This window comes from Bufo bufo, chromosome 2 (genome assembly GCF_905171765.1).
Source record: "Bufo bufo chromosome 2, aBufBuf1.1, whole genome shotgun sequence".
Lineage (NCBI taxonomy): Eukaryota > Metazoa > Chordata > Amphibia > Anura > Bufonidae > Bufo > Bufo bufo.
The window spans coordinates 794,851,828-794,923,916 of NC_053390.1; the positions used below are offsets into that span (position 1 = coordinate 794,851,828).

The window sequence follows — 72,089 nt, forward strand, 5'->3', positions numbered from 1 at the left end:
TCATCCACTTATGGGTGGGGCTCAAATTTGTGGGGACATGTCCCTCAAATTCAGGATTGTTGGCAATTATGTAAATCCTATGTAGTAGGTTTGCAAATCAGCTCTTACACCAAATGTAATGACTCATGGAAGTTCCCCAGTAGGCCGATACCCAGGGGGGGGGGGGGGGCACTTAATCCCTCCTCTTGTCCATTATCAAGGTATATAAAGATCTGATGCTCTCAGGATTAATGTAGGAGCATCAGGCACTTTTGCACTTGGCCAGCGTCGACAGATGATCTCCTGAATTTGATTATATTGCCACCCTCAGGACGATGATACAGCTTCAAAATGTGGGGTGGGCGGCAGTATTTAGTGCTGCACTGTGGGATTTGGTTCTGTTGGGGTGGTATTTTGTCCTGCACTATGGTATTTCTGGCTCCGCCTAATTATGTTATCCCGCCTTAGGTCCAATTTAGGTTTTGTTCCAGGGCCACTTTAAGTTCCCAGTCTGCACCTGATATGACTCCTCATGCCAATTTGGTGCTCTCCATGAGGAGATATAGTACCCCCCCTCCCCCCCGAATCCTGTGTACACAAATGTTATACCTAGTTCTTGCCTAGTTCTCCGACTGGCGCCACACACTCCTGGGTGCTCTGCCCAACACCAGTGCCAAGTGCTGTCTCCTGGTTCCCCACTGTCCTAGAAAACCACCCCTCATCACCACCTCTACTATGGGCCTGAGTAACAAGTTTCCATATGTTGCATTGCCCTGCAGCAAAGTCTAGATCCCTGTATAGCGGTTAAAGGGTTGAATACCAGGTAATCCCGCAGACTTTGCAGCCCAGTGAGTGGACACTTGCCTTTGGCAGCCTTATTACAGTTATGTTCTCTGCAAGTCAGAGAGTGTGTGCCCTAATTGTTCCCATTGGTTATCCCATTGTGTTCTCCCATTGAAAATAAGCCAAGATTAAAAAACGTTTCCAAACTTCAGGTGTGAAAAGTTGCAGTTTTTGTCAATATACGTACGTCACCTGGATTGAAGGAAATTGGAAATAAAAGTTTTGCTTATTATTATTTTTATTTTGCTGCTTTTTTGTGTTTAATGAAGTGGTGAAAAGTGTACAGAACAGCAGAGCTCTGCCACACTGAACACTTGTACTGTTTCTTTAAGACACAGTCATGTGACCCTGGGAGCAGAGGGCAGTCTGTGCTGCATGCAGAACTTTGCAGATCTCGATTCCCCATTAGAACTTTTCTGTGGTATATTTCAAGCAAATTACTGTAAGTGTCAGCAAAACTAAACGTGGGTTTCCTCTTCTCCTGGAGGCTTCTGATCAGGTACAATATGAACCTTCTCAGCACTGGTACTGACCATTATACACGTTACTGAGCTCAGCAGATTAACCCTACCCCTCCATGCTGCAGCACTAGCAGTCTGCAGCACATGCTATAAATTTTATATGTGCGTGGGCTGTTTAAGATGAAGTCTTGGGAGGGTATGGCAAGCAACTGGTTTGTGGTGGTTGGCCCCAAATCAAAGCAAGATCACTGGTTTATAGAATAGGTGAAGAGCCACGCTACTAATATGTGTTATGTAAGCAGTGCTTTAAGTGGGCCAAAAGAGGTGCCGGTACTCTATTAGGCGCCGGTACTGGTACAGAGAGGAACGAATGTGCGGTGGTGGGGGGGGGGGTCCTGGTACATAGAGGAACTAATATATATGTGTGTGATGGGGGGGTCTGATGTGCAGGGGCCCCCTACACTGGGAGGGGGGGGGCTAAGCAGACAGATTGCCAACAGGAAGGGGGGTTGGGGGTGCTAGCAGGCAGATCGACAACTGGGGGGGGGTCGGATTAAAATTTTTGAGAACAGGTTCCCTACTACGGCGGGCGCGTGGCGTCGGGACACGTACACCATATATATCCAACACACATACATATAAATACACCATATACATGGTACACATACATAAATACACTATACTATACAGCAGCACGTACCTCTCACATCCAGGGCCTCCCAGGTGACGTCTCCTCCGATGTAGATCTTCTCTGTCATCATCTTCTCCGTTTGGTCCAGACACTTCTTTCAGCCGCGTCTCGTCTCTGCAGAGTGTGAAACACGGACATCTTAGTGTCCTCACTTTTCTATCATCATCCCCCAACCTCGAGTCCCCACAGTGTTATCCTGCGGCTCGCTGTGCTCCCCAATACCCCCAAAAACTATCCTGAAGAAATAATAGTGCCCCCATAGTAATTGTGCTCTTCATAGTCCCACCCATAGTAATTCCCTTCTAGAGTTCCATAATTAGTAATACTGCCCCCTACACTGCCCCACATTAAGTAATATGCCCCCCACACTGCCCCACATTAAAGGGGTTCTGCACTTTTTTTTAACTGATGATCTATCCTCTGGATAGATCATGAGCATCTGATCAGTGAGGGTCCGACACCTCCGCCGTTCAGCTGTTTGAGAAGGCAGCGGCGCTATAGGAGCGCCGCGGCTTTCTCACTGTTTACCGCTGGCCCAGTGACATCATGACTAGTATCACTGGCCTGGGCGGGGCTAAGCTCTGTTCACTTGAATAGAGCTTAGCCCCGCCCAGGCCAGTTGATACTAGTCGTAATGTCACTGGGCCAGCGGTAAACAGTGAGAAAGCCGCGGCACTGCTATAGCGCCACTGCCTTCTCAAACAGCTGAACGGCGGGGGTCCCGGGTGTCGGACCCTCGCTGATCAGATGCTCATGATCTATCCAGAGGATAGATCATCAGTTAAAACAAAGTGCAGAATCACTTTAAGTAATATGCCCCCCCCCCCCCACACTGCCTCACATTAAGTAATTTGCCCCCCACACTGCCCTCCATTATGTAATTTGCCCCCCCCACTAAGTAATTCGCCCCCACACTGCCCTCCATTATGTAGTTTGCTGCATTTCCAGGAAATGCACTTTAATGCTCCATGAGTCATAGAGCATTAAAGTGCATTTCCACCTTCTGTTCAAGCTTTAACCTGGCTGGACCTGGAGGCCAACCCCCCCCCCTCCCCCAAAAAAATTTAATCAATACTATAATGGGGTATTAAATGAAATCATCTAAATATAAAGTCAATATGCGCTCTCTGCGCTACTTACCACACCTCCTCCTCCCTCAGGCGCGGCAGTGGCAGGTCTGGCTGGCTGTGTGAGTGAGTCACTGCTGTCACGTGACTCACCACCCAATCCATTAGCTCCAGACTCGAGTCCTAGGCCTGCTGGCTGCTCCTGCAGTGCATCCGCCGCGGCGCCACTCATCAGGCAGTCACACCCCCTTCACCACGTGACGGCCGGGCAGACGTGCTTGCGAGTAATAAGTAAGGAGAACTCCGGCGGCCAGCGGGTGACACCCCATCAGACTGGTGTCACCCGGTGCGGCCCGCACCCCCCTCGCAACGCCACTGGATACTGCCAGCTCTCCGCTGCGCTCCGGTACCGGAAACCCACGTACTGGGCGCACGGAGAGGTGCTGGTACTCTCCAGGGCAATTTTTGGAAGTGGCGGTACTGAGTACCGCCGCGTTCCGGCCCACTTCAAGCACTGTAAGCGCAATTAGAGATATAACGCTGATTACATGATTAGAGGATTGCTTAAAAATTATAATTGCTTATGTCAGTAATATAAAAGGCTGACCTCACTGGTTGGGCAATATAGTGAGAAATTGCAATTGCATTCTTATACACAGGAGGCAGTATTATAGTAGTTATTCTCCTGTATATAGGAGCAGTATTATAGTAGTTATTCTCCTGTATATAGGAGCAGTATTATAGTAGTTATATTCTTGTACATAGGAGGCAGTATTATAGTAGTTATATTCTTGTACATAGGAGCAGTATTATAGCAGTTATATTCTTGTACATAGGAGCAGTATTATAGTAGTTATATTCTTGTACATAGGAGCAGTATTATAGTAGTTATATTCTTGTACATAGGAGCAGTATTATAGTAGTTATATTCTTGTACATAGGAGCAGTATTATAGTAGTTATATTCTTGTACATAGGAGCAGTATTATAGTAGTTATATTCTTATACACAGGAGGCGGTATTATAGTAGTTATATTCTTGTACATAGGAGCAGTATTATAGTAGTTATATTCTTATACACAGGAGGCGGTATTATAGTAGTTATATTCTTTATCAAATTTCTTTTTATTTGAGAAAAATACACAGTCATGTAGAGAGTCATGCATCTTGTGTCCAGACGCAGCTGGATAAGTGAATATTCAGCAAACACATTATATTCAAAATGATTGCATACACGACTTCAGATAATGGAGTGAAATATGCAAACAAATATCTGACGAGGGGGGGGCTATAACAAGACAAAGGAAGGTGGGTTGGGGGAGAGAGGGGAGGGGAAGAGTTGGATGTCAATCAAAATCTTAAGTCAAGACATATCTAAGCCTAGAATTTGCGGTAGAGCTTCCAGGGAGACCATAGTTTTACAAAAACTGCTCTCGATTGATTTTCCCAGTGGGCTAGTTCTTCAAACCGATATAGTTGGTCAATTTTTTCCGTCCACATCAAGAACGAGGGAGCTGATTCATTTTTCCACAATAGAGGGACCAGCAGTCGAGCTGCTGTAATAAGCATGGTTTGTAGGTTATACTTTGAGGGGGTTAGCGTGCCATTTGGACACCAGAGCAGCAGGAGTTTTGCGTCTAAGGTAATCTGGCTATTACATATCCTGTTAATAGCTGCTTCTACTTCAACCCAAAACGGTTTTATTTTCTCACAGCTCCACCAAATATGAGATAAAGAACCAATGTCTCCTCCACACCTCCAGCAACTGTTTGGGATAGCGGGATTGAGCTTGTGAAGGAACTCCGGTGTCTTATACCATCTTGTAAGTAATTTATAAGAGTTTGCCTGTATTCTAATACAACGGTTGAAACCATGTGAGTGTGTGAGGATGAAGGCTTTTTCAGGTTCTGAAAGGGACAGGGACAGCTCCTTCTCCCAGGCTGCAAGGAACCACAGATCTGGAGGTGCGGAGGAGAGTAGCTCCCTGTAGAAAGTGGAGAGAGGTTTCTTGGGGCGAAGGGCGTTAGAGATTTTCCCCTCCAACCAAGAGGGATCTACCGTAGGCCTGGGAAAAGATTCCAAAAGCGCCAAATCTTTCTTAAAAGCCATAAGCGCTAGGAAGGAGGCTCCCTGAACCCTAGGGATTTCATATATTTTACTCCAATTTAAGGCACCTGATGCAGTTATGATGTCTTTCAGTTTAAAGTTAGATAGTAAAGCCCAAATTCCTGTTACATCAGAGGTGGTAGGGTGAACGTGTGCCTGCAGCAGCTCTAAGGGGAGACTCAAGCTTGGGAACCTAAGGGTTGAGGACCCATACAGTTTAGTCCATTCCAGTAACAGACCCTTCCATATGGGCGAGGTAAACTTATTATTAGCAGTACATTTGCGTAAGCCCCATAGAACTAACTTGTCCCTATATGAAAGCAAATCACACTCCAGTCGGGAGACAAGGCCGAGAGGGCGCCAAGAGATGAGGCTCAAAGCTCTGTTCAGCATTGATGCTTTATAGTAAAGGTAGATGTCGGGTAGGCCGAAGCCTCCCAACCTTCTCTCCCGAGTGAGAGTGGCATAAGCCAACCTGGGGGACTTACCAGACCAAACAAAGGTTGAGATGACCCTGCGGACCTCCACAAAGAAGGAATGGGGTAGCCAGATAGGAAGTGTTTGGATGAGATAGAGCAGTCTGGGAACAATAAAAGCTTTAATGAAGTTTTTCCGCCCAATCCAAGAGATAAACGGAAGTTTTAGAGAATGTAAGTGTGATCTAATGGATTTCAGTAAGGGGACATAATTTAACTCGAAAAGATCTTCTGGTTTTGCTGAGATATGGGTACCTAGAAAAGGGATTGACTTAGTGGCCCACGAAAAAGCAGCGGAACCTTTAAGCGTGTCTACAGTAGCGGGTGGGCAAGAAATATTCAGGGCCTGTGACTTAGTGTAGTTGATCTTAAAATTTGAGACCGCTCCATATTCTTCAAAAAGGGCTTGAAGTCTGGGGAAGGAGGTTAGAGGGTTGGACGTTATGACCAAAAGGTCGTCTGCAAAAGCGGCCGTTAGATGGGTATGCGACCCCAAGGTGATCCCCTTAATGTCCGGATCTTGCCTGATCTTGGCCAGCAGGGTCTCCATGACAATAACAAAGAGGGCAGGTGAGAGTGGGCACCCCTGCCTTGTCCCATTAGTAATGGGAAAAGCTGGAGAGAGTGTCCCATTAATCCGTATTCTGGCAGAGGGGAGCGAATAAAGTGAGAAAACGGATTGGATGAACTGGTCCGGAAGGCCGAACTTCGACAGTGCCCGAGACATGAATTGCCAGCTGATCCTGTCAAAGGCCTTCTCTGCGTCTGTACTGAGAAGAGCTAAGGGTATTGAGTGCTGACGAGCATGCGTGATCAATTGTATGACACGGACCGTATTCTCACTCCCCTGCCTGCCAGAGACGAACCCCACCTGCTCCTCGTTGATAATGCCAGGGAGAACCGACTGAATCCGTTGAGCCAAAATTTTGGCCCACCATTTCACATCCGTATTTAGAAGCGAGATAGGACGGTAACTCCCGCAATTTAGGGGGTCCTTATTTTCCTTATGGATTACCGTGATATGGGCTGAAAGCGATTGGGGAGGGAGGGAGCCCCCTTGGAGTAAATAGTTACATAAGGTATTAAAATGGGGAATTAGGGTCTGCTTAAAGGTTTTGTAATAAGAGATGGTAAAACCATCAGGGCCTGGGCTTTTCCCTGAGGGTATGGAGGAGAGAACCTTACCAATTTCATCGTCTGTGATAGGAGATAAGAGCTGGGCTGACTGAGCGGGGGTAATGGTAGGTAACTGGAGGGAGGAGAGAAACTTCTCAGATGCCTCGCCTAATTGAGCTGGTGACATATTATCTGGTGTTTTAAGGTTGTATAGGTCCCTATAGAAGGCACAGAAGGTCTTTGCTATGTCTGGAGTTCCTTTATGAAGGACGCCTTTGTCATCTTTAACTGCAGCAATAAAGGAGTCCGTGTTTTGTTTCTTCACTAAAGCGGACATTAATCTATTCCCTTTGTCCCCGTGCGCATAGGAGCGGAACTTGGCTCTAAGTAAAAGCTTAGCTGACGTGACATTTAGCAGGTTCTTGAGCTTAGTACGGGCTTCTGAGAGCTCCAAGGCACAGCTAAGGGCCTGGGAGGCTTTGTGCGTTAGCTCTAGAGCCTGAATCTGGGAGAGAAGTGTCGCCACAGCCTGATCCCGTAGTTTTTTAATATGGGCACCTAAGGCTATTAGTTCTCCTCTCAGAACCGCTTTATGGGTTTCCCAAATAATGGACGGGGAGGGAGCATCAGGGCCTGAGGTATTAGATGTGAAGAAATCCGTTATGATAGAAGATAATTTCGCAGCATGGGAGGGGTCAGAGATGATGGTCTCATTAATGCGCCAATTCCATTCCCCCTTTGGGAGGCCCAGCAGGGACACACTCAAAAATACCGGAGCGTGGTCAGACAGGGTGATGTTCCCTATGTGAGAATTGATAACTCTATTAGCACAGGATTTAGATAAAAATAGGTAGTCTAATCTGTGATAGGACAATTTAGCAGCTGAATAGAAGGAAAAGTCCCTACCAGTAGGATTTGTGGTGCGCCAGATATCTAGAACCCCTAACCTCTGTAGGGCTATCTTAAGGCGCCGCAATGTGTAATGGCAGACTTCCCATTAGAAGAATCTAATGCAGGATCCAGGGTAGCATTAAAATCACCTCCTAAAATAACCATTCCCTCCTTAAAGGAGGATAGTAGGCCTAGGGTCTGAACGAGCCAAGCAACCTGCCCTCTGTTGGGAGCATATACAGTTGCCAGGGTAACAGGAGTGTCAGCGATAGTGCCCTTAACAAACAGGTAACGACCCTCAGGATCTGCAGATACGGCAGAGTGCTTAAAGGGGAGCTGTTTGTGGATCGCTATGCTGACACCCCTGCTAGCCGAACTATACGTGCTGTGGAACCACTGAGGAAATCTTTTGGGGGGCAATTTAGGAATCTTACCCTCTTTGAAATGGGTTTCTTGGAAGAATGCTATAGACACTTTATCCCTCTGTAACAGGGCCAGGATTTGGGACCGTTTGCAAGGCTCGTTCATTCCCCGGGCGTTAAATGAAGAAATCACAATAGACGACATTCTGAAATAGAAAGCAGACAGTCAGCAATTGATAATGCAAAACATGACATCTGATGGTGAGGGGGGGGGTGAGACACATGAGGGGAGGAGGGGAGACAAACAGGTAAGGTACATAGCAATAGTGCAAATACATTTTGCAAAAAGAGCTCTACTGAGCACCTGACTACACGACCCTTACTCATCACGGCTACCAGCCGGGGTCTGTCAGGTGGGGGGTCCCGCAGAGCTATAGAGGGCCATTGACTGGCCATCTAACAAGGAAAAGGGGGTGACCCAAAGGTGATACCGGGTTAACCCCTGCAAACTAGAAATGAACAGGCAATAGACAAGGTCCATAACTTTAAGTGAACCAGAAGAAATTCTGGAACTCAATAAGCATCAGCCGCATGCTGAAACAATATTTTCCACAACAGGTGGACATGGCTGGCCTAAATTCAGGTCAGCATCTCTCAGGGAACAGAGAAGCTCCAGGGCAAGTCACCATAAGGCACTAAGTCCCAGGTATTTCAAATGGAGCAGGAACAGAACAGAGATCCCTTCAAGATCTTCATGCTCAGGTAGGAGGGTGATCAGACTTCTCAGCCCTGGCCTTGGGCGACCTTTTATTATAAACAGGGCGCCATTCTGCTGCCTGGGGTGGCGGGAGAGGAGGATCTGCCATGTCGGCCGGCATCCATGAAGGGATCTCGATCGGGCTCAGCCCTAGTTGGGCCCAGCTAGCATGAAGATCCCTCGGCGATCGGATGGAGATCTGACGCCCGTTCTTGAGGATTGCGATCCCGAACGGGTATAGCCACCGGAACGGGGTAGCTGCTGCTCTGAGGGCATCCAAGAGCGGCTTAAGGATGCGCCGCTTAGCTAAAGTAGAAGGGGCCAGGTCCTGGAAGAACATGACCGGCGTACCTTCATACTGCAGATGATCCGTTTCTCTCCCAGCTCTCATGAGTGCTGCAGTATCGACGAAACTCAGGAGGCCGCAGATGACGTCGCGTGGGGGATCGGTGTTCTTAGGTTTGGGCCTAAGCGCTCTGTGTATTCGCTCAATAACGATCCGATCCGCTCTCTCAGGCCCCAGCAGGTCGGAAAATAGCTCATGCGCCACTTTCTCTAGCGCTTCGCTGGCAAAGGATTCTGGGAGCCCGCGAATCCTTAGATTCCTCCTGCGGCTCCGGTTCTCCTGGTCCTCGACCCTCAGGAGCGCCTCATTCAGCAGGTCAGTGTGGGAGTTGAGTGCCTTGTATGTTCTCTCCTCTCTCCGGAGAGCCGCCTCCTGCGCGCCTTCCAGATCCGACACCCGGTGACCCATGCTCCGGAGGTCCTCTTTAATCTCAGACAGGTCCCTCTTAATAGGGGCTAAAGCCGCATTCATCACTTCCAAAAGTGCCGCTTTAGTGAATGAGCCCCTCTGCTTCCTCGATTTGTTAGTCGAGGCATCTGAGACACTGCCGCCATCTGTGTCTTCCTCCATGTCAGATGCCTGGGCTGGAGCGGGCGCCATCTTGGGGGTCTCAGCCGACCTCAGCTTTGGTTGCTTATTAACAAATTGATCCATGTCAGGCTGTCTGGATCTCACAGGAGTCGAATCCCCCTGATCTTTAAATCGATCCCTGCCCGTTTTGCCCATCCTAGCGGTGCTGTGAGCTTATTTTAGGGGTTAATTCGCCGGTAAGGTTGAGGAGCTCAGCAACTTGCAGCCATCTAGCTACACAGCCAGGCTCCGCCCCCATAGTAGTTATATTCTTGTACATAGGAGCAGTATTATAGTAGTTATATTCTTATACACAGGAGGCGGTATTATAGTAGTTATATTCTTGTACATAGGAGCAGTATTATAGTAGTTATATTCTTGTACATAGGAGGCAGTATTATAGTAGTTATATTCTTGTATATAGGAGACAGTATTATAGTAGTTATATTCTTGTACATAGGAGCAGTATTATAGTAGTTATATTCTTGTACATAGGAGCAGTATTATAGTAGTTATATTCTTGTACATAGGAGGCAGTATTATAGTAGTTATATTCTTGTACATAGGAGCAGTATTATAGTAGTTATATTCTTGTACATAGGAGCAGTATTATAGTAGTTATATTCTTGTACATAGGAGGCAGTATTATAGTAGTTATATTCTTGTACATAGGAGGCAGTATTATAGTAGTTATATTCTTGTACATAGGAGCAGTATTATAGTAGTTATATTCTTGTACATAGGAGCAGTATTATAGTAGTTATATTCTTGTACATAGGAGGCAGTATTATAGTAGTTATATTCTTGTACATAGGAGCAGTATTATAGTAGTTATATTCTTGTACATAGGAGCAGTATTATAGTAGTTATATTCTTGTACATAGGAGGCAGTATTATAGTAGTTATATTCTTGTACATAGGAGCAGTATTATAGTAGTTATATTCTTGTACATACAAGCAGTATTATAGTAGTTATATTCTTGTACATAGGAGCAGTATTATAGTAGTTATATTCTTGTACATAGGAGCAGTATTATAGCAGTTATATTCCTGTACATAGGAGACAGTATTATAATAGTTATATTCTTGTACATAGGAGGCAGTATTATAGTAGTTATATTCTTGTACATAGGAGGCAGTACTATAGTAGTTATATTCTTGTACATAGGAGGCAGTATTATAGTAGTTATATTCTTGTACATAGGAGACAGTATTATAGTAGTTATATCCTTGTACATAGGAGGCAGTATTATAGTAGTTATATTCTTGTACATAGGAGGCAGTATTATAGTAGTTATATTCTTGTACATAGGAGGCAGTATTATAGTAGTTATATTCTTGTACATGGGAGGCAGTATTATAGTAGTTATATTCTTGTACATAGGAGCAGTATTATAGTAGTTAAATTCTTGTACATAGGAGGCAGTATTATAGTAGTTATATTCCTGTACATAGGAGCAGGGCCGTCTTTAACAAGGATCAAGAGGGGCAGCTGCCCCGGGCCCAGTTGCTCCTGGGGGGCCCAAGGCAGCTGCCTCTTGAGCCCTTTTAGCCACTGCCCCGGGTGTCAGGCTGTCAGCTACACAGGGGGTGCTGCCATGCCATGCCTTCCGGCACTCCAGGCAGCGTACTGTGAGAGCTGTGATTCTCTAGGACCTTAGATGACATCATCACCATGTGACCAGTAACCTAGCAATATTACTGGTCACATGGCTATGAGGTCATCAAGGTCCTACCAGGAGTGTTGCAGGAGAAGTTTGCCTTAACTGTGGAGCTTTTTGTGTGAAGATTACATCAGAAAAACGTGACAGGGGCTGTTATGCTAATATTCTGTAAACTACTGTATAGTGGGGTGCTGTATACTGTGGGGTGCTGTATACTGTGGGGGGCTGTATACTGTGGGGGGCTGTATACTGTATACTGTGGGGGGCTGTATACTGTGGGGGGCTGTATACTGTATACTGTGGGTGCTGTATATTGTGGAGTGCTATACTGCTGTACTGTATAGTGTGGGGGGCTGTATACTGTATAGTTTAAGGTACTGTATACGGTGAGGTGCTATACTGCTCTACTGTATACTGTGAGGTGTTATATACAGTGGGGTGCTGTATACTGTGTGCTGCTATACTGCTCTACTATATACTGTGGGGTACTGTATAGTGTGGGGTGCTATACTGCATACTGTGGGTTGCTGTATACTATAGGGTGCTATACTGCATACTGTGGGGTGCTGGGGTGCACTGTAACACTAGGGTGAGCCGAGCCCTGGTCTCCTTCCTGCAGAGTGGTGTCAACTTCCAGCCTGAGCCCAGCTGCCCAGAGCACTGATCCTGAGCCGCTGGAGTCTTAAGAACTGGAAGTATTTACAGTCATTCACTGTACTCTACCAGATGTGTGGATTTTTTGTGTGTGTGTGTTGTGATGGAGGGCGTGATTGCATGCTAGGGTGTGGAAAGGTGGGATCCAGGGGGCCCAAGTAAATTTTTGCCCAAGGTCCAATCAATATTAAAGATGGCCCTGCATAGGAGGCGGTATTATAGTAGTTATATTCTTGTACATAGGAGCAGTATTATAGTAGTTATATTCCTGTACATAGTAGCAGTATTATAGTAGTTATATTCCTGTTACATAGGAGCAGTATTATAGTAGTTATATTCTTGTACATAGGAGGCGGTATTATAGTAGTTATATTCCTGTACATAGGAGCAGTATTATAGTAGTTATATTCTTGTACATAGGAGCAGTATTATAGTAGTTATATTCTTGTACATATGAGCAGCATTAAAGTAGTTATATTCTTGTACATAGGAGCAGTATTATAGTCAGGGACGTGCACACATAGGGATGAAAGGGGGCTTGAGCCCCTGCCCTTTTCATCACCGGCCCCTTAAATGCCCTCCGCTCTTATAGAAATTTTATTTTATTGGAACTTTTTTTTTTTTCATAATGCGCAGATGCTGGCACTCACTGTCACGTGCGCTGCGCATTAATCTTTGTTAATTATCAAGACCAGACCCGCCGGCAAGTCACGTGGTACGGGCGGCGCGCACAGGCAGTCTTCTGAGCAGAGAAGAAGAGCTGCCTGGCTGTGTGTGCTCCCGCCCGTCCTGCCCCTGCTGACAAGCCGCCTCAGAGCCTCACCGCCCGCCCCTCCCGTCAGGAATCCGGATTCAAGTGTGGGTGAGTGAAGAAAAAGAAAATGATTGATGACATACCACTGCCCTGCGGCCCTGCCCTGCTCACTCAGTTTAATTCCTCCTGTGTGTGCTTGCTTGTGCTGAGTGACTGGGTTGTTGTCTTGTGTTTGTCTTGTCTGTCGGTCTGAGTCACTGTCTGTGTGAGTGTGATGTGTCTGTCTGTGATCGCCCCCCGCTCTGTGCTCTGGCTACTGTGCTGCTGCCTGGCCTGCTGACTGAGCCTGCCACACTCACTGTCATGGAGGTAGTAGGCCATTAGTGGCGGCTGGCGGGAAAAAACAGGGAGGGGGGAGGGTGTATAGGAGAGGAGATGCTCTACCTGCCTGCAAAACCCACCCACTGCCCAGCACACCCATGCTTCAGTTTACAATCATGCCTTTATGGCCCAGCAGGTCAGCACCCCTGCTTTTTGGCTACTTGTGCTGCCTGCCACTGCCATCATGGAGGCTGGTAGTGGCGGGAAAAATGTACCGGGGGGGGGGGGGTATGATATGTGCTGCCAGGCTGCCTGCAGTGCAAACCCAGGTCCCAGGCCCATGAATCACCCCTGCAGTCTGTGGGGCCACTTCTTGCTGGTACAGTGGCACATTATTGGTGGGCAGTGGCCAGTGGGCACTATATAGGGGCATCTACTGAGGCCACAAAATAGGGGTATATGTTATATGGGGGGTTCTGTACAATGGCATTTTATACTGGGACACGCTATGCTTGCATTGCTTGGTACTATGGGAAAGGGGGAGAGCAGTAATGGGGGTCATCTACCGGGGGCACTAAGAATGTGTATTTGATGTTTGCAATAGGGATCGACCGCTATTGATTTTTTTTATTGCCGATACCGATATTCTGTGAACTTTCAGGCTGTTCTTTTCTGCCGATATTGGACCGTGATATTTGCATACTCTGAGTCGCCTCAATTGTATTGGACTGCACATTGTGATTTCATATCTGTATGTACCTTTTTCTTTTTGCATATACAAAAAAATAAATAAAAAGAATTGACAAAAAATAAAGGAATATGCATTATTACTGTATCTATACATTTATGGAGAACAAGGAAAGACTTTTAGAAAGCAACTAAGCTTTGTGGTACAAACACTTTTTCGATTTTTGTCAAGTGCCCTTTTTTTTTTTTTTAAGCCCCTGCCCTTCAAAATGTCTGTGCACGTCCCTGATTATAGTAGTTATATTCTTGTACATAGGAGACAGTATTATAGTAGTTATATTCCTGTACATAGGAGCAGTATTATAGTAGTTATATTCTTGTATATAGGAGACAGTATTATAGTAGTTATATTCTTGTACATAGGAGCAGTATTATAGTAGTTATATTCTTGTACATAGGAGCAGTATTATAGTAGTTATATTCTTGTACATAGGAGCAGTATTATAGTAGTTATATTCTTGTACATAGGAGACAGTATTATAGTAGGTATATTCTTGTACATAGGAGGCAGTATTATAGTAGTTATATTCTTGTATATAGGAGGCAGTATTATAGTAGTTATATTCTTGTACATAGGAGGCGGTATTATAGTAGTTATATTCTTGTACATAGGAGCAGTATTATAGTAGTTATATTCTTGTACATAGGAGGCAGTATTATAGTAGTTATATTCTTGTACATAGGAGCAGTATTATAGTAGTTATATTCTTGTACATAGGAGGCAGTATTATAGTAGTTATATTCTTGTACATAGGGGAGCAGTATTATAGTAGTTATATTCTTGTACATAGGAGGCAGTATTATAGTAGTTATATTCTTGTACATAGGAGGCAGTATTATAGTAGTTATATTCTTGTACATAGGAGCAGTATTATAGTAGTTATACAGATGAAACTGTAAAAATTTGAATATCATGCAAAGTTCATTTTTTTTTTAGTAATGCAACTTAAAAGGTGAAACTAACATATGAGAGACTCATTACATGCAAAGCAAGATATTTAAAGCCTTTATTTGTTATAATTTGGATGATTATGGCTTACAGCTTATGAAAACCCCAAAGTCACAATCTCAGGTCCCCTTTGCTCAGGGGGTATGGATTAATTAGCTGACTAGAGTGTGACACTTTGAGCCTAGAATATTGAACCTTTTCACAATTTTCTAATTTTAAGTTGCATTACTGAAATAAATGAACTTTTGCACGATATTCAAATTTTTCGAGTTTCACCTGTATTCTTGTACATAGGAGCAGTATTATAGTAGTTATATCCTTGTACAGAGAAGGCAGTATTATAGTAGTTATATTCTTGTACATAGGAGCAGTATTATAGTAGTTATATTCTTGTACATAGGAGCAGTATTATAGTAGTTATATTCTTGTACAAAGGAGGCAGTATTATAGTAGTTATATTCTTGTACATAGGAGGCAGTATTATAGTAGTTATATTCTTGTACATAGGAGGCAGTATTATAGTAGTTATATTCTTGTACATAGGAGCAGTATTATAGTAGTTATATTCTTGTACAAAGGAGGCAGTATTATAGTAGTTATATTCTTGTACAAAGGAGGCAGTATTATAGTAGTTATATTCTTGTACATAGGAGGCAGTATTATAGTAGTTATATTCTTGTACATAGTAGGCAGTATTATAGTAGTTATATTCTTGTACATAGGAGCAGTATTATAGTAGTTATATTCTTGTACATAGGAGGCACTATTATAGTAGTTATATTCTTGTACATAGGAGGCACTATTATAGTAGTTATATTCTTGTACATAGGAGGCAGTATTATAGTAGTTATATTCTTGTACATAGGAGGCAGTATTATAGTAGTTATATTCTTGTACATAGGAGGCAGTATTATAGTAGTTATATTCTTGTACATAGGAGCAGTATTATAGTAGTTATATTATTGTACATAGGAGCAGTATTATAGTAGTTATATTATTGTACATAGGAGCAGTATTATAGTAGTTATATTCTTGTACATAGGAGCAGTGTTATAGTAGTTATATTCTTGTACATAGGAGCAGTATTATAGTAGTTATATTCTTGTACATAGGAGCAGTATTATTGTAGTTATATTCTTGTACATAGGAGCAGTATTATAGTAGTTATATTTTTGTACTTAGGGAGCAGTGTTATAGTAGTTATATTATTGTACATAGGAGCAGTATTATAGTAGTTATATTCTTGTACATAGGAGCAGTATTATAGTAGGTATATTCTTGTACATAGGAGGTAGTATTATAGTAGTTATATTCTTGTACATAGAAGCAGTGTTATAGTAGTTATATTCTTGTACATAGGAGCAGTATTATAGTAGTTATATTCTTGTACATAGGAGCAGTATTATAGTAGTTATATTCTTGTACATAGGAGCAGTATTATAGTAGTTATATTCTTGTACATAGGAGCAGTATTATAGCAGATATATTCTTGTACATACGTATAAGGCAGTATTATAGTAGTTATATTCTTGTACATAGGAGCAGTATTATAGTAGTTATATTCTTGTACATAGGAGCAGTATTATAGTAGTTATATTCTTGTACATAGGAGGCAGTATTATAGTAGTTATATTCTTGTACATAGGAGCAGTATTATAGTAGTTATATTCTTGTACATAGGAGGCAGTATTATAGTAGTTATATTCTTGTACATAGGAGGCACTATTATAGTAGTTATATTCTTGTACATAGGAGGCAGTATTATAGTAGGTATATTCTTGTACATAGGAGGCAGTATTATAGTAGTTATATTCTTGTACATAGGAGGCAGTATTATAGTAGTTATATTCTTGTACATAGGAGGCAGTATTATAGTAGTTATATTCTTGTACATAGGAGGCAGTATTATAGTAGTTATATTCTTGTACATAGGAGCAGTATTATAGTAGTTATATTATTGTACATAGGAGCAGTATTATAGTAGTTATATTCTTGTACATAGGAGCAGTATTATAGTAGGTATATTCTTGTACATAGGAGGTAGTATTATAGTAGTTATATTCTTGTACATAGGAGCAGTGTTATAGTAGTTATATTCTTGTACATAGGAGCAGTATTATAGTAGTTATATTCTTGTACATAGGAGGAGTATTATAGTAGGTATATTCTTGTACATAGGAGGCAGTATTATAGTAGTTATATTCTTGTACATAGGAGCAGTATTATTGTAGTTATATTCTTGTACATAGGAGCAGTATTATAGTAGTTATATTTTTGTACTTAGGGAGCAGTGTTATAGTAGTTATATTCTTGTACATAGGAGCAGTATTATAGTAGTTATATTCTTGTACATAGGAGCAGTATTATAGTAGTTATATTCTTGTACATAGGAGCAGTATTATAGTAGTTATATTCTTGTACATAGGAGCAGTATTATAGCAGATATATTCTTGTACATACGTATAAGGCAGTATTATAGTAGTTATATTCTTGTACATAGGAGCAGTATTATTGTAGTTATATTCTTGTACATAGGAGCAGTATTATAGTAGTTATATTTTTGTACTTAGGGAGCAGTGTTATAATAGTTATTTTCTGCTTCATATATTACTGTTTCTGGATGTTTCATAATTTTCAAATCTATTAATGAAACATCTCCCTCCCCCTAGGTGAAGGCATGAAGTACACTAGCACACGTGGAGGAGTGTCAGATGTGGATTTTGAAGGAGTGCTATTTGCTGGTTTTGCTCAAGATGGAGGTCTATTTATGCCCGAGCACATTCCCAAGGTGAACAAGGAAACGCTGACAACATGGAGATCTTTCTCCTACAAAGAATTAGTGAAGGAAATCTGCTCTCTCTTTGTCACCCCTGAGGCTATACCCAGACACGAGCTGCATGGTAAGTTATAAGTAGGCCTCCATATTCTATTATGTAGAAAGTCTAGTTACATGTGTGTCTATGTTAGGCTACTTTCACACTAGCGTTCGGAGCGGATCCGTCTGATGTTTCATCAGACGGATCCGCTCCGATAATGCAGACGTTCGCATCCGTTCAGAACGGATGCGTCTGCATTAAAACTTAGAAAATTTTCTAAGTCAGAAAGTAGCCTGAGCGGATCCGTTCAGACTTTACATTGAAAGTCAATGGGGAACGGATCCGCTTGAAGATTGAGCCATATGGTGTCATCTTCAAGCGGATCCGCCCCCATTGACTTAGGCTGCTTTCACACTAGCGTTCGGGTGTCCGCTCGTGCGCACCGTTTGAAGGGGCTCACGAGCGGCCCCGAACGCATCCGTCTGGCCCCAATGCATTCTCAGTGGAGGCGGATCCACTGAGAATGCATCCGCCTGCCAGCGTTCAGCCTCCGCTCCGCTCAGTGAGCGGACACCTGAACGCTGCTTGCAGCGTTCGGGTGTCCGCCTGGCCGTGCGGAGGCGAGCGGATCCGTCCAGACTTACAATGTAAGTCAATGGGGGCGGATCCGCTTGAAGATGACACCATATGGCTCAATCTTCAAGCGGATCCGTTCCCCATTGACTTACAATGTAAAGTCTGAACGGATCCGCTCAGACAACTTTCACACTTAGAAAATTTTCTAAGTTTTAATGCAGACGCATCCGTTCTGAACGGATGCGAACGTCTGCATTATCGGAGCGGATCCGTCTGATGAAACATCAGACGGATCCGCTCCGAACGCTAGTGTGAAAGTAGCCTTACATTGTAAGTCTGGACGGATCCGCTCGCCTCCGCACGGCCAGGCGGACACCCGAACGCTGCAAGCAGCGTTCAGGTGTCCGCTCACTGAGCGGAGCGGAGGCTGAGCGCTGGCAGGCGGATGCATTCTCAGTGGATCCGCCTCCACTGAGAATGCATTGGGGCCAGACAGATGCGTTCGGGGCCGCTCGTGAGCCCCTTCAAACGGTGCGCACGAGCGGACACCCGAACGCTAGTGTGAAAGCAGCCTTAGTTGGGGATACGTTTTTAACTTAAAGGGATTCTGTCATCAGAATTTAGGCCTATAACCTAAACATATGGCGAGGTCCCTACTAATACACAGAATCCTAAAGTGACCTTTTCAAATGCGCCTGTGGCTCTATAATCATATAAAACAGGTTTATGTAACCTGTCACTCACATCAAAATGTGTCCAAGGGGGCGTCTCACGATGCAGGGTGCCCGGCTGCAGCCATCTCCTTTCGGTGCCCAGCGCCGCCTTCTGAATTGAAATCTCCGCCCTCCCTTTCATTAGATCCGCCTACCTCAGTTCATCGTTCACTCCTGGCAGCGGCCTCGTTATGCGAAGTGAGCATGCGCCTGCCAGGGCACTTCGCTAGAACCTGCCTTGGCTGCCCGATTACAGCCTTTTTTTTTTTTAAATATCAGGCAGATAACACAGTATCATATCATTAACAATTAATGTTGGACACAGATTGTTTCCTCTATTGAATAGTGTTGGGGGCATGCTTTCTGATATACATGGAGGGGAATTTACAGGGAAGTGCATTCCCCTCCATGTATATCAGAAAGCATGCCCACAACACTCTTCCATAGAAGTCAATATGTGATTGGGGCAGCTTGCTTTCTCTTTCTGCACATTGACTTTTGTACACATCACAGAGCATGCCCACAACACTCTCCCATAGAAGTCATGGGGGCATCACTTACTCCTCGTCACTCCACAGTGACCTCTAGACACGGCACAGAGCATGCCCACACTCTCCGACAGAAGTCATTATGTCACTGGGACATCACCTACTCCTCGTCACTCCACAGTGACCTCTAGACACGGCACAGAGCATGCCAACACTCTCCGACAGAAGTCAAGATGGCTGTTTTTATAATCACAAAATACACAATAAGAAATGATAAATAAAAATCAGTTATTATGTGAATTTTTAGGTTTTTATTAATCAATCTTTTTGACCGATTCCATGTCTTTTCCTCCTGCAGGCCTGATAGACAAAGCTTTACATCGCTTTAGGCACAAGGATGTTGTTCCTATGTCCAGGTTGAAAAGTGGTCTGAATGTCCTGGAGATGTGGCATGGAGCCACACTTGCCTTTAAGGATCTTGCAATGTCCTGTGTCGGGCAGTTTTTAGATTACTTTTTAAAGAAGAACAATAGACATGTGAATATCTTGGTTGGTAAGTTCTGAGTCCTTATTATTATAGGTATTCTGACATGTTAGACGATATGGGGGTGTTTGTAACTTTGGCGCTGAGATACCCTGGATGTAAGGACCCTTGCTTCTAATAAAAAATGTGAAAAACTTTTGGTTCGGATAGAACAATCCCATTGCTGAATGATTCTAAAAAGGGGTTTATCCCTCAAATAAAAAAAATAAAAAATAAAATAAAATCTGGTGCAATGCACTCCATTATGTTACCTGCCCTCCAGTGTAAATTTCACTCTTTTTTTTTTCTGACCCCTCTGCAGCTTTGGTCTCTTCACTTTCTCTCAGTGGGCAGCAGCTCATTCCAAGTGACCATTAAGCCCCCCTTCGCCACTGTTTACAGAGAGATAGAGCTACATACGTTTAGGATTTTAGAAGCAAGGATTTGAAATGTCCTATTGATTGCAGTCATACTATTTGTATGATAATCCCTTTAAAGAGGACTTCTCACCACGCCTGACATTTAGTAACTATTGGTACTGCCCATGTAATAACAATTCTGAAGCATCTATTCCTATGACTCTATCTCGTGCCATTCCTCTATTTTTCCTATTAGAAGTTTATGAATTGCCAGCAGTTTGCAATAAAGGTCCAGCTGGGTGTCACCTTCTGGATAGTGACATGGCTCCTTTAATGCCTTTTCCAGGAACAGTGGCACGATTGGAGATGCAGCTGTAGGCCACAATGTAGGCAGAATATATTCCTGGAAAACCTTATTGGAGCCTCACGTGCTTTACAGAACATTTTCTCAATTTTTTTATTTTTTTTGGGTGGTCTTCCCAGATCCTGGATTTTCACCAGCGAGACAATTCGCTCAGTTTGAGTTTCAAGGCAGAATTCTAAGGGTAGGTTCACACCTCCACCTTTAACTGATCCAGTAGAGGCAGAGAACAGCCTGCCAGAGTTCACCAGATTTGGCCTAGCTGGATACTGCCATTCACTGACTGACCCCATTAACTATAATGGGATCTGGACACTTTCCTGCAAAAACTGTTGCATGCATTTCTCAGGAAAGAAACGGAGGTGTGACCCTACCCTTAAAGAGGACCTGTCCCCCTCTCCTGACATGTCTTAGTGACTACTTGCATTCCCCATGTAATAACAACTCTGTAGAATCTATACTTATAACTCTATGTTGTGCCGTTCCTTTATTATTCCTGCTAGAATTTATGACTGAATTGCTAGCAGTTTGCAGAGAAGGTCCGGTTAAATGTGTGTGTCCCTGCATAATCTGACACTATCCTATCCAACTTGTAACACCCATCTGGACATTTATGGCAAACTACTGGCAATTCATTCATAACTTCTAGCAGGAATAATAAAGGAACGGCACATCATACAGTCATAAGGATAGATGCCCCAGAATGGTTATTACATGGAGAATACAAGTATTTACTAAAACAGACATGTCAGGAGAGGGGGCAGGTGCTCTTTAAAGACGTTTGCTTAGTTTCACCTTGTTAAGAATTCTGACTTAGTAGACGGGGGTCCTCTGTTCAGAATCTTCTATTATGGCTGTAGTAAAGACAGTAGTTACAAAGAGCATCTCACTTTGGTGGACCTGTCCTGTATTACACAGACAACCCATTGATATCAATGGGTATGCTGTAATGCTTTATTTCTCCTGTGGTGGCGCTGCAGGGAAATTGAACACTTACTGTCAGATTTCTCCGTCGATCATAGCTGATCACTGGCGATTACAGAAGAGGATCATTTGTGATCAGTTTTAGTTGGAGGGGTACATATTTTTCTACATGCACCTGACTTTGTCGGGTAATCTAATTGAAATAAAGTTATCAAAACCTCTAATCAAAGTTTAATGGTCATCCAAGCATCTTCATGATGATGGATTAGTCTTACAAAAGGGTGAGTCCTACAAAATGTTCTAACTCCTAATCAACAGCAGTTTAGAGTCCATGGAGTATTTAAAGAATACCATGGCAAGCTCTGGGAATCATATCTTCTGCTGGGTCCAAGATATCTAAACCAACATTGAAGACAAGGAGCACCATAACAGGTGTGGCATTGGCAGTGGAAGGGTGAACGATGGTCCTTCTTGAGGGGTTCTCTCCTCTTTTGTGCTCTTGATAATCCTTGTCATGTAGTATGTATATTGTTTTACTTTCTGCATCTGGAAATATCTTTCAGGGACATCAGGAGACACAGGAAGCGCTGCTATCGAGAGCGTGCGCGGAATTCCAAATATTGATATCACTGTCCTGTTGCCACATGGGCGGTGTACGGAAATCCAGGAGCGGCAGATGACCACAGTCATTGAGGACAATGTCCACGTGTTTTCTGGTCTGTATGTCATAATAAATATTAAATACTTCTATTCACCATAAAATTATTGTTCTGGGGCATTTTTTGTTTGCATTTTGCATTGTGACCTTTCTCTGTTATTCCCCTTGGAAATTGAAATGCACGACTGCATTTGTAATTGGCTGTTACCTTTCCCCTTCTTTATGGTTGTGTCCCTACAAATTTTCATTGGCCCCTTTCAGACGAGCGAGTTCCACGCATCAGACTCGCAGCCTGAGTATGAGGCAGCTCCCGTCCTGACCTCCCAGCATTGCCAGGGTCGCATAGTATTATATTGACTTATGATGCTATGTAACCCTTTGAGTTCTGGAATGTATTGTATAACACTGACCGCATTATATAAGTGTTATATAATACATTCCAGAACTCTAAGGGTAACATAGCATCATTAATGACCCCGTCAGTGCTGGGAGGTCAGGACCAGAGCTATCTCATACTCAGACTGCGAGTTAGATGCATGGAACTCGCTCGTCTGAAAGGGGCCATTGTCTAGTCAGTGCTGACAGTGTCAGACTTTGTAAAGACAATCCCTACTGACAATAGGAATGGTAACACCAAAGTTGATATATTTCCAGGAGGAATAACAGAGGGACGGCACATCACAGATTTGCAAGAAATGATGCTCCAGGTATAAAGCAATATGGACCTACGCAAAAACCAAGCCCTCATATAGCTCCATCCAAAAATAAATAAATAAATGATGGGTCTTGGAATGAAGCAAAATAAAAACTTTTATTGGGAAAAAGTGAGACATAAAACACTGTACATATTGAGTATAAACATAATTGTACCAAAGCATAAAACAAAGCGAACACATTAGTTATGCTGAACTGTGCAAAAGTTAACTTACAAAATCAGTGGCGGAATTTTTTATTTTCCTCCCCCATTGTTTCCCATAAAGAGTTATCAAAATTGAATAATAAAGTTATAAGTACCACAAAAAAGTGCCAGGGAAATATACAAAAAAAAAGCCCTCACACAGCTACATCAATGGAAAAGTAAAAAAGTTATAGCTCTATGAATGGACCCTAATGCCCAATTAGGTCTGGTGCTTAAGGAGTTAAAAAGGATGTCCTATTATAGAAAGTGATGAGAATATCGGACTGCTGGGACCACCACGTCCACGTGTCTTTAGATTGAAGGGGCCCCAGAGCTAGGTCACATGTTTGCTTCGAGCCCCTTCAAATTCTGCCCAGTCACTGTGGTGCTCTCGGGCCATTCGGTGATCAGAGAACTGCATACAGCCCTACTGTCAGGATCGGCAGCCTACCAGAGATCGGACCCCCACTGTGGCATATACTACAAATGTGTCGTACATTCAGTGATTGGAATACCCCTTTAAGCAGCAGCTCGTACTTACTGGGACCACTACAGTACCATGTAATGCTCATCTAGATTGGAAGTTAAAAGGGTTGGCTCATCTCCCACGTTGGTGGCATATCGCTAGGTTATGTCAGATAGGTCCTAGTCCTACCTCTGGGACCTGCACCTATCTCTAGAACTAGGCCCCCAAGGCAAAGGAGAGAACACAGCGCATGCGCAGCGTGCTCTCCATTCACTTTTATGGGAGTTCTGAAAAGAGACGAGCAAGCGTTCTTAGCTATTTCCAGAACTCCAGTAGAAGTGAAGGTAGAGCACACAGCACAAGCGTGGCCACCTCTACATTCATCTCTATGGGAGTTCTGGAAAAAGGAGAGCTAGTGCTCGGATATTTTTAGCACTCCCATAGAAGTGACTGGAGGATGGCTGTGCTTGCGCAGTGCACTCTACATTCCCTCATTGGGCAGTGCCCTCATTGACTTTGGGGAACCCGTTCTAGAGTAGGTCCTAGTTGGGACCTTCAACTATCCTAGCGATATCCCACCAGTGAGTGAGATGGGCCAACCCCTTTAAGTGAGTGCCACGTCACTTGATCCTATGCACCCTACAGAACACCACATTTCTCCCCTGGCACATGGCTTCCATCCAACAAATGTAGCTATAGGGGGTAAAGAGGTAGCAGAGGTGCACCCGAACCATGGTACCTGAGTGAGCCCAAAGGCCTCCACGCCTCATTAGAAGACACCAGTACTCTCAATGGCACATAGTTGGTGGGGCTCTGTTACACATTTTGCATTAGCCAAGTTCCTAAACTTACATCTCTGATTTTCTGTTATACCTCAAAGACATGTCAGGAGATATTATGGGTGGTGGATGGAAATTCTGCCTTGCCAGATTCAACGCTTCCAGGTTTTAATAAATGGGATTCTTCATTCTCATGGTCATGTCAAACGTGTACTATTCTGCTTTTGTCCATTTTTTTTGGTGTAGTTGATGGAACATCAGATGAGCTTGATGAACCCATCAAGAAGCTCTTCAGGGACACTGAATTTGTGAAGAAGCATAACCTAATGAGCACAAACTCAGTGAACTGGGCACGTGTAATGGTCCAGATCGCCCACTTCTTCTATGGGTATTTCCAATGTGCTCCAACACAGGTCGATGACGTGCTACCTCCCGTGGAAATAGTGGTCCCAACAGGTGGAGCTGGAAACATTACAGGTAACAAGCCACATTTTAGATTACTATTGCGCTGGTTCTGAATTACAGCCATTAATATACTTCAGAGCTGCACTCCCTATTCTGCTGGCTTCAGAGCTGAAATCTGGAGCATAATGCAGGCTGTAACCAAAGATCAGTAAAAGATAAGTAATGTAATCTGGGTGACCAAGTGACATTTTGCGCACCATTCCTATGTATATGTTCTTCCTCCCTTCTCTCAGCGGGGTGTATCGCCCAGAAGATGGGTCTGCCAATCCAGCTAGTGGCTGTAGTGAATAGTAATGATATTATTCACCGAACTGTACAGCATGGTGACTTCTCTCTGGGGGACACAGAGATGACGCTGGCCTCTGCTATGGATATTCAGGTAGTGATAACAGAGGGCACCTGTCAGCAGTTTTGACAATGCTAAACTGTTGACAGCACTAGGTAAGGTCTGAGGAGAACAAGACAAACATAGCTTTTGTGGAACTTTTATTATCAGGAGTAGTGTGAATATGAAGTTTTATTCTGCTACTGCAAGTGCCCAGGAGGTGGAGCTTCACCAGGAAGTGCTGTCTGCATTGAGCTGCTTCACAGTCCCTCCCCTCTACTAAGGGACAGCTGCAGTGGTCTGGCTGGATGCTACAGCTGTCACTTAGAGCAGAGGGGAGGGGCTGTGAAGCAGCTTAATGCAGTGAACAATTCACAATGAAATTCCGCCTCCAGTGCACTTGCAAGAGCAGAACCTGGCAGAATAAAACTTCATATTCTCACTACTCCTGATGAGAGAATCTCAACAAAAGATAGGTGTTGTACTACTCTTTCCAGCCCTTACCTAGTGCTGTCAGCAGTTTAACATAGTCAAAACTGCTGACAGATTCCCTTTAAACATCTAATGCTTTTCAATATGGACGGCACTGCGTGAAAATACTTACTAGCTTTGTTTGTATGATGATCAGCTGCATGTATAACGACCCAGAACGGGGACTGTTCATTCCCGAATCAATGGCCTTTGAAAAAGGCTCAAAAGTTACAAACATCAACTTACTACATAGTAAGATTATACATGCCAGAATTGAAATCACCAGAGCAGGCACTGAACAAGGAGGGGATGCCGGAAAGTTTGAGCTTAGATGGTTGCAGAACACTGAATGCAGCTGTGAATGAGGCTGGATTATAATGAAAGCAGATAAGATAAGTAATGCAATCTATCGCTCAATGTTATATATAAATTGGCCCTTAAAGAAAAAGAAAAATGCTATAATATGACACTTGTATGTGTCATGTAACCCTCACGCATGTCATGTGACCCCAGGTGTGTGGTAGGTTTTTAGTCATGAGAATTTCCAGATTGAATCTTCACCAAGATTATCCATCATCCGTCCATCTTAATCATGTTTTCAGTACGATGCGTTATTTCTGAATGCAGGAGCCCTACAACATGGAGCGGATACTCTGGCTGGCTGCAGATTCTGACAGTGCAAAAATCAAAGAAATGATGAACGAATTTAATGAGAGCAAAAGGCTCAAGTTGCCCCAGGAGCTGCACATACGGGTAGAGTATCAAACCTTGTCTTCTCATAGGACCACTTTGTCCCCCTCATTAATATTCACCTTCATGACCGTTGTTGGCCGGTGCCCGTATAGTGTTCTGCAAAGAGCGGGTCCGCAATATATCGGCACTGCCCGTTTGTGCATTGTATTACGGAAGGTGCGGTGTGGGACGGTGTGGCACTACGGAGTGCTTCCGTGGGTTTTCTGTCCGTGCCTCCGCACCGCAAAAAAAGTTGAATGGGTCTGCATCTGTCAGCGCCAACCACACAGACGGTGCCAGTGCATTGGGGACCGCAATTTGCGATTCCCAATGCAGGAAACAGGCAGCACTCGTTCGTGTGCATGAGCGCTTAGGCTGGATCTGAAGTAGGGGAGGGACCCTCTATCAGCACATATTGGCAGATTTATCATCTCCCAGCGCTAGTTTTTTGGTGGAAAAAAGTTGCAAACACAGTGTTTGTGACTTATATAATGCTATTCTGTCAAGATTTAGTTGCAAGTACCGTTTTTATGCTGTCACTTTCTAAATAGGGGGCGTGATGAGGGTGTGGAGTGGATGAGTCCAGTACAAATAGTTTAATTGTGGCCAGTTTACTGGCATAAATCTATGCCGTAGATTTGAGTCTGGCGCACAGACTGCCCTTAACACATGATGAAGCCTGCGATTCACCATTTAAAAGGTCTTTGGTGAGACTTGAACCCCCAGTTTGTCTATACAGTAGGCAGGAGACTTACCACTAGACTATAGACAGGAGACTTACCACTAGACTATAGACCTGCCCTACTAGAAACTGCAGGACTCTGTGTGCTTAAAAAAAACAACTAAATAGTATGACTCTTCACAGGCATAATAGTCCTCTCCAAAAGACCGCTCCGATGTCGTGATTGTAATTGACCACAGGGGTTATCATCAATCATGGACTCTGCTTTGGGTGTCGGCTGTTTAAAACCACAGGCACCCAGCAGCTATGGTGCCTGTCCAGCTTCTGAGAGGGCACCATCTTTAAAGTCCCGACTTGCGTCGTAAATGTACAGTGCGCACGGTGTCGTTTGTTACTGATATGAAGGGAAAAACAATTGCGCTGTTTTTAGTTACACTATTTATGGATCACCATAAATAATGTGTTCAATTTATTGTCCTGGATATTATGATTACAGGAGTAACAAACACTGGTTTGTGATATTTCATTGTATGTTACAAAAGTGCGTTTATTGTAATGATTTTTTTTTGTAACATTGAGGCCTCATGCACACAACTATATTTTTGGACCCATTCATTTCTATGGGGCTAAAAAATGCAGACAGCCCACGGTTGTGCTACCTGCATCCATGCTGCTGTCCCACAAATTATAGAACACGTCCTATTCTTGTCCGTTAGCCATTTCTATAATAGGGACTGAGGAAAGTGCGGGATGCACATGGCTGGTATCCGTATTTTGTGGACCACAAAACAATATAATCACAGTCGTGTGCATGTAGCTTAACTTTGCAGAAAACTGTAAGTTTTACCATAAATAAAAACTATTCGGTAATAAAAGTTAATATTTTCAGAGGTTTTTTTTGTTGCCAGGAATCGAACCTCAGACCTTCTGTATGGCAGCTAGCAAGCTTTACTCTTGCCCTATATGACCACACATGTACGAAGATAGAATTTTCTCTTGCTAAAAAGCAGTAACAGTAATACTATTTAGTAGTTTTTAAGCACAAACAATTGCTGTCTTTGTAAGCTGCAGGGCTATAGTCTAGTGGTAAACATACTGTCTACCGTGCTAAAGTCCTGGGGTTCAATTCCCAGAGCCAACCTGTACAAAATGGTTATTGCAAGAAAATGTTTCTAGCTTTGCATTTATAGTAAAAGTTACATTTTTCTGCAAAGTTAATATGTATAGCCTGTATGTGGCCCTTAAATTCCTGGAGGCAGCCCTGCATAGGACATTCACCTGATATTGTTGTTTTTTTCCCCCCAATTATTTGTAACGTAAATCTCCACCTTTTATCAGCAAGCCACAAAGCTCCTGCCTAATAGAAGTAGTGAAATGACAAGTAATCAAATTCTAGTTGACTTTAGCTGACACTAGGGGGAGCTTTAGGAGCTTGCTGCATACTGTATACACATTGAACTCAATAATGACACAGTATACAGTAAGCTCCCTCTAGTGGCAGCTGCAGGGGGATAGAATTATCATGTCATGCTATGTCTTTGCTGGGGATCTGAAGCATGTTTAGCACATATTTGCCGAAAAATTGTAAAAAGGGGGCCATTCTCTTTAAGCTAGGCATTTTGAATTTCTTAGTTCCATAGATGTCAATGGAAGACAACCCAAACCCTTATACTACAATAACGATAGAAAGAGTTTTATTGTGTTCTCATCTCCTCAGCTTCTGGAAATGATGAAATCCTGCTCAGTCACAGACGACAACATCCTCCAGACCATTAGACGCTGCTGGGAGGAGAACCAGTATCTGCTGTGTCCTCATTCCGCTGTTGCCGTCTTTTACCATTATCAACAGTTTGACTGCAACCGAAACGTGTAAGTTTGTAAGGCCTGATTTATTACTTAAGGTTACTACTATTGATATTATTTTTCACATTATTTTTATGAGGCCTTTTCACAATTTCATGAGCTGTGACGTTATTTTTTTTTATCCACTATTCACAGGCCCAGATGTTGTTTGGCACCAGCATCAGCAGTGAAGTTTCAGGACGTCATTCTCCGAGCTGATCTTGTACCACAGATACCACCAGAAATAGAAGCCTTGATGAGGAAGGAAACAAGGTCCACACTCCTCAAAAAGCAAGATGACTGGGAGAAAGTGTTGCGAGAGAAAATCGAAGCTATTGGCCAGAAGAAAATGTAACAGCTAAAAATATTCAGACATCTATAAGATGCGTTTTCATTGTTCTAGTAGTCTTCACTAATGTGCCCTCTCTAGAGTTCTCCTCTGTTATGGATGGTTACCAGATTCATTAAACGCGGGAGAAAAAAAATCGTTAAAGGGGTTTTCTGGAATTGCCATGGTTTTTAACAGATCTGCTTATGTAACTGCTCACTTCATGTACATCTTCCCCATGCTTTTTTTTTTCAATTTGGACTCGCCTGACCCATTTTCACCATGTAAACCAATCACTCTGGTTTGTTTCCATCCTATATGTAGCACTTCCTGTTCCTGTAGCCAACCAAACCCATGATGCACTTCTGCTTCCTCTGCCACAGCTCCACCCCTGCCCCTAACAACGCCCAGCTGTTTTATAGCTCCTCCCACTCACCTAGTTATACAAACACTCCCCTATCACTGCCTCTAACAAAGCCCAGCTAGTTTATAGCTCCTCCCACCCAGCTAGTTACATAGACACTCCCCTATCACCTCCCCTAATAACGCCCAGCTAGTTTATAGCTCCTCCCACCCAGCTAGTTACATAGACACTCCCCTATCATTGCCCCTGTTTCTGCTTTGACACTCCAATGGATGTAATCCAGATGTTAATGCAAAGGGGAAAATCCCTTTAATGAAAAATAATCATTGGCTTTAGCTGGCAGCAGAGGCCTAATGTGAAGCTCCTGGGTCCCAATGCAAAATCTGTAACAAGTACCCCATCTCATTATGGGGCAGAAGGCCCTTTGGGACCCCTCAGGCACCAGGGCCCAAATATGGCTACCACCTCTACACCACCTATAACTTTGGAGGATAGTAAGATGGTCTTTAAAGGTCCTCCTATACACCCCCAGAGGATCTAAGTGATGCTCAGCACACTTTAGATGGAAAACATTTGAAAAATCAACATGAAAACTCATATACTGTTGTTTCTGGTTTAATAAGCCTGATGACCCAATCCATTGCTAGCTGAGGTAGCTTTAATTACAGGGGATGCCAACAATTTACTGAATAGAGAGGCATGCACACTTCAAATATACCAAATCATGTAGTGTAATAATGAATCCATACTATTTAATATTACTTAAAAATGAAACTCCACCTTTTATTATCATGTCCACAATTACTGTATGTGCTATTTTTTTTTTTATAATTTTGTTATTAGTGAAGCTTTCTTTTCTTGATACAGGGCTCCAAGCCCCTTGCCTAGACTTACATATTAAAGTTACCATCTGGCTATCTGCTGCCACCACTAGAGGGAGCTTGGGAGTTCAATATGTAACAGTAGAACGTATGCTCCTGAGCTCCCTCTGCTGGCAGCTGCAGGTAAATCTATGGCTAAAGAAAGGATTTGGATCTCTTGTTTTGGAAAAACAAAACTGAATGCTATAAAGATCTATTAAGAAACCAATTGGGCAGAATTTTGAAACTTTTTAAATAAAAATATTAAGGAGACCTTCTTTAAGATTTTTTTTTTTTAAAAAGGCACGTTGACATATGATCAATTGAAGATACAGACTCAAAGCGATTCTGGTGTTCCCTTTTGATTTCTGCCAGGTGACCCACATCTACATACTTACCTGCCACTCTTCAAGTCAGGTAGGATGTCAGTATTGAAGAGGATGGTGATTTCAACCTACATAAGTTCTCGATGACATCACTGCACCTGACAGAAATCAGATGACTTGCGGTGATCAAGTCCTCAAGCTTTGGACCAAAACTTCACAAAATTGTATCTCAGAATAGATAATAGATATTAAAGGGGTTGTCCACTTCAAATTTGTAAAAAAAAAAAAAAAAAAAAATCAATTCCCTCCAGATCTCTATACTTCCTTGTCCCTGTCTACAAGCAAATGTGACTATTTAGCCAATCCATGGACTCTCCCTGTTTACTGACATGTCATGAGATGATATGTTGGGGCTATAAGAACAAGCTCTCCAAACATGGACATGTCCTTCAAGCAGTTGGTGTGAGAACCAACCACATGTCCTTTATCAGGCAAACAATGTTGATGTAAAATCCTGCACCTTATAAGGTATCTAATAAGTGGTTGCCTCCTTGCGGAGGTGTTGAGTTCTCCTGTGCAAGGTGAGACTTATTTTACTTTATCACAAGAGATTTTCTGACTCATGACAAAGTCCAGGGTCAATGAACTTGGTGTTTGCCACCTTTATCTCAGAGAACCGGGTTCTTAGCTCAGGATCTGGCTGTCAGCACTCCCATCATCCCGTTACCGCCTCTTGTAAAGTATTGCTGGGATGTTATGGATGTCTATCATCTCCATTTCTGTAAATAGTGGTGAGGAATTCTTACAAGCAGCTTATACCTACCCACATGCCTGGCCAGAAGTTGGAGGCCACCCCAACATTATGCATTATTTTTACTACTGAATAGTTGCAAACAGTCCAGAATTTGACAGGAATGTCAGTGGCGTTGCTAGGGCTGGTGTCACCCGGTGCGGTAGAAAATTGTGTCACCCCCCCCCCGTCCCCAAAGCAATCATTTCAGTTATGTGATCAATTATTAGCTAAAACCAGTAGTGAAGGCTACTTAGAGAAAAGGTATAATGGAAAGATCTGCACCCGTTCTGTGTTTTTGGCTAACAATAAGGGAGCATCAAGAAGACCGCGCCGTGTTTAGCGATCTGCAAAACACAGATGCTGCCCGCGTGCGTTCCGCAGTCTGCGAAACGGAACAGGCGGCCCATTAAAGAAAAACCTATTCTTGTCCGCGGACAAGAATAGGACATGCTCTATATTTTTTGCAGGGCCGCGGAACAGAACAACTGTGTGCTGTCCGCATTTTTTGCGGCCCCATTGAAATGACTGGGTCCGCAAAAAACTGAAGTGTGAACTCGGCACAAAACAGTCGCTGGACTGCAAGTTGTACGTGTTTTTGTGTCGCACACCAGATGTCGGTGTGCTAAAGAGGATTGTTAATTAACAAATAAAATATATTACATAATTAAATGTACCTAAAACTAAACAGAAGGGACTTCTAAGGCTATATTGACATGACAATGAAAAAGAAAAACTTTTTTTTCATGGATGCCTTTTTTAGAAATGGCAACCGTTCCCTTCAATTGTATGGGGGCTGTTGGTCTGTAAAAATAAACAAAATAAGACATAAAAAAAAAACGGTAGTGTGAATAACCCCATAGACTACCACTGTTCTTTAAATGGTCGTGTGACGGACATTTTCCATGTGAATGTAGCCTAAGGGTTCGTGCACACAGACAGGGAAGCTGTATGGCAGCACCTTAGAACGGAGCTATGCTTCTAGGGGAGAATACATTCATAAATACAGCGGCAACTGAAGCACACCTCAATTGTTTTTCAGTTGGATATCATACAGAATCTCACACAAAACACAGTAAATGACATGTACCTCTATGGTAGCAGTATTACTGCTCTGTGCACAATGGTGCGGTAGTATGGCTGCTTGCATGAGCTCTATACATACAGCATTATTCCCCCTATCAATGGTTTGTTTGCCACCAAACACACACTTTAAACCTTGTTCACACAGCAGAGATTGTGGTGCATTGCAAAACCGAAATACTGACGCATGAGAAAAAAAAATAAAAAATCGCACTATTTAACATTGATTTTTTTTTTGGATGAAAGCAGTTTTATGAAAAGTAAAAAAAAAAAAGCCATACGTCAAGCCATATGCGTTTTATAGTGAAGCAGCTGATGGTAAAACACCTCAGGCTGCGTTTCTGGAGCACGACTGTGGTAAATACTGCAACATGTGAATGGGAAAGGCAGAAAAAAAGCCACCATAAAAGTGAACTTGACCTCAGAGGTGAGACAAGCTGGGACTGTTCAGTCAGGTGGGTGTACAGGCTTAGCACACGTGTACACGCAGCCATACATGTAGGTTATATAGGTCTCCACTAACCTGAGCGTGTCCCGGCTGCAGCTTGAACCTGCCCTTGACTTGCACAGTGGATGAGGAGGGGGCGGCTCTTTCCCTCAAAAGTGAGTGATGTTGGGTCCGGCGACTGACGTCACTCACCCCATCAGACTGGTGTCACCCGATGCGGCCCGCACCCCCCTCGCAACGCCACTGAGGAATGTCTCTATTTTGTAAGGGCAACCCTGGCATAAAAAAATTCCGGGGCACTATCCGGAAATTTTTCTGGTGAACTTACTACATGCTCCTGGCTTCTCTACTGCAGCATCAAAGCCAAAGAGTAGCCAGAGCAGTGGAGGAGGACCTGGGAGTGAGGAGAGGTGAGAAGTATCAGCCAATTTCGAGTGGATTAAGTGAAAAAAAAAACTTCCAATATTTGGAGGGCGGGGGAGGTGGAGCTTTCAGAGATGGAGAGGTGCCAGAGTAATTAGCTTGATTAAATTGATTAAACGATTACTCAATTAAACTCGACACAAAAAATCCTTAATGCTAATTTTTTGCATCGAAGATTCATTTGTGTCATGTGACCACGGAGCGAGAGTGAAGCTCTTGCTATTACTCACGCTCCGTGGTCCCCCGCCGGCCCGCATCGCACTGTACTGTATCCTGACACATCATTAGAACATAGTGCACACTAGGACCTGACGCTGTGTGACATCAGGACGACACTGCAGCGTCCGAAGAAGAAGAGGCTAAGGAAGTGAGGAGTGTCGGTGGCGCCCCGACAGGAGAGGTAAGTATTACACTGGCGCTGGACTGATGTGCCATCAGGACTGATGGCATGGGGGGTGATGGCACAGAGTACTGATGGCATGGGGGTGATGGCACAGAGGACTGATGTCATGGGGGGGTGATGGCAAAGAGGACTGATGACATGGGGGGGTGATGGCACAGAGGACTGATGGCATGGGGGGTGATGGCACAGAGGACTGATGTCATGGGGGTGATGGCACAGAGGACTGATGTCATGGGGGTGATGACACAGAGGACTGATGTCATGGGGGGTGATGGCACAGAGGACTGATGTCATGGGGGTGATGGCACAGAGGACTGATGTCATGGGGGTGATGGCACAGAGGACTGATGGCATGGGGGTGATGGCACAGAGGACTGATGTCATGGGGGTGATGGCACAGAGGACTGATGTCATGGGGGGTGATGGCACAGAGGACTGATGGCATGGGGGGTGATGGCACAGAGGACTGATGTCATGGGGGTGATGGCACAGAGGACTGATGTCATGGGGGGTGATGGCACAGAGGACTGATGGCATGGGGGTGATGGCACAGAGGACTGATGTCATGGGGGGGTGATGGCACAGAGGACTGATGTCATGGGGGTGATGGCACAGAGGACTGATGTCATGGGGGGGTGATGGCACAGAGGACTGATGGCATGGGGGTGATGGCACAGAGGACTGATGTCATGGGGGTGATGGCACAGAGGACTGATGTCATGGGGGTGGTGACACAGAGGACTGATGTCATGGGGGGTGATGGCACAGAGGACTGATGTCATGGGGGTGATGGCACAGAGGACTGATGTCATGGGGGGGGTGTTGGCACAGAGGACTGATGGCATGGGGGGTGATGGCACAGAGGACTGATGTCATGGGGGTGATGGCACAGAGGACTGATGTCATGGGGGTGATGGCACAGAGGACTGATGTCATGGGGGGTGATGACACAGAGGACTGATGTCATGGGGGGTGAGGGCACAGAGTACTGATGTCATGGGGGTGATGGCACAGAGGACTGATGTCATGGGGGGGTGATGGCATGGGGGGTGATGGCACAGAGGACTGATGTCATGGGGGTCATGGCACAGAGGACTGATGTCATGGGGGGTGATGACACAGAGGACTGATGTCATGGGGGTGAGGGCACAGAGTACTGATGGCATGGGGGGTGATGGCACAGAGTACTGATGGCATGGGGGGTGATGGTACTGGGGGTAACTGATGGCATGGGGTAACCTAATGGCACTGGGGGGATTGATGGCATGGAGGGGGCTGATAGCACTGAGGACTGATGACAGGGAGTCTGATGATGGCACTTGGGGAGGGGACTGATGAGTTTTTATAAAGGAAAACTTTCTTAAATTTTTTTATTTTTATTGGATTAATCTATAGAATACTTGATTACTACAATAATTGATAGCTGCAGCCCTAGGTGCTACCTGTAAGTGTAGTGGCGCATGCGCAGTCGCTTCCGAAGCTGAATTTGAGCTACGGCTCCTGTTTTGCTACACGGAGCGGGGATCCCAGATTGTCAGAGCCGGGCAAGGTGTCTGACCCTATCAATCGGAAAAGAAAGTTGAACGGCACTCCTCTGAGATGAGTGGTGCTCAGTGGTAGACTGGAAAACCGCGGCACTCTATAGTTCTGTTGCATAGGCGATGGCATACTAAATGCTACTATGACTAAGGCCGTGAACAAGGTCTAGGTTAGACCGCAACGTTGGCCAATGGCTAAATATAATTTTTCCGGATGGATTAAAACAAAATAAAATAAGACGCTTATGCAACAAAACTATAGAGTGCCGCGGTTTTTTGAATATATTTGACCCTATCAACCAACAGGCAGATGGGGACTTCTTCACCGGTGGGGACAGCCCCTCACAAGTGAAGAGCTGAACGAGATTAATCGATTTCACCCTAGTGTCTGTACAACACAGTAATAACAGTGCCATCTGCTGGCCACATACTGGGTACTGCCCAATGTGCTTTTTATTTTTTTAGAAAACATCTCAATAAAAACAATAGACCCCTAGACTGCTGCCTCTGCCCCTCGTAGAGCCCTGTCCTCAGTACTGTTGCTTCCAGTATAACTCTTCCGGATATCTCTGGGGTCCTGGACTCAATGGGGGGTCCCAGATTCCCACAACTGTCCCAGGTTGCTCTGCTTCCATGATGATAGAGAATACAATCCTGTAGCTAATGCACGCCGAATCTTATATGTCATTTACAGGTATTCTGTGTTTATATTTAGCGGTACAAATTCGCTGTGCCCCACCCCATGAAATTATAGGTGAACGACTGATGAGGCTCTGTTCACACCGCGTCCGAGCCTTCCAGCTGAGATATATGTTAGGAGGATTTCCCTGAGGTATAAAGCCTCATTCACACGTCTGTGTTTCACGGACATGTGCTGTACGTGTTCTCCGCGGAAAGCACGCGTCCCCATTCACTTTAATGTGTGTTTTAGCACGGTCCGTGGGTCTGTGTTTTCACGGATCCATCACGTCCATTATAGTCTATGGGTCCGTGAAAAACACAGATGCCATCTGTTATGCATCCGTATTTCACGGATCATAAAGAAGAAAGGCTTTGAAAATTATTTTTCAGCTGTTCAGTGTCGGTGAAACACGGAGACAGCAAAAAACGGACACATGGATCCTTCACGGACAGCTTCATGGATGCGTCACTGACCACCTGCTCATGGATTTGAGCACGGACACGGACGTGTGAATGAGGCTTCACACTGTGGCTAGCAGTATTATAGGGCACTGTGTCTAGTGTTTTCTTAGAGGCACTGCTCCTGGCACTGTTATAGGGGCACTGTACCTGGCACTGTTATAGGGGCACTGTACCTGGCACTGTTATAGGGGCCCTGTGGACAGATTTGTTATAATGGCATTGTGACTGGTACTATTATTGCGTTACTATGCCTGGGTTTTGTAATGGAAGCACTTTTATAAGTGTGCTATTGTTGGCACTGTTATGATAGGTCTGTAGTTGGCACTGTTGTGATAGATCTGTAGTTGGCACTGTTATGATAGATCTGTAGTTGGCACTGTTGTGATAGATCTGTAGTTGGCACTGTTGTGATAGATCTGTAGTTGGCACTGTTGTGATAGATCTGTAGTTGGCACTGTTATGATAGATCTGTAGTTGGCACTGTTATGATAGATCTGTAGTTGGCACTGTTATGATAGATCTGTAGTTGGCACTGTTATGATAGATCTGTAGTTGGCACTGTTGTGATAGATCTGTAGTTGGCACTGTTGTGATAGATCTGTAGTTGGCACTGTTGTGATAGATCTGTAGTTGGCACTGTTATGATAGATCTGTAGTTGGCACTGTTGTGATAGATCTGTAGTTGGCACTGTTGTGATAGATCTGTAGTTGGCACTGTTGTGATAGATCTGTAGTTGGCACTGTTATGATAGATCTGTAGTTGGCACTGTTGTGATAGATCTGTAGTTGGCACTGTTGTGATGACCTTGTGGCTTGCACTGTCATAATAGCTCTATGGTTGTCACTGTTATGATTATTTTGTGGTTGGCAGTAATGTAGCGGCTCTGTGGTTGCCACTGTTTTGATGACTGTGTGGTTTGCACTTATGATAGCTCTGTGGTTGGCACTGTTATAGTGGCTCTATGTTTAGCACTGTTATGATAGCTCTGCTCTGTGGTTGGCACTGTTATATTGGCTGTATGGCTGGTACTGTTATGGTAGCTCTGAAGTTGGCACTATTATGATAACTTTGTGGCTTGCACTGTTATAGTGACTGTATGCTTGGCACTGTTATGATGGCTCTGTGGTTGTCACTGTTATAGTGGCTTTGTGGTTGGCACCATTATGATAGCTCTGCTCTGTGGTTGGCAACGTTATGATGGCTCTATGCTTGGCAATGTTATGGAGGCTCTGTGGTTGGCACTGTTGTGGTGGTTTTGTAGTTAGCACTGTTATGGTGACTATTTGGTTGGCACTGTTGTGGTGGCTCTGTGGTTAGCACTGTTATGGTGGCTTTGTGGTTGTCGCTGTTGTGATCAGAGGCGTAACGATCGGGGTCGCAGAGGGTGCGACCGTGACTGGGCCCGGTGGGGGGAGGGGGCCCGCTGCACTTAGGTAGATGTAATGGGAGCACTCTGACGGGGCCCGGTATGAAGTACAGTGACACTGCCAGGCCCCGTCAGGGCGCCCTTTAAACATGAGGGGGCGCAGAGGCAAGGAGGGAGGGGGGGGCGCACTCACTCGGCCCGGCAGTTCTTGTCACTGCCGGGCTGTTTGTTTTCAGAGTGAAGCAGGGAGAAGGTGGTTTAATTACTGTGCAGTAGCATTTAGGCTACTTTCACACTCGCGTTTGGTGCGGATCCGTTCAGATAATACAACCGTCTGCATCCGTTCAGAGCGGATCCGTTGGTATTATCTGTAACATAGCCAAGACGGATCCGTCTTGAACACCATTGAAAGTCAATGGAGGACGGATACGTTTTCTATTGTGCCAGATTGTGTCATAGAAAACGCATTCATCCTCAATGACTTACATTGTGTGCCAGGACGGATCCGTTTGGCTCAGTTTCGTCAGACGGACACCAAAACGCTGCGAGCAGCCTTGAGAGCGCAATGGAGACAGAACGGAGGTAAACTGATGCATTCTGAGTGGATCCTTTTCCATTCAGAATGCATTGGGGCCAAACTGATCCGTTTTGGACCGCTGGTGAGAGCCCTGAACGGATCTCACAAACAGAAAGCCAAAACGCCAGTGTGAAAGTAGCCTTAGGGGAAATGTCCTAGATTACCCTGCTATACATTGGCATGGCTCAGTCTTACAGGCCAGCACAGCGCCACCTGCTGGTGATTTCACAGGGGCAGTCACCATCCCTTCCTTATGTGATTATTCTTTTTTCCTCTATCACCGCAGGGACCTTGTTCTGGATCCAGCGGACATCACGCGACACCAGCGACACCCTGGATGTGGTAGGACCAGATTTTATTAGTATTGGGTGAGTGTAGCCATGCATTGGGCTTAGGCCTCTTTCACACGGGCGTCATGTTTTTTGCCCGGATAAGGTGCGGGTGCGTTGCGGGAAAATGCACGATTTTTCCGCGCGAGTGCAAAACATTGTAATGCGTTTTGCACACGCGTGAGAAAAATCGGCATGTTTGGTACCCAAACCCGAACTTCTTCACAGAAGTTCGGGCTTGGGATCGGTGTTCTGTAGATTGTATTATTTCCCCTTATAACATGGTTATAAAGGAAAATAATAGCATTCTGAATACAGACTGCATAGTAAAATAAGGCTGGAGGGGTTAAAAAAAATAAAAATATATATAATTCGCCTTAATCCACTTGATCGCGCAGCCCGGCATCTCTTCTGTCTTCATCTTTGCTGTGCACAGGAATAGGACCTTTGATGACGTCACTGTGCTCATCACATGGTCCAATCATATGGTTCATCATCATGGTGACGGACCATGTGATTGGATCATGTGATGTGACGTCACCACAGGTCCTTAGCTGGCAGCTCACATTATTACAGAAGAAGACAGAGTTCCGCAACTGCGCGATCAAGTGAACTCGGTGAGTTCATTTATTTATTTTTTTAACCCCTCCATCACTATTTTACTATGCATTCTGTATTCCGAATGCTATTATTTTCCCTTATAACCATGTTATAAGGGAAAATAATACAGATCGGGTCCCCAGCCCGATCGTCACCTAGCAACCATGCATGAAAATCGCACAGCAGAGACACGGAGCATTAACATGGCTGATAACGCTCCGTGCCTCTCTGTGACCTTTTTACTACTGAATCGCAGCGAGATAAAGTTGTCCCCGTGATGTTGTAGTAAAAAGGTCACAGAGAGGCACGGAGCGTTATCAGCCATGTTACTGCTCCGTGTCTCTGCTGTCCGGAACGGGGCTTGGCTCTCTTTCACGCAGCAGATTACCCGCACGGCATCCGCTCGTGTGAAAGGGGCCTTAGCGTAAAAAAAAATCTTTCGCCTCTTTGTAAAAATTGGGGGGCCCGATCCAAAGTTAGCACTGGGGCCCATAACACTCTAGTTACGCCACTGGGTATGCTGGCTCTGTGTTTGACACTGTTGTGGTGGCTCTGTGGATGCTGCCACGTATAATACATGTTACCTCACTGACCATTTCAGTCCCAGAAGCTGTAGAACTATGTTAGTCTACCTTCCTGGTAGAGCTCTAGGCTTCACCTGTACATCTCCATGCATTTATACAAGACGCACTGAATACCCCAGCAGTGCTACCCACTGTATGGTCACAGAACTAGCTTTCCTTCGATGGATACGCTATTCCCCTAGTGGCCAGCAGGTGTCCCCATAAGCCAAATCATTCTCTTACCCTTGGGATGATGTCACTCACACAATCTAGGATTTGTTCATTGCCTATAATGATGTATGAATGAAGGCAGCCAGCTATGTAATGCAGAATACATACAGCAGCGGGGACCCCACCGAAAAAAAAATCTAAATGCAGCCTGTGATGTGACATCACAGGCCCCACCGAAAAAAAATGCAGCCCCATGGCAGCTGCCTCTATAGATGGACACCCACCATATGTCAGGAATTGGGTAGGAATCAGAAGTGCTATCACCCCCAACTATCCAGTAACGCTTATAATGGCCTCCTATAGGACAGGGAGACCTTTGAGCTCCTTAAAGGGGTTGTCCACACTCTTGATATAGATGGCCTATCCTCAGGATTGGTCATCAGTATCAGATCGGCGAGGGTCCGACGCCGATCAGATGTGTTTGATGAGACCATGACACTTATTGAGGTCTCCTTACTGTTCGCCAAGCACAGCGCCATCCATTGTATGGTGGCTGTGCTTGGTATTACAGCTCTGGTATATATTGTTTCTAGGCCACGTGACCCCCCCCGCTGATCTAATATTGATGACCTGTCCTGATGAAGGGCTATCAAAATCCCAGAGAAGCCCCGTTAAGGCCACCCGCCCGCATTGCAGAACGCGCATGGAGTTTCCATGTGGATTCCCGTGCGGAAAAACTGCAGCATAGTACGGTACCAGCAAAGTGTATGGGATTACAGTTTTTTTTCCGCGCAGTACGGATTTCTAAATCTGCATCGCGGCAATTATGTGTACGGTTCTAGCTGTGGATTTGATGAGATGAGATCTGCGACAAATCCACAATTGGACACTGCGGATTTTGGTGCGGATATGCTGCAGGAGCGCACATTATTTGCCCGTGTGCAGGTGGTCTCAGGGTACCAACCTGGTGGCCATATTGGTCAATGGCTGGACGGCTTATGAAGATGGGACCTCACACAAGTGTCAGCTCTGCAGATCACACTATATCCTCGAGAGGACAGCACGATAGCGTTTAACCTACAATTAATAGTCCACGTGTAGGGAGGAAGTTACCTGGGGGATAAGGTTCCCTTCCTGGTATGTAACGCCTGAAGGGAGTAGTAGTCTTCAGTTACTGGTCTTCCTTGCCCAGGAGATTAATGGTGGCTCGTCAGTCTCAGGTTACCGCATACTCACTGCAAGCTTCACCTTAACCCCCAATTTCTACCACAGTGACATCTGCAGAGAGCTCTCCCAAAAAAGTATCAACATTCCCGCCTGTCCTGGTTTTTCATTTTATCTGCTTCCAGGAAAGCCGAGTGCAACTCATAGGACTGATAGAGCTTTGACTAGGCTTGTTGTCACCCAGCTTTTTCAAGCTCCTGAACGGGTGTCACCTCCCACAGTCCTGTTCTTCTGCATCATTTGGTGACTTGCCCTTGAGGAGTTTGGAAAGTTGGGTAATGAGGTGACATCACCGACTAAATAATAGACTCATCATTTTCAAGAACTCTGCTTGCTCTCAGTCAATGGAAATGCCGAGACTTGACACAACTGAGGGTTTGCGTGTGTATCACAGGCTGCACTGACACATTGTAGCAAACTGTCAGGACGGGAGATGTTTGTCCTGCTCAGTTTTGCAGCTCAGCTCTGACCACGTGTATGTGGACAAGGTCCCAGGGGTGTCCCAGCGGTTCCAATAACCGATCTGCCACATCAGAAGGTCCTATAAGATAAGGACGTACACCAGACTACAGGGTTATACACAGACATGGTTGTTTTTTTTCCCCCCCCAATGAACAGCGCCACCCCTGCCCATAGTTTGTATCTGGTATTGCAGCTCAGATCTGTTGAATTCAATCGAGTTGAACTGCAATACCAGATGCCACCTATGGACAGGGGTGGCGCTGTAGTTGGAAGAAAGCACCCATGTCTTTCTTTAAAACATGGCGGAGGGCTCTGTCCTGGTGACTTTAGGGATTATTTTAGTAGGCCCAGCACAATATAGTAGAAGCCTTGCAGGGTAGTGTTCCTCAGGTCAGGTTGGACATAGAGGGCCATATAGATATATGATATTTCACAGTCACAATGGCTGTGGTCCTCCAGCTGCTCTCTCTGCTGTTCCTTCTTGTGGAGAACACCACAGCTGTCTTAGGGAGTCCTATAGGCGAGGCAATGCTTTCTGGGAAAAGGGATATGTAGATTAGCTCTCTTCTAAGAGAAAGAAAGCCGTCTCTGCGGCACCACCTGCTGGAGGTAGCTACCATTTTAGCCAATGTTCAACCCTTTAGAAGGTCTTGCAACATAACTAATGATGGCTCCAACCAAGAACAAGGCCTGGGGTGGACATTGACTCTAGGGTAGCTCATAGGGCACGTGGGTGACCTTCTGCCTTAGGCCCCCTCCTATGAGCCAGAGCAACGCCTCACTACAAAAAGCAGCTGTGGCTCCTGATCCATCCATGTATTACATGGCTGGTGGTTCATTTTGTACTACAGTTCCATGGTGGGGGGACAGGAAGAGCTAATTGACCCCCAATGATCAGCTGATTGATATGGGGTGACCCTAATGGCAACTATCAGTGATCCATTTTATATACATATATTTTTCGCCCTATAAGACGCACCTAGGTTTTAGAGGAGGACAATAAGAAAAAAATCAGACCCCCAATGTTAATAAGATCCCAATAAGACCTCAGATCAGACCCCCAATCAGACCTCAGATCAGCCCCCCATGCCATAGATGAGCCTCCAGCCTCAGATCAATCCCAAGCCTCACAGCAAATAAAATAAAAAAAACACTTATCTCTCCTGCTGCGGACGCCACCACTCCTCACCTCCAGCTCTCTGTCTTCTTCTTTCTGCCGGCTGTGCTGTGACCCAAAATGCACAGCGTGAGGTCACAGAGCGCCTAACGCTGTGCGCAGCCACAGCACAGCCGACGGCAGAGGACCAGGAAGAGGTTAGTACAGAGCCTGGGGAGCGCTGCATTCACCGCTTTCTGGTCCTCCGGTACTAATGAGCACTACCATAATGGAAGCGCTCATTAGTATTCATCCCATAAGACGCACTGACATTTTCCCCCACTTTGGGGGGAAAACATGCGTCTTATGGGATGAAAAATACGGTATATAAATTTGTATAATCTAAGTTTACATTTTTTGTGGGCGTTTGTTTCTGTTCATCCTAAGCCTCCTGGTTCATGAACAGAATGCTAGTACTTATCAGAACTTTGAGGGGAGCTTTCCGTAACAATACAGCTTTACAGTCTATGGGGGGAGATTTATCAAACTGGTGTAAAGTAGAACTGGCTTAGTTGCCCATAGCAACCAATCAGATTCCACCTTTCATTTTTCAGAGCTCCATTGAAAATGAAAGAATCAATCTGATTGGTTCCTATGGGCAACTAAGTCAGTTTTCCTTTGCACCAGTTTTGAGAACTCCTTCCCCCCCCCCCATATATGTGTTTATGGGAAGCTGGAGTACGACCTCTATGATTTATATAATGGCTGCCCTCAGTGTTACCTGATTTGTCAGTAGGATCAACCCTATTAAACCAGCCATAATGCCTGGTAGAGCTGACCATGCTGAATAAAAACATACCTTTCTTCCCCTGATCCCATTGCTGCAAATAGGAGAAATAAGTATATTTTTAAATATGCAAATTAGGGCTTAAGTGCACTGAGGGCAGGCCCTAGCCACTTGGTGCACCTTAGCTCCTAACCTCTGCTTCCCTGAACACCCCCTCCCCTCCACTGGATTGACAGGACCAAAATCCCTTGGGCCCACCAGAGGAAATAATTCTGAGGGCCCACCCTGTGTGTATATAGGAGCTTAGGGGCCCTGTTTTATTAGGGGTCCATTATTGTCAGAGCTTCGGCCCACCGGAGGATCCTCTGGTACTTTGGTCTGCCAGTCCGACCCTGGGACCAGGTGTCCAGATAGAGGGGGAAGAGTCCAGGAAAGCAGAAGGAGGCGCTAAGGTGCACCCAGGGGCTAGGGCCCTGCCCTCAGTGCACTTAAGCCCTGATATGCATATTTTTAAAAACTCGTAAACACAGCAATGGATCGGGGGGAGGAAAGTTATGGCAGCACAACTCTATTGAAGTGAGGGGAGGCTGAGGTGCGATACCGGATATTTTAAATTTAACTTAAATGGGGTGGACATGTTCTTTCTTGGATAAGATAAACCGCGACCGCTTGAACGGCAGCACAGCCTCCCACCAAATTCAGTAGGCAAAATCTTCTGTCTGGACAAGGCCTAAAGATTAACGTAGAGTTAAAAGTAAAACTTCAGCTCCTGATGATGTCACCTGTCCGACACAACCCCTTGAGCCGGTTAGACTGGCCTTCATGTCTGTTATCACCTTGAAACCATACCTTTCCAAATAGCTGTCCACCTCTTCATGTTCCTCAGGAGTCTCGTCTGATTGATGACCTCATCCGTCTTGTAATTTGCCACCGAGCTTTATGAGTGACTGCACAAATGTCTTTCCTAAACAACCCTGTGTCAAGGAAAGTTCCTGCTCGCCTTTGATTTATCTCCATGACAGGCTGAGGGAATGGTCACAGTGACCCTGTAGAACCCACTCAATGGTGCAAGGTCCATCCTTACCGTCTCTTGTGACAGGAATTTACTCAAAGAGGTCTTCACGAAAGGGGAAGAAGATAGGAAGCTGTCAATCTGTGATGGATCAGCATCAAAATAAACATTTAGACCTGTTAACTAAAAAACAAATATAATGAGACACCTAATTGTGCACCATGATCTGGAGGATGAGGCTGTGTGCGAAACATCTAGAGATGTATCTAGAAGCTCCTGCGTCGCAAAGGGGTTATCAGGGATTGCCCTAAGTGGAATGCGCATGTGGATCACCGCTAACTGCCAGCTGCGCCAAACAAATCCAAAGCTTTGGTGATTTGATTCAGACTAATGGCGTAAAACGCCAGATTAAGGTTCTACAGAGAGGCTTTAGAAAGATGGAGAGAAAGAGAACCTCAACCCCAATCATTGCTATGGCACTGTTGGAAGAATGACTACCCCTATTCTGTCATTTTACTTTTCAAAGTCAGGACACTAGTAAAGGGCAGGGAAGATCCAGACGGAGGATCACATTCAGGGGCAGATTGGCCATAGACCCTACAGGGACATTTCCCGGTGAGCTATTCCTCAGAGGGCTCATGCCCAAGCCCTCCTCATGGCTGCCAGCAAGGTACAAATCATTCTGATGCTCTAAACCAGGGATGCCCAACCTGCGGCCCTCCAGCTGTTGCAAAACTACAACTCCCAGCATGCACGAACAGCTTTCAGCTATCGGCCTACAGCAGGGCATGGTGGGAGTTGTAGTTTTACAACAGGTGGAGGGCTGCAGGTTGGGCATCCCTGCTCTAAATGTTAATTAATTCTAGGAGCATCAGGTACTTGTGGACCAGGCCAGCAGCCACAGATGTCCTCCTAAACTCAACTGCATCACTGTCCTCAGGACGGTGATACAGTTGAATACTGCAGCAGGGACAGCAGTATTTTGTGCTGCACTGTGGTATTTGAGTATGCTGGGGCGGTATTTTGTGCTGCCGTACAGTATTGCCGGCCCCACTTCTGCAGCCTACTTGTGTTGACCCGCCTTTTGTAAATTTAGACAACATGGGGCCACTCTTAGTTTATTTTTTTTCCCAGGATCACTTTAAGTTCCCAGTCTGTGGATGGGCATGTTGGATTTCATAATAGCCTTTGGGTGATGGATGCCGCTGTTCGGCATTCGTAAGGCATCCATCCCCCATAGGCTATAATGGCATCCCTTTAAAGGATATGTCTAGTATTGAGCGGATCATAGATCTGAAGTCGATTCGGTCGGACACTTTGATTGTATTGCTGTCTCCGTGCCGCATTAAAATGTATTGTCTCCGTCAAGGCAAAATTAGTTTTAGCCGAAGTCGCACAAGACTTCAGAGAATTAATTCGGTAATCACCTCCTGAGTCTGGACAGTTGATGTTGGGAGGGGAGACAAGGATCGGGCGGCCGTTTTCTCCTTTCTCCCCATAGAATACACAGGCACTTGCGGCGCAGCTGAACGTGTATGTGTATGGGGAAGCCGAGAGGGAGTTGACAGCTATTGAATGTGTATGGGCAGCTTTACTAGACTCTGGACAGCCCTGATAGTGACAAATGGGTTCATTATTGTGACCTTTTAGGCACACACAGCAAAAAAAAAATGTAAAATCCCGCCCCAAAAAAAACAAAAAACAAAAAAAATATAAAACAAAAAAAATCCTAATAAATAATGATGAACAAAACAACCCATTTATATGTGAAGAATTGTCTTCTATGTAGTGACCCAAATTAGGGCATATTATTTATCAAAGTAATTTTTGTACAATGACAGGAAATAATATAATTTTTATTTTATGCATTATTTTTACTATTAAAAAGTTCTTTCAAGGGCGTCTGTCACCAGCGACCTCCCTATCCAACTCTTTGTATAGACACACAGTTGTGGTTTACCTTATTAAAATGCTGTTTTTCTTTTGCCGATCTGAGGCTTCGTTCCTGAGTAAGGATACTTTTTCTTTTATATGCAAATTAGGGCTTTCGTGCAAAGAGGGCGTCACCGTGTCACCGTTGCTCTTGTCGCCTGCAGGCTCTGCTCCTTTCCGTGGCCAGCGTTGCTACTGCCTGGCCCTGTCAATTGAAGCAGCCAGGAAGGGGCTGGCCACAGAACAGATTGGAGCTTGGATGAGACAAGAGCAACGGTGGCGCCCTCTTTGCACCAAAGGCTTAATTTACATATTAAGAAAAAGTATCATACCTTGGATAAACAAAAGAAAAACTGAATTTTAATCAACTGACCCACAATCATGTGTCTATGCCAACAGTTAGATAGGGAGGTTGCTGGTGACCCTCAAAAGTTGAAGTCCAACAGTGGAACAAAAAAATAGTTATAAAAAAGTGTTTTACATAATAAAAAATAAAAGTTCCAAGTAAAAAAAATATATATCTAAAATTGTAAAAAATAGGGAAAAAAAAGAAAAGTAGACATATTGGGTATCACCGCATCCGTATTGACCTACTCTAGGCTCTATAAAGATATCACATGATATGCCCCCTCAGGTGAATGCTGTAAAAAAATAAAAATAAAAAGTGTGGCAAAAAATAAAAAGTGCAGCCTCACAAAAATTGTAATATCAAGTGATTTAAAAGTCATATGTATCCCAAAATAGTACCAATCAAACCGTCATATCATCCTCCAAAAAATGAGACCCTGCATAAGACAATCGCTAAAAAAAAAAAAATATATGGCCCTCAGAAAATGTCAGCACCCAAAATTGTGATTTTATTCTTTTCAAAAATGCTTTTACCGTGTAAAACTTAGCAAAAATAATAAAATATTAGGTATTGCCTATAAATTAGCAAATTTATAAAAAGTTCGATTCGGCTGATTCGCCGAATTTTGCGAAAAAATTTGCTGTGTGACGAATTACTTTGTCACAAAGCACATTTTTTTGTAAGTACCGGGTGCAATGACAGGGAGCTGCGATAGCGCCGCCTCCGTCATTGTATCCCTCAGATGCCGCGTTCATACATGATCGTGGCATCTGAGTGTAAAATTAAAAATAAAAACAAATTTAATCAAACTTACCGCCTCCATTTGCTCGCGATGGGCCGGCCGCCGCCATCTTGCTCGAAGATCTCGGCCGAAATCCTGTGGGGCGCGAGATTATGTCATCATGCCGGCTGGCGTGGTGATGTATGACTGCACCGCACGGGATTTTGGCTAAGATCTTTAAGCAAGATGGAGGCTGGTGGCCCGTTGCGAGCAAATGGAGGAGGTAAGTTAGAATTTTTTTGCTTTTTATACTATTTCAGGTTAAATCGATTCTCTGACACGAGGCACGAGGAAATTCGGCTTCTACGTGAATCAAATTTATCCTTCGTGGGATTCGATTCGCTCATCTCTAGTATTGCCGCATCTGTAACAACCTGCTCTATAAAAATATCACATGATCTACCCTGTCAGGTGAACGCTGTGAAAATAAATAAATAAAAACTGTGCCCGAACAGCCATTTTTTGTCACCTCGCCTTAGAAAATGCATCATATCGAGCGATCAAAAAGTCATATGTACCCCGAAATGGTACCAATGAAAACGTTACCCCATCCCGCAAAAAACGAACCCTCATGTAATGCTCTCATTGAAAAAATAAAAATCAATGGGTAACAAATTATGGGGTGCTTTTTCCCCTGTTGCCCCTTGTGAAAGTGAAAAATTTTGGGCTTTATTTGAAAAAATGAATCTTTTTATTTTCCCAGCCAAGTGTTTCTAAATTCTATAAAACGCTTATGGGGTCAAAGTGATCTTAATATATTCTTAGAGTGGTGTAGTTTCCAAAATGGGGTAACTTTTTGAGGGTTTCCACTGTAGGGGTACGTCAGGTTCTCTTCAGATACAAAATGGTGCCTAAAAACCATTCTAGCAAAATCTGCCTCCAAAAACCATATGGGGCTCCTTTCCTTCTGACCACTGCACGAATGGGGCCTCGGACTGTGATTTGCGGACAATAATAGGACATGCAGTACTTTTTTGCAGAACAGCCATGTGGACAAACGGAAACGGAATACACACAGAGTAACTTCTGTATTTTCTACAGCCCCATTTAAGTAAATGGTTCCGCATACGGGCCGCACAAAAAAACGGAATGGAAGCGGAAAGAAAATACGTTTGTGTGCATGAGCCCTAAGGGGTATTGCAGAATAATGAACTCTGTTCCTGCGGTTGTCCCATGTGATCTGCAGCCTGACCACCGGAGTCCTACAGCATCTGATATGTCAGGTGGGGGCATCACCAGTTAGGACTGTCACAGATCTGCCAGTGAGAGGACATCAGAGCAGATAACGTGTATTTACAGTGGTTTCCACAATGATGGATGGGGCAGTCATGTTCAGCCCTGTCATTAATCAGTGTATTACAAGTCAGTGGGGCACATTTACTATAGTGTCTGCGCCTGTTTGTAGGTGTAAAGCTGCTGGGGCACATTTATCAAGCTCGTCCGTTTTTGGCCATAAAACTAGACAGGTGTATTTTATTTGTCTGCCTTTCGTTTGCTGAGTATTTATTAAAAGTCTCACAGCCATTGATGTATGAGACTTGGTGTATTGTTATTAGTCTGACCTCTGGTGGTTGTTCCTCAGTATGACAGGTTCCTTTTCACTAAGACTTGTCTACTTTATTTGTGCCTGGAAAAAAGTCGCTTCTTTGTGGAGAAAAGTCGCATGTCTCCAGGAAAATGCAATTTATAATGCCAGAAAAAAAGTCACACGCCACTACTCAAAACAGACGAAGAAAGGTACACCAGCCCTGGGGTGGAGTAGAAGTTGGACTGTTTATACAACAAATTCAGGCGCAAAAAAGGCGCTAATACATTAATAGATCACAAAAGTCAGAAAACTTCTGAATTAGTCTAAAAAATCCAAATAGAATGAACATGGTGTAAAAGCCTCCAACACAAGAGTAATTTCAGTAGTAATTGCAAATAAAAAAAGACTGTCTAAAACAGCATTTTTTACACTAAAAACAGGCGCAAGCACTTTAGTAAATGTGCCGCGCTGTTTTAGACAGTCTTATATTTTTTTGTCTCATTTACTACTGAAAATGTGTCAGTTTTTTTAGACTAATTTAGAAGTTCTTTTTAACTTTTCTACCTATTTTCAGACCTATTTATAAAGGTGCGCCTTATTTTCCACTCCACTCTGGGGCTGGCGTATTTTTCTGCGTCTGTTTTCAGTGGTGAGATACACAGAGTGATGGCGGTACACCAATAGTTTTAATGGATCACGTTTGTATTTTCTTTCAGCATAAACAGTAAAAGGGACTATTTTTTGGGTTATCAACCCTCTTATTCAGAGTGGTGAGTTGCGGCACATTTTGGCTACTTTCGCGGAGACGTGCGCCTAATTTCCTGCGCATACTAATTAGACCAGACTTAGTGAATATGAACCTGTCGTACTAATAAAGAACCACTAGAGGTCAGACTAAGGGCTCCATTCAAACGACCGTATCTGTTTTTTTGCGGTACGCAAATTATGGATCTGCAAAACACGGACACCGACCGGGCATTATGCGGAACGGAACGTCAAGCCCTGTGTTAAAAATGCCTATACTTATCCGCAATTACGGACAAGAATAGCACATGTTCTATCTTTTTTGTGGGGCCGCGGAACGTAAATGCTGTCCGCATCTTTTGCGGCCCCATGGAAATGAAGTGCTTGATAAATAGTTGGCGAAAGACAGGTGAAGGAAATACGCCTGTCTAATTTAAAGCCTAAAAACAGGCGGGCTTGATAACTGTGCCCCAGAGCGCTTCATGTGCCCCATGGGTTCTATTGGGCAGATTTACACCCAGCTCATCTTATTACATTAGAGACGAGCCTCATGCACATTAGTGTATTGAACCCGCTGGACTGGAAGACAATCACATGAAGAGCTCCTGACTCTCCGACAACAAATCATTTCGGGGGAGAGAATTACAAGGGCGAAAATTTTAATTCACCCGATCCTCCTGTCCCCTGACATCGTTTGTTCCCTCCATTGAAAACACATGCATGCTCTGCGAACCGAGTGTGCATGTGTGTGGGGAAGTTGGGCGTGATGGCTGTCGCCAAAGGAACGATAACTATTGAAGGTTTATGGGCTCCTTTAAGGCCATTTAAACGGATCGAGGATTAGGCCAATTATTGGGCATGAACGTTCCTGCAAATGCTAGTTCCCGATAATAGAGCAATGGAAATGTGCTGACAAATGAGCAAAATGGTATGTAAGTCGGGATGTTCTGCCGACAAACAATGAATCTGTATGGAGCTCAATGATCACAGCAGCGATCATTTATCTCCATTGCTGAGTGTTACCCCTATATAAGTGGGCCCTTTACCAGACCATATACAAAGGTAAAATTTGGCTGAACCCATGGATTTCGGCGATAAAAGCTGACCATCTAACTTACAGGGGGGGCTCCCGACATCTGCCGTCAGGGGGGAAAGTCGTAGGCAGTAAGAATTAGATTTCAACACGCTGCATAGCTGTGCTGAAACTGCAATGAATTGTGCAATGAAGGTTCCTATTGAATGACTGCAAGCAGAGGTTTCAAAAACCTTAAGTAATTGATGCAAAGAGTATATAATTTTTATTTTATTTTTTATTATATGGTAACTGGGATACCCCTTTAAAGAGGAGCTGTCCTGTCCCCTCTCCGGACATGTCTGTTTTAGTAACTATTTGCATTCCTCAAGTAGTAAAAATTCCAGGGCATCTATTCTTAAGACTCCTTTATTATTCCTGCTAGAAGTTATGAATGAATTGCTACCAGTTTGCAATGCAGGTCCAATGAGGATAAGGACATTCCCTCTGCTGCTTGATTGACAGGTCTGGACATCTCGGCGTTCAGCGGCAAATGCAGTCGCTGCTCCACTAGCGGAATGAGAGCCTCTGCGCTTGCGCAGTAACGGTGCAGGTGCCAGATAGTAAGGGCCGGCCGAGATGTCCAGCCCAGTCAATCAATTGGCATGAGGAGCACCCTCAGCTTCCAGGACTCCCCGTTGCAGGTGCAGAACTCTGCTGGATGAGTAGCATCGATTCCTACGAGTAGATTTGGTGTAATATGTCCTCTGATCTTCAGCCTTAACCAATTTTGGTGTTTGCCCCATCTGATTGATGACTTAAAAGGTTTCCGAGCCAGTGACAGATACGAGCTAATATGGCCACCAGTTGTGGTGCAGCCATGTTTTAGGAAGTGATAGTGTGGCTGGTCTGCAAAACAGTGATGGATCGTGACCAAACACTCGCAGGAACCTATTGTCTGGCTCTAACCACCATGACAAAACATAAACAAATGGATAGTGGTGCAGCGCTCTCATCAGTGCCGCAGGCCAGGCTGGTCAGGGACTTGTATTACGAGAAAGGCCTCCTCATTCTGCCCCGAGGCCCTCCACATCCTGAGTCAAACATTCCTCTTCACATAATAGCTGCACTTAGAACATTAACCCCAGAGTAACGCTCCATCAGCGTCTTACCTACAGCATTAAAAAATGGAACCTAATCTGGACATGGGAGAATTTTTTATGTTTTTTTTGTGTGAAGTGGACAAAGCATTTCTCATTTGAGATAATACTTGGATGTGAACATATCCATTAAGCACTGATTAAACAAGAAGTGCAAAATTCTGGTAACATTACTCATCAGCTTGGACTGACTTCGACTATTTTCTTACTAAGATAAAAATTGCTTCATTGCCAAAAATTGGTGCCCTTAATATTTGATATTTGATATTTTAGCCAGAATACCCCCAATGTACAATAATATGTGGTAACTGATATAATGCTGCATCTTATGTACTGAAATATAGCTACTATAATACTGCCTCCTGCGTACATGAATATTACTACTATAATACTGCTCCTATGTACAACAATATAACAACTATAATACTGCTCCTATGTACAAGAATATAACTACTATAATACTGCTCCTATGTACAAGAATATAACTACTATAATACTGCTCCTATGTACAAGAATATAACTACTATAATACTGCCTTCTATGTACAAGAATATAACTACTATAATACTGCTCCTATGTACAAGAATATAACTACTATAATACTGCCTCCTATGTACAAGAATATAACTACTATAATACTGCTCCTATGTACAAGAATATAACTACTATAATACTGCTCCTATGTACAAGAATATAACTACTATAATACTGCCTCCTATGTACAAGAATATAACTACTATAATACTGCTCCTATGTACAAGATTATAACTACTATAATACTGCTCCTATGTACAAGAATATAACTACTATAATACTGCTCATATGTACAAGAATATAACTACTATAATACTGCTCATATGTACAAGAATATAACTACTATAATACTGCCTCCTATGTACAAGAATATAACTACTATAATACTGCTCCTATGTACAAGACTATAACTACTATGATACTGATCCTATGTGCAAGAATATAACTACTATAATACTGCCTCCTATGTACAAGAATATAACTACTATAATACTGCTCCTATGTACAAGAATATAACTACTATAATACTGCCTCCTATGTACAAGAATATAACTACTATAATACTGCTCCTATGTACAAGAATATAGGTACTATAATACTGCTCCTATGTACAAGAATATAACTACTATAATACTGCCTCCTATGTACAAGAATATAACTGCTATAATACTGCTCCTATGTACAAGAATATAACTACTATAATACTGCTCCTATGTACAAGAATATAACTACTATAATACTGCTCCTATGTACAAGAATATAACTACTATAATACTGCCTCCTATGTACAAGAATATAACTACTATAATACTGCTCCTATGTACAAGAATATAGGTACTATAATACTACTCCTATGTACAAGAATATAACTACTATAATACTGCTCCTATGTACAAGAATATAGGTACTATAATACTGCTCCTATGTACAAGAATATAACTACTATAATACTGCCTCCTATGTACAAGAATATAACTGCTATAATACTGCTCCTATGTACAAGAATATAACTACTATAATACTGCTCCTATGTACAAGAATATAACTACTATAATACTGCTCCTATGTACAAGAATATAACTACTATAATACTGCCTCCTATGTACAAGAATATAACTACTATAATACTGCTCCTATGTACAAGAATATAGGTACTATAATACTACTCCTATGTACAAGAATATAACTACTATAATACTGCTCCTATGTACAAGAATATAACTACTATAATACTGCTCCTATGTACAAGAATATAACTACTATAATACTGCTCCTATGTACAAGAATATAACTACTATAATACTGCCTCCTATGTACAAGAATATAACTACTATAATACTACTCCTATGTACAAGAATATAACTACTATAATACTGCCTCCTATGTACAAGAATATAACTACTATAATACTGCCTCCTATGTACAAGAATATAACTACTATAATACTGCTCCTATGTACAAGAATATAACTACTATAATACTGCTCCTATGTACAAGACTATAACTACTATAATACTGCCTCCTATGTACAAGAATATTACTACTATAATACTGCCTCCTATGTACAAAAATATAACTACTATAATACTGCTCCTATGTACAAGAATATAACTACTATAATACTGCTCCTATGTACAAGAATATAACTACTATAATACTGCTCCTATGTACAAGAATATAACTACTATAATACTGCCTCCTATGTACAAGAATATACATACTATAATACTGCTCCTATGTACAAGAATATAACTACTATAATACTGCTCCTATGTATAAGAATATAACTACTATAATACTGCTCCTATGTACAAGAATATAACTACTATAATACTGCCTCCTATGTACAAGAATATAACTACTATAATACTGCTCCTATGTACAAAAATATATAACTACTATTATACTGCCTTCTGTGTACAAGGTGTAAGAAGGCCCCTGGAATCATTGTGGGTGGAAGGTATGTGTCACTGAGGTTCCTGGCCTGGGTGACGTAAGAGGCGGTATTTTATGTGTCAGCAGCAGCTATTGCTAACTGACACCTTGACACCTGGAACCCCTTGGTCCAGGCCGGGTTTGGCCAGGCCTAAAAACCAGCCAGCACTGTCAGGTGAGGAGGATTCCATCAGTCTGACAGTGGAGCTCAGTGTGTGCTGGGATCTGAGGCTTGTGCCGTGCTGGAGGGCTGAGACCCGTCTGCTATGGACTGCTGGAGGCAGAACTGCCAAATCCAATAAGGTGATTTTTGCTATGTGGACTTTCCATTGTGTGTGAACTAACACCGAGACTGCAAAGTGACATTTTATTTTTGCTTTATGTGTGAATAAACACAGAAGTTTGATTTAAGAACTGGTAATTTACCTCTGTACTGCGTCCGCACACCCTGTCTACCAGAGCGAATCCCCACAGGGCACAATGGGCATTTCTACTCTGGAGGGGGCACATTGGGTATTGCTAATGTGAAGGCGGCACAATGGGCATTGCTAATGTGAAGGGGGCACAATGGGCATTTCTACTATGGAGGGGGCACAATGGGCATTTCTACTCTGGAGGGGGCACAATGGGCATTGCTAATGTGAAGGGGGCACAATGGGCATTTCTACTATGGAGGAGACACAATGGGCATTTCTACTCTGGAGGGGGAACAATTGGCATTGCTAATGTTAAGGGGGCACAATGGGCATTCCTACTCTGGAGGGGGCACAGGGGCATTTTTTTTTTATGGAGGGGGCACAATGGGCATTTGTACTATGGAGGGGGCACAGTGCACAGAGGGCATAACTACTCTGAAAGGGGCACAGAGTGCATAATTACTGTGAAGGGGGCACAATGGCAATTACTAGCACAGAGGGCATTACTGCTATTAAGGGGCACAATGTGGATTTCTACTGTGGAGGGGGCACTATGGGCATTTCTACTCTGGAGGGAGGCACAATGGGCATTGCTATTGTGTAGGGGGCACAATGGGCATTTCTACTCTGGAGGGGGGCACAACAGGCACTGCTAATGTGTATGGGGCACAATGGGCATTATTACTATTAAGGGGCACAATGGGCATTATTACTATTAAGGGGCACAATGGGCATTATTACTGTGAAGGGGGTGCAATGGGCATTACTACTATTAAGGGCCATTATTACTGTGAAGGAGGCACAATGGGGATTATTACTATGAAGGGGGCACAATGCGGATTATTACTATGAAGGGGGCACAATTGGGATTATTACTTTGAAGGGGGCACAATGGCGATTATTACTGTGAAGGGGGCACAAAGAGGGCATTACAACTGTGAAGGGGAATAGATAGGGCATTACTACTGTGAAAGGGGCACAGAGAGTTCATAGCTACTGTGAGGGGGGCACGATGAGGGCATTACTACTGTGAAGGGGGCACAATGAAGGGATAAGTAGTTTAAGGGGGCACACTGTGAGCATAACTACTGTTAGGGGGCACACATCTGTACAAAACTACTGTGAAGGTTGTACAATGAGGGCAATACTACTGTGAGGGGGTACGATTTAAGAACTGGTAATTGGAAGTTTGATTTAAGAACTGGAAGTTTGATTTAAGAACTGGTAATTTACCTCTGTACTGCGTCCGCACACCCTGTCTACCAGAGCGAATCCCCACAGGGCACAATGGGCATTTCTACTCTGGAGGGGGCACATTGGGTATTGCTAATGTGAAGGCGGCACAATGGGCATTGCTAATGTGAAGGGGGCACAATGGGCATTTCTACTATGGAGGGGGCACAATGGGCATTTCTACTCTGGAGGGGGCACAATGGGCATTGCTAATGTGAAGGGGGCACAATGGGCATTTCTACTATGGAGGAGACACAATGGGCATTTCTACTCTGGAGGGGGAACAATTGGCATTGCTAATGTTAAGGGGGCACAATGGGCATTCCTACTCTGGAGGGGGCACAGGGGCATTTTTTTTTTATGGAGGGGGCACAATGGGCATTTGTACTATGGAGGGGGCACAGTGCACAGAGGGCATAACTACTCTGAAAGGGGCACAGAGTGCATAATTACTGTGAAGGGGGCACAATGGCAATTACTAGCACAGAGGGCATTACTGCTATTAAGGGGCACAATGTGGATTTCTACTGTGGAGGGGGCACTATGGGCATTTCTACTCTGGAGGGAGGCACAATGGGCATTGCTATTGTGTAGGGGGCACAATGGGCATTTCTACTCTGGAGGGGGGCACAACAGGCACTGCTAATGTGTATGGGGCACAATGGGCATTATTACTATTAAGGGACACAATGGGCATTATTACTATTAAGGGGCACAATGGGCATTATTACTGTGAAGGGGGTGCAATGGGCATTACTACTATTAAGGGCCATTATTACTGTGAAGGAGGCACAATGGGGATTATTACTATGAAGGGGGCACAATGCGGATTATTACTATGAAGGGGGCACAATTGGGATTATTACTTTGAAGGGGGCACAATGGCGATTATTACTGTGAAGGGGGCACAAAGAGGGCATTACAACTGTGAAGGGGAATAGATAGGGCATTACTACTGTGAAAGGGGCACAGAGAGTTCATAGCTACTGTGAGGGGGGCACGATGAGGGCATTACTACTGTGAAGGGGGCACAATGAAGGGATAAGTAGTTTAAGGGGGCACACTGTGAGCATAACTACTGTTAGGGGGCACACATCTGTACAAAACTACTGTGAAGGTTGTACAATGAGGGCAATACTACTGTGAGGGGGTACGATTTTTTTTTATAGCATTGGGGGGGGGGGGGGGGGGTGCCAGAGAAAGAATCTGCCCCGGGTGCCAAACAACCTAGGCACACCACTGGGGGCCCTCAAGGGATCACCCTGCTGTGAGGGTGAACTTTGGGGTATCATACTCTGTGGAGCACTAAAGGGATATCATACTGTCTGAGGGGCATTAATGGGGCATCATTGTTGTTAGGGGGCACTGAAAGGGCATTCTTATTGTTTGGTCAGCAGAAAGGGGATTAGGTGGGCTTGGAGGTGTGGATTATTGTAAAAAAAATAATAATGCAGCCAATAGTGTTGTCCCTCCTTATATATTTCTTTGTTTTGCAGCTCGGACCTTCATCCTTCAGCAGACTCAGGTATGTGGACCTTTACAAAAAGTACTTGAGTACCCCTGCTGTAGAATATGTATTGTGACACAACCCCTTTAACCCCTTAATGACCAATGACGTACTGTGTACGTCATGATGTGGTGTTAGTTACCGCATCTTGACGTACACAGTACGTCTTGAGATCAAAGTGTCACCGCAAGTACACTTCCAGTGACACCGGCATGTAAACGTAGCAGCTTGAAACACGTCAGAATTGTTCCGCCTCTAGTTGTATGCGCTTTTAGAGGACATCAATAAAAAGACTCCACTTTAGGCCTCTTTCACACGAACGTATTGGTTCCGTTCCGTGCATTGGGGACCGCAACTTGAATGGGTCCGGGATCCGTCCGTTTCGCAAAAAGATAGAGCAAGTTCTATTTTTTGGCGGAACGGAAGCACGGATCGGAGTGCTTCCTTGGGGTTCCGTTACGTGCTGCTTATGTTCCGTGAATGAGTATTTTATTTCCGTGTCCATTTAGTTTTTTTTGCGGACCGTATGCGGAACCATTCACTTCAATGAGTCCGCAAAAAAAACGGAAGTTACTCTGTGTGCATTCCGTTTCTGTATGTCCGTATTTGCATTCAGCAAAAAAATAGAACATGTCCTATTATTGTCCACATTACGGACAAGGATAGTACTGTTCTTTTAGGGGCCAGCAAAATACGGAATGCACAATGATGTCATCCGTATTTTTTGCGGACCGAAAAATACATACAGTCGTGTGCATGAGCCCTAATACTGCCTCACGCAATCAAGAATATCAATGTAATATTTAATTTGTAATTTCTCTAAGTGAGATACTGTGGTCAGACAGAAATGTGACAGTGATTCAGACTATTGTTGAGCGAATCGAAGACCACAATGTGGACTTCGATCCAAATTGCAGGGAAAATTTCCTTGTGCTTCATGGTAGCGAATCGATTTTCCCTGAAATGGTGTAAAAAGCCCCCCAAAAAATCCTACTTACCTCATCCATTTGCTTGCGATGGGCCAGCCGCCATCTTGATTGAAGATCTTGCACGAACTCCCATGTGTGGTGACGTATGACATCATCATGGGCCGCATGAGATTTCGCCCCCCAGATCTTCAATCAAGATGGTGGCGGCCGGCCTGTCGCGAGCAAATGGATGAGGTAGGTATGATGTCATTATTATTATTATTATTTTTTTTAATTTTACACTGTATTTTTACTGTCAGATGCCGCAATCAGCTATGGCCCCGCAAAAATTATAGATCATGTCCTATTCTTGTCCGTTTTGCGGACAAGAATAGACATTTCTATAAATGCCGTCCGTTCCGCAAATTGTGGAAGGCACACGGGCGGCATCCGTATTTTGTGGACCGCAAAACATGGCACGTTCGTGTGAACGAGCCCTAAGAGTCATTTCCCTTCTGAAGCCATGTGACTGTCATCCTTAGTGCTTTGTAGTGATGAGCGAAGTTTACAAAAATTCGATTCAGGTGCTTCACTGAATTTCACAAAGAAATTCGCTCTGTGATGAATTACTATGTCACGAAGTAAGTAGCGGGCGCAATAACGGGGAACAGCGATTATCTCAGATGCCACGATCTGCGATGAACGTGGCATCAGAGGGGTTCAATGACAGTACACCTGTCATTGAACCCCTCTGATGCCACGTTCATCGCAGATCGTGGCATCTGAGATAAAAAATTTGTTCTTTCAGGGGTTAAAAAATCCCACAAAACTCACCTTATCCATTTAAACGCGAAGAGGCCACCACGGTCATCTTGATTGAAGATCCTACGCGAAAAATGGATGAGGTGAGTATGTATTTTTTTTTTAACGCTATTTCAAGAAAAAGATTATTAGTTACCAAGAAGCACAAAGAAATTTGGCTTTGCGGAGAATCGAATTTTCCCTGAAATTTGGATCAAAGTCCACTTCAGATACTCTAGCCATTTGATACTTCGCTCAACTCTAGCCATTTGCATGACAGTATACAACATGGAACCCAGAAACAGATGGGAACCTATGATGATACAGTTGTACCCATAATACAAGACTCAGGCCTCATGCACACGACCGTTTTTCTTTACAGTCCGCAAAAACGGGGTCTGTTGGTCCCTCATACGTGACCGTTTTTTCGTCCGTGGGTCTTCCTTGATTTTTGGAGGATCCACGGACATGAAAAAAAAGTCGTTTTGGTGTCCGCCTGGCCGTGCGGAGCCAAACGGATCCGTTCTGAATTACAATGCAAGTCAATGGGGACGGATCCGTTTGACGTTGACACAATATGGTGCAATTTCAAACGGATTCGTCCCACATTGACTTTCAATGTAAAGTCAGGAGTTAATATACCATAGGATCGGAGTTTTCTCCAATCCGATGGTATATTTTAACTTGAAGCGTCCCCATCACCATGGGAACGCCTCTATGTTAGAATATACTGTCGGATATGAGTTAGATCGTGAAACTCAAATCCGACAGTATATTCTAACACAGAGGCGTTCCCATGGTGATGGGGACGCTTCAGGTTAGAATATATTAAAAGAACTGTGTACATGACTGCCCCCTGCTGCCTGGCAGGTGCTGCCAGGCAGCAGGGAGCAGACCACCCCCCCCCCTGTTTTTAACTCATTGGTGGCCAGTGCGGCAGCCCCCCACTCCTCCCTGTAGTTAACTCTTTGTTGTCCAGTGTGGCTGGCCCCCTCCCTCCCCTATAATTAACTCATTGGTGGCCAGTGGGCCCCCCTCCCTCCCCTGTAGTTAACTCGTTGGTGGCCAGTGGGCCCCCCCTCCCCCCTGTAGTTAACTCTTTGTTGTCCAGTGCGGCCGGCCCCCCCCTCCCTCCCCTGTAGTTAACTCTTTGGTGGCCAGTGGGCCCCCCATCCCTCCCTTGTAGTTAACTTGTTGGTGACCAGTGGGCCCTCCCCCCTCCCTCCCCCTCCTAATTAAAATCTCCCCCCTATCATTGGTGGCAGCGGAGAGTACCGATCGGAGTCCCAGTTTAATCGCTGGGGCTCCGATCGGTAACCATGGCAACCAGGACGCTACTGCAGTCCCGGTTGCCATGGTTACTTAGCAATTTGTAGAAGCATTATACTTACCTGCGAGGCTGCGATGTCTCCGTGTCCGGCCGGGAGCTCCTCCTACTGGTAAGTGACAGGTCTGTGCGGCGCATTGCTTAATGACCTGTCACTTACCAGTAGGAGGAGCTCCCGGCCGGACACAGACAGCGCAGCTCCAGGTAGTTAACTACAGGGGAGGGAGGGGGGAGGGCCCACTGGCCACCAACGAGTTAACTACAGGGGAGGGAGGGGGGGCCAGCCACACTGGACAACAAAGAGTTAACTACAGGGGAGGGAGGGGGGGCCCACTGGCCACCAACGAGTTAACTACAGGGGAGGGAGGGGGGGCCCACTGGCCACCAACGAGTTAACTACAGGGGAGGGAGGGGGGCCCACTGGCCACCAATGTGTTAACTACAGGCGGGGGGGGGCTGCCCCCTGCTGCCTGGCAGCACCTGCCAGGCAGCAGGGGGCATTCATGTACACAGTTCTTTTAGTATATTCTAACCTGAATAGGGGGGGAGATTTAAATTAGGAGGGGGAGGGAGGGGGAGGGCCCACTGACCACCAACGAGTTAACTACAGGGGAGGGAGGGGGGAGGGCCCACTGGCCACCAACGAGTTAACTACAGGGGAGGGAGGGGGGGCCGGCCGCACTGGACAACAAAGAGTTAACTACAGGGGAGGGAGGGGGGCCCACTGGCCACCAATGTGTTAACTACAGGCGGGGGGGCTGCCCCCTGCTGCCTGGCAGCACCTGCCAGGCAGCAGGGGGCAGTCATGTACACAGTTCTTTTAGTATATTCTAACCTGAATAGGGGGGGAGATTTTAATTAGGAGGGGGAGGGAGGGAGAGGGCCCACTGACCACCAACGACTTAACTACAGGGGAGGGAGGGCCCACTGGCCACCAACGAGTTAACTACAGGGGAGGGAGGGGGGGCCGGCCGCACTGGACAACAAAGAGTTAACTACAGGGGAGGGAGGGGGCCCACTGGCCACCAATGTGTTAACTACAGGCGGGGGGCTGCCCCCTGCTGCCTGGCAGCACCTGCCAGGCAGCAGGGGGCAGTCATGTACACAGTTCTTTTAGTATATTCTAACCTGAAGCGTCCCCATCACCATGGGAACGCCTCTGTGTTAGAATATACTGTCGGATTTGAGTTTTCACAAAGTGAAAACTCAGCTCTGAAAAAGCTTTTATGCAGACGGATCCGTCTGTATGAAAGTAACCTGCGGCCACGGATCACGGACACGGATGCCAATCTTGTGTGCATCCGTGTTCTTTCACGGACCCATTGACTTAAATGGGTCCGTGAACAGTTGGCCGTGAAAAAAATAGGACAGGTCATATTTTTTTCACGGCCAGGAAACACGGATCACGGATGCGGCTGCAAAACGGTGCATTTTCCGATTTTTCCACGGACCCATTGAAAGTCAACGGTCGTGTGCATGAGGCCTCAAGGTAAGAAAAATCTCATGACCTGACTCAAGTCCTAATTGTGCCACAAGATTCCGATGATGTGACGAATCCCAGCCTATGGTCGTTCAGCATCGGTCATGGAGTTTGGCTGACTGTTCCTTCAATGTGGAGCAATAAGGCTCTTATCCTGTTGGTTGCATAAAGTGGAGGTAAATTATTGTAACTTGTCCCCATCTGTGTCAAAAGAGTGGTATATAGAGTAAAAATGGATAACCCCACCTTACAAGGTCTTGGAAGATATAGTCATGAGTATATCACTTCACCACCTATAAATTATATAGTTCTAGACGGGATTTCAATTCCATATTGTACGTTTTTTGGAAGATCACCACATGTATCTATAATTTCCACGGAGGAGGTTTAAGAAATGTAGACGTATGTTCTAGAATTTGATTTGTTAAATTAATCTTCACTCCAATAAATTTTTCACCTGATATGGCATAGTGGTCAAGATCTGGGTGGTGGAAACATCAATGATCACGGAACTGGAACAGATGCTGGTCATTACTCAGGATGGCAGGAATCTTGAGTTCTCAATTCTTCCCAGGTTTCCAAAGGAGATGAATCAGGTTGGTTCAGTTTGGTAATTCGATCAAGCTCAATGGCATCTACTAACAGTCAGTTACTAGGGAGCTCACCTGATCCCCTATCACAGCTACATATAGGTGAGGTAACCACACATGCTCATGGTCCTCTCCACTAAAGTCTAGATGAGTAATAGAGCCAGCCAAGGAAGTAACTGTATTAAGATGACCATACACCTTTAGAAAGCTATTCCTAGTTCCGACCTCACCATACATGCACATGCTCCATTCAGCTGAGTGTGCATGTGTTCTCAATAGAGCGAGTGAAATAAGCTGCTCCCAGGCATCTCACGGTAGCTTATCTCCATACACATTAGGTGGCCAGCAGGTCCCAATGAAATTGTCAGGATCAGCCGACATTTATGTTAAGCTGAGTGTGTATACCACAAAGGATGCCTTCACATAAATGAGGCAAACAGAGTGCGAACAATTCATCTATGGACTCCCTCTGACCAACTAGCCATTCATTTCCCTCTTTTTTGTTGGACAAAATAGTGTGTTTGATTGGCCAACTCTCTAACGTATATGGAGTCCTCTCATCTCTCCAGCGGCAGATGTCGGAGGAGAGAAGGTTAGGGAATGTTGGATTCCAACATGCCTGATCTTTTTGTTCTCAAGAAGAGAAGCCCCCCTCCAGAGATGTTCCTCTCCCCTTTGAAAACACATGCACAGGCAGCTGAGCCAAGCATGCATATGTTTTGAGGGGATTGGGAGAGACAGCTTTTCAGCCAACGGCTATAAGGTGTTTGGCCCGTTTAAAGGACTTATCCCATGAAAACTATTTAGCGCTTATGCACAGGATATCTGATCATTGGGAATCCAACTGCTGGAACCCCCCACGTACTCTCGCTAAGTAAAGCAGTAGTGTGCATAGTCCATGGGCCCATTCACTTTTATAGGACTGATGGAGTGAATGGATCATGGACTGACATGCACACTACCGCTCTCAAGATCATAGGGGTCTCCACGACCGGAACACCCGCAATTTGATATTTATCACTAATCTTTTGGAAAAGTAATCGTTTTCGTGGGTCAATCCCTTTAAGGATGGGTGCACATACAGTACAGACCAAAAGTTTGGACACACCTTCTCATTCAAAGAGTTTTCTTTATTTTCATGACTATGAAGGCATCAAAACTATGAATTAACACATGTGGAATTATATACATAACAAACAAGTGTGAAACAACTGAAAATATGTCATATTCTAGGTTCTTCAAAGTAGCCACCTTTTGCTTTGATTACTGCTTTGCACACTCTTGCCATTCTCTTGATGAGCTTCAAGAGGTAGTCCCCTGAAATGGTCTTCCAACAGTCTTGAAGGAGTTCCCAGAGATGCTTAGCACTTGTTGGCCCTTTTGCCTTCACTCTGCGGTCCAGCTCACCCGAAACCATCTCGATTGGGTTCAGGTCCGGTGACTGTGGAGGCCAGGTCATCTGGCGCAGCACCCCATCACTCTCCTTCATGGTCAAATAGCCCTTACTTTCAAAGTTTTCCCAATTTTTTGGCTGACTGACTGACCTTCATTTCTTAAAGTAATGATGGCTACTTGTTTTTCTTTACTTAGCTGCTTTTTTCTTGCCATAATACTAATTCTACCAGTCTATTCAGTAGGACTATCAGCTGTGAATCCACCTGACTTCTCCTCAACGCAACTGATGGTCCCAACCCCATTTATAAGGCAAGAAATCCCACTTATTAAACCTGACAGGGCACACCTGTGAAGTAAAAACCATTTCAGGGGACTACCTCTTGAAGCTCATCAAGAGAATGCCAAGAGTGTGCAAAGCAGTAGTCAAAGCAAAAGGTGGCTACTTTGAAGAACCTAGAATATGACATATTTTCAGTTGTTTCACACTTGTTTGTTATGTATATAATTCCACATGTGTTAATTCATAGTTTTGATGCCTTCAGTGTGAATCTACAATTTTCATAGCCATGAAAATAAAGAAAACTCTTTGAATGAGAAGGTGTGTCCAAACTTTTGGTCTGTACTGTATATCAGTTGGGTTGTTTTGTGCTGGGGCCACTGATGTATGTGCACTTCAGTGTACCGGTCCAGTGTCCATAACTTGATATCGCAGGACAGAAAAAATTCTGCATACTACATATTTCTGTCCAACGTTAAGAGACATCCGTCATTGAAACTGATGCCCTGAAAGGTGGAAACGATCCCATAGAAAACCATGGCATTGGTTTCTCTCCGACATTTCGGTAGTACGCCAGAGGGAAACTGCAACGGATATATGTAAACATGACCTAAGACTTTATGTAATTTTAGTGTTTAATTTTGACTCTTCTTTTTTCATAGGAAATGCTGACTCATGACTACTTTCCTACTAAAGGGTTAACTGATCTGGCGAAATACTTCATCTCCTCTAAACCCCCCAACTTTTCACTTTAAGTAACCAATCATGTCTTTGAAGTGAACTGGAAGCCCAAGGTCTAAATCTCCAATTGATGTTGATTAGTCCTAATCAGCCTCTAATGCTCCTCTCAAATCCCATTTAAGTGAGAACGGAGGACATCATTAACGGGAATTGGGCATTTAAAGGCACAGTAACCTCATTAATGGCTCTAGTCAAACCTTCTACATCAGATATGAAAAAAGGTGAAAAGTTCCCCTCCATGGTTTACCTAAATCAGAGTAGAAAATACTAGTTTTGTGGGTCAAGAAGATAGTTTCGAGCACAATTTATCGCAGAATATTCAAGAAAAGTAAAAGTATGAGAATTCCTTTAGACCCAGGTGGGTACAGCAGACAAATAGTAACCTATCTGGAGAGTTCTGCAACAGGTCACTCAGTCTTAGGCCTCCTGCACACAAACGTTTTTTTTTTTCGTTTACATTCAATTTTTTGCGTTCCGTATACGGACCGTATACAGAACCATTCATTTCAATGGATCCTCAAAAAATTAATCGGAAGGTACTCTGTATTCCTTCTGTTTCCGTATTTCCGTTCTGTTCAAACCTAGAACATGTCCTATTATTGGTTGCAAATCACGTTCCATGGCTCCATTCAAGTCAATGGGTCTGCAAAAAAACACGTAATGCATACGGAATGCATCCGTATGTCTTCCGTATCCGTTCCTTTTTTTTGCGGAACCATCTATTGAAAATTTTATGCCCAGCCCAATTTTTTTTATGTCCTTACTGTTTAAACATTATTGTATGCTTCTGTTTCCGTTTGTGATCCCAAATCGGATCACAAATGGAAACCAAACGGCAAAACAGAATGGAAACGTAAACATTACTGAAGCAAAAAAACTGAAAAACTGATCAATTTAAAACAGACCACAAAACCGTACGGTCGTGTGCAGGAGGCCTTAACAAGGGGTTGTTAGACAAAGGGTGAGTGCAACAAACCGAATTGTTATGGACAATGGTTGTGGAACCACTGTGCCAACAACTAACAGGTCTGACATTGGCTCGTCCTGAGGACGTTATCCTGGTGGTCCACTGGTTTTCACCCTTTAACCCCTATAGAGGGATCTGGTCTTTGCTGCAGGGGAGCCACCAGGCTGCTACCTCTTTGAATAGTCCTGGTGTAGTTGGCAGGTTAGAGACACCAGTGCAAAGCACCAGAGAAACGGGCAAGGCATTAATTCAGAGTACAGGCGATTCCAAGGCAAACACAGATACAAACATGAGACAAAACACGGAGCAGACAAACAGCAGACAGACAGACTTCAGGTACCCACACATTATTCAGAAGCCATACATACAGACATGATGTCAGGATGGAACCCAGGCATAATTCAGAATCTGGACAGACAGACATGACATCAGGAACCCAGCCATATTTCAGAATTTGGATGGAAAGACATGATATCAGGAACCTAAATATAATTCAGACTCTGGACAGACAGACATGATATCAGGAACCCAGGCATAATTCAGAATCTGCACAGACAGACATGACATCAGGAACCCAGGGATAATTCAGAATCTGGACAGAAAGACATGACATCAGGAACCTAGGAATAATTATGAATCTGGACAGACAGACATGACATCAGGAACTTTAGAATATTTCAGAATCTGGACAGACATGACATCAGGAACCCAGGCATAATCCAGAAGCCAGACAGACATGCTGATACTGGGCGGCAGTGGTCAAGATGTCCAAGGAGAAGAAGCAGAAGATGTTCACACTGTTGCTGCAAGACACAGTTCAGACATGGCAGGTAATGGCGGATGGAACTAGGAACAGAATTCAGACACAGACAAAACCTGAACAGAGCCAAACACAATCTGAACAGACCAGGCATACAGATTTGCTCCAGTACAGAATAAGCAGACAGAATCTACATAGATCCAAGAAGAACTTGTTGCATAACCCAGCAGGACACACAACTCAAAAAATATATAGCAGGGTAAATAAAACAGGTACACATATGAAGCCTGGGAAGGCCAACCCTAGCAGAACCAAATTGAGGCGAGATACAAGCACAATGGTACTAATTCAGACCCATAAGTAGCCGACACCAAGACGCATGGAACAGTGGCAACATGAACCGCCATTCAACACAATGGCCCAAATTCAAACCCACAGGAAATCGGTGTCTGAGTGGTAAGAACAATGGCGACAAGTGAACAATGCTGCAGGTGAAGAAAGATTAGCTATGACTATGCTTATGGGTCAACATTTATCATAGGTTACAATCACATCAAGAATGATCCTCAGCACTCTCATCTGCAGGCTATATACTTCTATAACCACATGTCTATATGTTGTTGCCATGGGGCTACCATCTACTTGCACCCATCATGGTCTGGATGTTTTACAATATGATGCTACCCTATATAGCACTGCTATGTGTTCACTGTATGACACTATTACTTGGACACTGTAATACACTGTTCCTATGGCACAGTATAGTGGTATTATTCATGCACTATATAGCACTGTTGAGTGTTCTATGTATGACACTATTACATGAGCACTGTAATACACAGTATAGTGGTATTATTTAGGCACTACATAGCACTGTTATGTGTTCACTGTATGACGCTATTATATGGGCACTGTAATATACTTTTCCTATGGCACAGTATAGTGGTATTATTTAGGCACTACATGGCACTGTAATGTGTTCACTGTATGACGCTATTATATGGGCACTGTAATATACTTTTTTTATGGCACAGTATAGTGGTATTGTTTAGGCACTATATAGCATTGTTACATGTTCACTATGTGACACTATTATATGGGCACTGTATTACACTGTTCCTATGGCACAGTATAGTGGTATTATTTAGGCACTATATAGCACAGTCATGTGTTCATTGCATTGCACTATTATATGGGCACTGTAACAGACTGTTCCTATGGCACTGTATGGTGATATTATTTCGGTACTATATAGCACTGTTATTGGGGCCACATTTTGGCAGTATTATTCTCCATGTAGCCAGAGATTGTCAAGCAGCTCATACACCTCACAGAGGCTCTGATAGCAGTGGTGACCAGGGTCACGATATTCTCTCTACCTGTTTACACAAAAGGTGTCCCACCACACATTTCAGCAAGCCATTTACCTCTCCGACAGCATTAACTCACCTTTATATTAACGGCAATGGGGCATTTTCAACACGTCAGCCTCTGGTGACCTCCACCATGTATCTTGTCAGTAGAGCAGGTTCTTGAGAAGTTCACAGGGGCGGTGTGAGAGTTTTGGGTTGAATGAAGATGACCTGAGTTAAAAAAGCACCATATTTCACTAGTCTTCCTTAACACCTTGTACTGTTAATGACTGAGCCATTGTTCAGACCCCGGTTGACCTGACTTACTGCCAGGAGCTGACCTGCTACTGGACAATGGGGTGTTGAGAGCAGATGAACTTCTTACTCTGGACAAGAAGGAAATTTTGGAGAAGATAAATATAATCGTCAACAGGTATACAAGGCTGTATTATAACCGAGGCAAGTGGAGCAATTATCTACGGGGAAGCATCATAAGTTACTCACTTCGTTGTGGTGTCTTGTTCCAAACTTACGTCACCAGCTATAGTAGGCTATATAGACAGTTTTATTATTGTAATGCATTGTAACCACTATATGACAGTATCACCGTATGATGGTATTATATAAGCACTTTGAAGCAAAATCTTCAAAAACTGGAACCATAAATGCTCAATTGATAAATCTGGAGACCAAGCATGACAAGGAAGTGTTGTAATGGAGACCTTCCTGGGAAGCCCTTGCTGTGTGCAGGTGAGCATTATCCTGCTGATAAATGTCAGTTTGAAGCCTGGCCATGAGAGGCGACACATGTGGCGGCAGGATGTCCTGTACATATCACTGACCTGTTAGTGTCCGTTGTATCACTACTAGGGGTGCCCGACTGTCAAATGTGATGGCTCCCCCCAGATCATCACACCAGCGGTTGGTGCAGAGTGTCGCTCCACAGCAAAGGCAGGGTTGAAGCGCTCACCATGAGGCCTCCATACTGAAACCCGACTGTTGTCAGATCTCAAAAATAACCTGGATTAATCACTAATGACGAGACGGTTCCAGTCCATAGCAGTCCAGGTTTCTTGGTCATGACACCACTGCAAACGATGGCGACAGCGAGTGGCTGTCAATGGCAGGACACGTAATGGGCACTGTGACATTAAATTTCTTTCCGCTAAGCTCCTGGAAATGGTCCGAGCAGAGACAGGGGGGGAAGGGTGTAATGAAGGTGTCACCTGTGTCTGGATGGTGGACAACAAAACTGTGGAACTGCTTGTGCTCGTCAGCAGATCAAACAGTCCTCTCTACTGGTGGGCTGTGTCTTGAGCCGATTCACCATGTGTGTGCCCTCACATACCCACTGCTCCCAACACCTCCTAACAGCTAGGTCAGAATGGCCTAGAAGGTGGGCAGTTTGTAGAAACACCCAACCTGCTTCTCTCCGACAACTAGGCAAGATGTCTCCGAGTGCGTCGTAGAAGCATATCTAGAACTCAACATTCTCTCACCAAGGGGTACACTACCCAAAAGTAGCCCTGAGAGCCTTTTTTATAGGGCAGAAGGGGAAGCATTTTTACGCCCTCTTATGGCAAGACCCAGTGTCTAATCAGGCCAGATCATTTACTACATGGCATGCAGAGTTTCACAGAAATCAGACATTTCTATCTGGGTAATTTTATTTTGTCAATGAGTGTCCAGGTGCATCTCAATAAATTAGAATATGATTGAAAACATAATTTATTTCAGTAATTTAGTTCAAAAAGTGAAACTCATAAATTATATAGAGTCATTAAACACAGTGTGATCTATTTCAAGTATTTATTTATTTTAATGTTCCCCCAAAAGAACGGAACAGTGAAGTGACGTCATTGCGCCTGCTGGGCTGAGCGATCGCACAGGCCGGGGGATCATCCTCAACTAGTTTGAGACACACTGATATCATTGCGCCTGCTGAGCGAGAGCATAGGCCGAGGAATGAGGCCTGGGCCGTAATGCCTGATAGACATCCATTATGGCCCAGGTGTCCCACCACTGCGGGCCCCATAGCAACTGCTACAGCCTGAATGGCAGTAGTTACGCCCCTGGTAGGCAGGTAATATACAGTATTTAAAAAAGTAATCTAGTGTTATATTTACACCAAAGCAGGAAAAAAAATAAGTTTATTGCAGTACCACATCTTACCAACAGGAAGCAACATGAGGTCATTTTCAACTGTCCATTGTTGGCTTGTCAAATAAGAAAGTTGTCTCTGATCGTTGGCCCTTTAGCTGTCGCAAAATGGCACCACCTGCATGTCAGGACATGTTGGGGGTTGTAGTTCTACACATGAGAAGTAAAAGCTGTTCAAGCACCAGAAAAGCTCACGATGAAGGGGGGAGATGAATCCCATGCACATACCTGCTGTGTGATAGATGGCCTTTAAATCTACACTAGTACAACCACATATGCTATATAAATGCAGGTAGGACATGTGGCGACACACCTCGGCCTTGTTTACTGGCTCGTCCCACCCCATTATAATGTATGCCCCTCACAGCAGCTAGGCCGGGCACCTGGCTCAGGGCTGGATGAGGGTCCAGCTGGTCTTGCGTGCTGTTCTGCTTGTGTTCACAGCCGAATTCCTCAAGGCAGTCATGTCTGAAGCAATCCTTCATGGTGTCACATCCAGCAGAGTGATACTTAGAAGAAGATTCTCATGACATCACCCGAGCTCCATGTCTCAGGACCCACATTCACAGAATGAAACAAAAATATATCACCTTTGGTTGTTCTATCAAATTCATGGTTATATCTGTTGCTAGGTAAGCTGGGTAATAACCAAAATGGCCACCATGACAGATATGTAGAGATGAGGACATTTAGCTTTGATAGTCACTAAAGACAAGATCTGGGTGTATGTGGGCCCAGTAGTGCCCCCACTTACACTATCTTCAGCTTGACAATCATAAAGCCAGTGTATCCAGACTGTCCCGTGTTTGGGGGGACTGTCCTGGAAAATTTGGGCTGTCTCGGGGCAAAAATGGGGGGGGGGGAGGGGGCTGACGTAAACCCAGCCCATAAGTGGGCTTTCCAGGTGGGGACAGGAGGTCCCCTGGAGTGGGGCTTAGATGCTCGGATTTTACCAACTAAAATCTTTGGAAGTATGCATGCAGGTAAATAGGGAAATGTCTGCATATTGGTGGCCCTTTCAAACAGCAGATTGGTGACGCTCAGTGGTGTACCTCCAATAGAGGCAGACCACACAACTGCTATGGGGCCTGTGTGGAAAAGGGGCCCGCAGTGGAGAATACACCCTAATAATTACACTCGTCCTGCTCCAGTATAGTATCCCTATCATCAGTGGCGAAAGCTAAAGGACCTGTGATGTCATCACAAGTCCTGTACATCTAGTAAAGGAACTGCACAAAGAATGATGTAGTTCCCGTTAGATAGAAGCATCTGCCAGGATCTGTGATGACATCATCTTCATCATCACAGGTCCTGTACATCTAGTAAAGGAACTGCATAGCAGAGCATCATCACAGGTCCTTCAACCCCCAACAGCATGGAAGATGAACTCTCCACTGAGACTAGAATGGAATGGTAAGAGGAGGTCCTCAGAGGAGGTATCTCACTCATATATAGTACTGCAAACAGTTACAACC

The 72,089-nt window shown here is 44.3% G+C and overlaps 1 protein-coding gene across 2 annotated transcripts; it reads left to right on the top strand.

Annotated features, from left to right (window-relative positions):
* Window positions 1-1,176: 1,176 nt before the first annotated feature.
* THNSL2 (threonine synthase like 2) lies at window positions 1,177-29,505 on the top strand. Of its 2 annotated transcripts, none has more exons than XM_040419262.1 (10): window positions 1,177-1,264; window positions 17,423-17,653; window positions 19,705-19,899; window positions 22,077-22,229; window positions 24,561-24,791; window positions 25,013-25,158; window positions 26,203-26,328; window positions 28,707-28,858; window positions 28,988-29,213; window positions 29,279-29,505. In XM_040419262.1, exons 1-9 carry the CDS (start codon window positions 1,198-1,200, stop codon window positions 29,184-29,186), a joined length of 1,500 nt encoding a protein of 499 aa, XP_040275196.1. In that variant the 5' UTR covers window positions 1,177-1,197; the 3' UTR covers window positions 29,187-29,213; window positions 29,279-29,505. The 2 variants fall into 2 exon arrangements, with proteins under 2 accessions (XP_040275196.1, XP_040275197.1); XM_040419263.1 differs by having other exon boundaries at window positions 1,186-1,321.
* Window positions 29,506-72,089: the final 42,584 nt, after the last annotated feature.

Coding starts and splice junctions, on each gene's coding strand:
- THNSL2 (XM_040419262.1), top strand. CDS start 1,198: ATGCAGAACTTTGCAGATCTCGATTCCCCATTAGAACTTTTCTGTGGT. Junction 17,654..19,704: donor ACCCAGACACGAGCTGCATG/GTAAGTTATAAG, acceptor TTCCTCCTGCAG/GCCTGATAGACAAAGCTTTA. Junction 26,329..28,706: donor CCCAGGAGCTGCACATACGG/GTAGAGTATCAA, acceptor TCATCTCCTCAG/CTTCTGGAAATGATGAAATC.